We start from the raw sequence: 72,089 nt of genomic DNA, 5'->3' as shown, positions 1-72,089 counted from the left end.
CCTGCCACTTTTTTCCAAAGTACAAGATACGGACGTTGTTAAAGGAAGCACATAAATTCATAGCTTAGTTCACTTACTTGTAAAGAAATAAAACAAGTCCTACTCTTTAATGTGTTCTGCCATTTGGAAAGACACTGGTAGCCAGTATGTAGTAATCTGTTTTTTCTAGAAGGAAGATTCTACTTGGTCTCTTTTGGTACAGCTCTCAGTGGAAATAAACATTACGTCGACAAAATCAGTTATTTTTATCTTTGAATGATGTCTTGAAAAGGATGAGATGTTAAAGGTTTATCTCTTAGCTGAGAGAGGGAAAAAGTGAAAAAGAATGGGACCATTATTCCATAGTCAATCTGAGTCTATCTAACCCTCACCTTCCTTTTTGGGTTATGACTTTTTCAGTTCTACCACCAATAAATTTTAGGTTTATTGTGGTTACAGTTGCGACTTCAGACTTTTAATGGCTGGTTATCTCAGTCTCACAATCCATTCGATACAACCTAATCCATTAGTAGTTATTTTCCCACTTAGGACCACAGCCATTATTTCCCCTTTGGTACATGAACAGACATAAAAATAGACAGCAAAGAAAACTCAGGTGACAGACTCCACATTGTAAAGGTCATAGCCAGAATTCTTCTATGAAATAAAATCTAAGTTAATCATAACTGACAGTGCAATGCAATTTAAAAAAAAAAAAAAAGTTCAAATACAACAATGACACACTGGGAATAAAGAATAATAGTTCAGTGTTTCTCTCAGGAGAGAGAAATTAAATGCCCAGCTCTATGAGCAGCAGAGATGATGAAACTTGGTTTCCTGCAATTCTGGATCTCAAGACTGTTCTCTTCTCTAGACTCTCCGATGTCTAAGCAACATGACTCCCGCTTCTCCCCTGATAGGGAATGAACCTTCTGTCTCCTCTACCTGACCAACTATTTTCACAAAATTTTAGGGTTTGTTTGTTTGTATTTTTACCTTTCTGACAAGTTTGGATGAAATCAGCTCACATGACCAGAAGTTTGGGCCCAGTAGGGAAGGACTGTGGATAACTGAACAACAGACAGACAGACAGATGTTTTCATAAGTACCATTTGCTCAGGAGAAAAAAAAAAAAAAAAAACTAAAATAAAAACCTGGTTTTGAACCAAAAGTTGAACAGACCTGTCATTTGCAGGGTTAGATGGAGTGGAGCGGGGTGGGGAGGAGAAAAAGAGAGACAAACAACGAAGAGGGACTGCACATGAAATTATTAAGACGGGACATAGGTAGAGATCTGATAGAGACTAGATAAAGATATGGAAAAAAAGGAAATAAATTCTGAGATGACAAAGGCTGCAGTGAGAGAGGGCAACGAGGAAGGTGAGCTACCTGATGAGACCTGATGAGACCCTGTAAGGCTATCGTTGCCACAGCCTGCATCACCTCACCTTTCTTCTGATTTTACTTCAGTGCTATGAAGATGCTACAAATCTGTTGGCATCCAGGAAATGCAGCTCACAGATGTCACTATGAGGAACTCAAAGTAGGTAAGGAAATTGCCCAAGGAGAGAACTAAACTCAAAATCAAGGAGATTTGGGAGCAGATGGAGTGTTACTTATTTCTTCGTTTTTCCTGTTGTTCCTACCTGGATTCTTTCAAATCATGATGCTTTTGATTTGTCTGTGGGATGGGGAATTACTTACATGGCAGAGAAAGAGATGAGAAAGGGAAATCATCCACTTTCCTGAAAATTACAGAGCAAAAGTAGTGTGCCTGTGTGGGCAGAGAGCATGAGACATGCTCAGCTGCTGTGTCACTATATATCATGAGAGGATACTGAGAAGGGATGGCCAGAAAACAGTGAGGGAACCTCTTGCTCCACACCTGAGAGCTGGAAAGAAGGAAAAGCCCTACACCTAATGGAAAAGAAATACTGCCATGAGAAAAACAGTTCCTTGGAAATGACAGCAGGAGTCTGCTTTCTGACAGCCTGAAAGCAAAATTCTGCCATGTCCACTCCACCCCAGAAATGATCTGAATCACATTTGCTAAGAGCAAAGAAAGGAGTTGCAGGCACAATAAGTGCTGCTTATCCCAGAGCTCTCCTGTGACTCATCTGTTGGTACAAGTTTCATCTGCATGATTGTAGGAAAACTCCAGAAGCTCAATAAGGTGGGGGGGGAGGGCAGGGAAAGGCAACGACATTTGCCCTTTAAATAACACCTTATTCTTTGGGCTGTTCCATGTGAGACGGAGAGAGCTGTCTGCTTTCACTTATCAGTAAACTGAGTGAAGAAAGTAACATGTTTTATGAACATGCATTCATTTGGGGTAATCACCTTTCTATACAGGATATGTGTGTTTGAATGCTGCCACTGCTCACAGTGTGGGTAGAAGCATTGCCTCCCTGGGCTGTGGTGCTCCCAAATTTCTCTCTGGCTGCTGCACTGTGCTTACCCATCTTTGTTGCACTTGAATCAGAGCAAAAGGGAACATTGTGGAGGATTGGTAAGTGACTGACTCAAATCTAGCTTGTGTTAGTGTCCAACTGCTGGTCTGCATGAAATTAATTTATCTCCATAACATTTCATTATCTCTTTAATACTAAAACTCAATATCATCCAGCTGGGTGCTTGAATAACATGTAAATCAGAGTGCCATTCTAGTTGGAAATGGGCCATACTAGTTCCAATTTCTGTATCACACTAAGTTTTCAGCAGGTTGAATCTTGATGCACAAATCCAGACTGGCCTCATCGACACCTTGCAGCAGATGAGTAATTCTCTTCAGCAGTGAGTTGTGGTAAGCCACGTCCAAATGTAGGAGCCCTCTTTCCACTTGGACAGATATGTCGAATTCAGCCTTTCTTCCCATGGAGGGGGAATGTAAGAAAAGGCCCCCACTTTTGCTGTGATTATAAAAATGGTATCCATAAATCCTTCCTTAAGCAGTCTAAGCAGACATGGATGAAGTTATAAAAGGTTAGACATGTCCCCAAGCAGATCTCCTGGCTTTTCCCACAGAAAGGAATGAGAGCAGTACTCAATCTGTGTCCTCAACAACAGGTAATCACCTGCCTTGAACCGGACTCAGCAGAAGCTGCTGAGATACTTATCCTTGAGACTCTAATCTCTAACACTGTGCAGATGAGATCCTCTACTGTCTCACAGTGAAGACTAAATTGATTTAGACTCTGTATTTAAAATTAGATAAAACCACAAACTCTCTTTAAAAAAAGAGTAAACCATGTTGCACACATCTAACCAAAATTTACTACCTTGACCTCAAAGTCAAGGCTTTAATGGGGATTTAAAGATTGAACTAAATTAACTTTTCTTCTCAAGATACAATCCAGTAAGAACAGTGTCATTTGGTTCTGTGCAGCATATGTGTACTCTGAAAGGGATTTTTACAGAGCTGAGAAATCAGACTTAGCAACACAGTGTTTTGCCACTTGCAGTACTTCAAAAGCTTTGCCCTGGACCGAGGCTTGGTGAGCTGCTGCAGGACTTGCACCTCCTCAGCCCTCTGCTTGCCAGGACTGACAGCAGCAACCTCCTCAGGTCGCTCCCCCAGCTGCAGCCTGTCCCATGTAATCCTGAAGAACACGCCCAGGAAATGCTATTGCACAGCCATGTGTCATTTACACACAACAGCTCACTAGAAAACACAAAGCAACTTCTGGAAGAGGGAGCCTTTTTATGGTTGAATGCATGGCAAATCTCTCAAGCTGTAATTTCATCCTGCTACCAGTGCTGTGGGGCTCTGAACTTCATCAGAAGAGATGGCTATTAATGATTCAGCTATGGGAACTCCAACTGATTTGAAGGAGAAAATGCACCCTTTGAAAAAGATCTGATGGGAATATTCTCTTTCAAACCAGTCCTCGAGACCTGCTTCTGCTGTGACACTCATCAGCCAAATAACGATCCTTATGTGCTAGCAGTAGTCAGAGACAACCCACATTCCCTATTAAAGGTGTTTTCTAGTGAATCAAAAACACCATGCTGGGCCCTCAGATAATTTATATCATATTGTAGTATCATCCTCGCCTTCTTCCTTACTACCTCTTCCCTCTTCAAACTTATTTGTTATGTGTTTTTTACAAGACCCTGTCCTCCTTTGGCATTGGGGCGGCACAAGATGCTAGTCAGGCTGCACTAACCCTGCAACTGAAGTTCTGAACTGATATCTAAGCAGGTGCCTATGTATACATACTTATATGCATGTATAAATGCTCGCAGACAAGTGTGTGTATCTACCTGTATATATGCATATACACAGATCCACACATACATCCACACATACCTTCACCATTCTCAGAAAAATTACCTGGAGCTTCCTACAGCAGAGCCTCCAAACACAAAATAATTTACATTTTCTTTACATTTAGAAGTCTTTAAAATCAAAAGTAAACAAGCCAAAATTCTCTTAAGTAAATTTTTAGTATCTGATGGAAAGAGTATTTGTTTTTTAAGGGATATGAATTAGTTCCCTTAAATAAATGTAATTACATTACTTGAAAAATGAAATATACTTCACAGGATCAAATAAGGGATTACACCTGTCAGAACTCACTTTAAGGAAAATGTTCAAACACAAAACTTTTAATACTTTTTCCCTTGGAAGTTATACAAGATAAAACTAAGTGTGTCATCATTCTAAGTGAATTTTAAGAGTTACAGAATCACTGCTTTATTTACTGCCTCTACATACATTGCAGAATTGGTTACCATGTGAAAGATGTTTGCCAATAAAGTGGTACGTAAAGCATGACAAGCTAAGCTGAAAATGCTTTTAGGCTATTATTGCTAGGGACAGGGTTTGTTTATTGCTATAGATGACAACCAGCCCTCTTTGAAATCCCTTAGAGCTTTGCCACCATGACTTTATCCAGGCCACTGTGCAGACCACACAGACCAGGGTCTCAGTTCAATTACCTGGCTTGACTACTTCAGCTAGTTAACACCGATGCATGGAAAAATTAAATATAAGCAATAATGAAATATCAGCTTATCATCACATTTGGGAAAGAAGTCTTTCTGGTAAGTTCACATGAGCAGGTACGGATGGGTTCTGGCCCCAATTACAGGTGACCCCAGTAAAGTCACTGGTGTACCTGAGAGCAGCTTTACTGACCATGCAGCAAGCTCCCAGTTCACTCACAAGTGCAATATGCTGTTCCATAGGCTGCTTTGTACATAGAGCCTATTGCATTCAAGACTACAAACTTCGCCTTTTGGATGCCTACCTTCACATGCTTCTTGTGAAGTGACTCAGTGACTTTTCTCCAGTGCTGAGTAGCATCAGCTGAGTTTCATGCTTTGGCCATGAACAGAAAGGCCAGAGCAGCTTAAGACTTCAGGTGGCTGCTCACTTTGAACACAGTAGTGCTTTCCCTTCCCACCTGAAAGCTCTTTAAAGGTTTCACATCCAGCTGAATGCTATGTCAGCAGCAGATTATTTAATAAAAGCAGAAGAGCGGAGCTGAAAGGAGTATGGCCTAGGGGTTACAGCAGAGATTTAGAAAGTCTTTGCAACTACCCGTTCACAACTCCACACACATTAGAGCAGTCTTACTGTTCGCCACTTCCAAAGCCATCCTGGTACCCAGAGACTTTGCCCACCTATAGCACTTTCAGACACATACCAGCAACCATGAGGGAGGTAAAAACTGATGCAGTGGTTTGATACTGTATAGGTTTCCTCATGAAAGCTGAATTCCCTGAAGCCTGAAAAGAAAACCCACAAGTGAGTTTCATACTGTTCAGCCAGCATGAACCTGTCTCCAAATGAGACCTCTGTTCTGTGCTGCTCTTTTGATTCCCAGATAGCATTTCCCTTACCAGATAACAAGAAGCAATCTCAAAATTCACTGCAATCACAGTACATATGAGAGAATATCAAGGTCAGAGACAGCCAACTTGTAAAGCTGAGTTGTGCTAAACAGAATACTATAATATAATGTAGAATATTGTGGTAAAACCTTTGCTGTTGGAAAGCCTCCAGAAGTCTCACTATGTCTCAGAATTGACCTGAAGGTGGGGATTACTCATCACTTTCTGCAAGTCAGGTTAACAAATCAGGTGTACACAGTAAAATTGGTTTTTTATTAGAAGCCCTCAATTGTCACGTAGATTGAGCAGCTGCTCAGAGGACGGTAGTAGCTGCTGTGGCTGAGACATGGTCATTTTCAGCTCCCATTTCAAGCCATTTGTGGTATTCTGGAAAACAGTATCAACAGTATGTGGTAGAAATCATTGCAATATACTCAAAGATGAATAAAAACTGGAACAGCTGCATGAAGTTGACGATTTAAAATCTATAAAAGCAATAGAATTCAGGTGTTAGGGAGCTAAAATCTGGGGAGAAGCTTGCAAACACTGCATAGAGAAAGGTCTAAGTTCACCTGTTTCCATCTGCATTTATTCTAGTTGCCTACTTGCTTCTTGGACTACACAGTGTGTTCGTGGCCAAATCTCCTGGCTAAGCTATGGATTTTCTCTAAAGAGTGTCTCCTCTCCCTCACTAAAACCCGAGCTGGTACCTTGGACTTGCTGAGCCATAAGCCACTCAAACGCCCATTTCCATCTGTAGTGACACAGAAATTAGATGCTATTCAGCAAAGTACATACCACTGCTGCTGAACTGCACATCAACTCCAAATTTTCATGCATGTGCTAAATATTTTACATAATGGAAGAGTTCAAATGGTCTGTTACAATATAGTAGAAAAGCTCCTGACCAGAATTTAAATGAGTTTATTAAACCAGACTTGACATGTCTCTAGAACAACATAAGCCAACTTATATTCAAAAATATGTTCCCAAAAATCACTATGACCAACACAAATTACTTCAAAATTACTTTATCTGTGCACTTAGGTCATAAATTTATTCTAACTGAATTATGTCCCATTGAATATAGTGGCATAGACTCACCACCTTCATCATTTATTTGCTATCTCCTGAAGTTTGGGGTTTTCTTTTTTTTAATAATCTACAGAAAGGATCAGATATTAGCATCTTTGTGACTAGCAGGCTTTGCATATATCCTTATGCTCATAATTCAGCTTCAGCGTTGCTTATGTATTGCTTTTACTGTCACCACAAACCAAATAAACCATCTCTGTTCTAAGAACAAATTCACCCACGGGTGTGCCAGCTCCCACCTCTTTACACCATCGGAATGAGGGAGAACTATCTCTTGGTCACTCAAAAGGAAAACAAACATTTAGATGCCCGTGTATAATTAAATAAATAGATGCCACACTCTGCTGCAACCAAGTACATGGGAAAAGCAGCACAGTGCTCTGCAGACACACATGGGCATAGCGGTGGTGAATGGCAAGTCAGGGCTGGGCTCACCAAAGTCCCTTAATCTGAGGCAGGGATGAACCTGAAGTGTCCTGTGCAAGTCCCTGTAGCTCAACAGACACCACTCTGGTTATCCTTTGTGTAACTTATTTCACAAGGTATTTGTTTGAGGAAAAAAAAAATCTATCAACTTGCCAAAAGTGATAAAAGAAATTTAAAGGAAACTAACGTTTCCATGTGTCTGTCAGCTCTTGTAGCTTCCCTAAGAAAAAAAAAAAAAGTAATAAATGCCCAACGTTTGGTGCAATGCAGTGTAGTCCAAGGGCAAGAACTTTTGTTCTTCAGAATTATTTTTATAATGTCACCTCTGCCAGGAATGATTTAAGAGCTTCCAGATAAAGGACTGAATTTCATCACCAGAAGAGAGATCACCTCAAGTCTACCTTTAGCTTCTTGATGAATAAAACACCCTCCCCAGTCCTTTCCAGCATCTTACTGCTACATTCAGAAGTGAGACTTCAAAGGAAATTATTTGTGTCTCAGTCCAAAGGACATCTTAAAAAATTACAAGTAAACGCAAATGCATTGAGTAGAGATGAGTTTGCTGACTAAGCTTTAAACATGTTTAAAAGTTAAATTATCTTAAGCTAAGTGCACCTGATCTACCCCGCCAAACAGCTACTACTACTTCACATCACTGTGCCTGCTGCGAGAACAAATAGTACCTCACATTTTCAGAAAGGGGAGGCTGTCAAAGCACTTCAGATATCATGCAAGTAGGACTTCTCTCTCTGACTAAGTTATACTTCTTCTAATGCTAGATAGAGAAAAGTATCATTTAAAAATTTAAATAAAGACAATGCCAAAGAGATTTCAATACAAAACTTTCTCACTGGATAGGAGAGATTCCTGCTGAGTCTTGCCCACCAGGCACTTCCTTCTCCAGTGTCTATCACTTTTTCTTAGTAAGCTCAAAAAAATAGGCAAAGGAGAACTGGAGCAATTTACTCCTTCAGCCACCAGAAGCAGCTGCTAAATGAATATGTGAATGGAACCTTCCCCCATTGTAATCCTTCTGCACAGGTCCATCAAGGAAAAATGAATATTGCACACTCCCAGCCATGAGTCACCCAAAAAACCACTATGCCAGGTGGCTGGGGTCACTGAATTCCCTTGGAAAGGAGCAAGGATGAACCTGAAGTGTCCCACACAAATTGCTGGGTTCCATCAGGCACCACTCCAGATATTCATCATGTAGCTTATTTTGAATATTAAGATATTCTTTTCTGTTCCACCAGAATCTTTTCACTTGGAGATGCTGGATCTGGAAACATGTTTTGTACAAGTCTCCATAGTCATCCTACTTCCTGTACGGACAGTAGAGCAGCAGCGTTGTTGGGTTAAGCTCTGATAAGGAAGGCCTCAGCTCACATAGCACCTACTTTTCCTAACAGCTTATGTTAAAGAAAGAAGAACTCAGACTGGCACATAGTCAGGGAATACTGGTTAGAGAATTGGATAAATTGAGATTCGTCTTATAAGGGGACACTTACAAAATGAATTATTCACCTTCAAAAAAAGTAAAGGTGTCACATCCTGAGACAATGAGTGATCATGCTACAAATACTTCAGGGAGAAAACACAAGAGAATAACCTTCCAAGCTCACAGACAGTGTTGGCATATGAAGAAAATGGTTATTAAGAACTGAGGTTTCCAGCCATCTGGAGACTGAAGTTCTGGAACAGATTTCCAGGAAAAAAAAAAAAATACTAGGAACAAAACAAAAGCCTCCAATCAGTTTCCCAGGTAGGGTTGGATGTGTTTGCAGAAGCGGATTATTTGGCACAGTTTCTCACAAGGAAATCCACCTCAGTCCTACATCTGCTGTTCCAAAGCTAGGAATAACCTATAAACATTTCTAGGCAATCAGACTACCCAAAGGCTGTTCAAGCAAATTTTGGTCATGTCGGCTTCCTATGAGGTACAGTAAAGCTTTATATGCAAACAGTGCAACATACTTAGGAAAAATGTATCTGAAATATTTAAGCATGAGGAAGCAGACAAAATGAAAGCTTTAAATGTTCATTTAGGGAAAAGAGCTATCTGCAGTGCACAGCATATTGGAGGGCAAGAAATGCAATTAGTGCTTGCTGCCTTATTTCAGGAGGCCTTGATCATTTATTCTTAGCATGTAATTTACATATTAATATTGGAAATGGCATTTGTTTGTCCATAGCATTACCACTCTTTGATAAGCATGTGTCATTAATGCATATGAGTAAGGAGCTTCCACCTGTCTGCTAGGAAACACAGAGAGAAATTATTTACAAAGGAGTCATATTCAGTCTGTTTCATACCCTAATGAATCACCTGCCTCATTAGTGGACAGCTTTCCTTCTTCCACACCAAGCAGGCAGAAGAAGATCACAACAGCAGGGCTTGTACTGCTTACTGCATGCTGGGCAGAAACACAACAAAATTCTTTGCTATAGGTCAAAAATACAGGCATGTTGGAATTGTACCTATGTGACTCCTCAAGGCACCACCTTGTACATAAGCTACTTTAAAAGAATGGAAGTTAAAACAGAGCTTTTAAGAAAATCAAGGTTTGGGAGGCAAGAAGAAAGCCTGGGACAGCGGCAGAAGTAGAAGCACTGGTGAAGCCTGGAAGTAGGGCTGGCTGACAGCTCTGCAGAGCCACAACCTCCCACTGGCAGAAGATCTGTGTCGCGGCAGCCACCTGGGTCCTCTGGTACTGGCCAGCCTTTGGTCACTCAGTAAACAGTGAAGAACAGTTAGCATATAATCCACTGAATGTATATGAGCATAAATATTTTAAGACATTTTGGTCAGCCTAAAGGTTCATTTGTTCCCACACCCAGTCTCTGGCAGAGGCCATCAGCAGATGCTACTGCCCGGAAACACGGCACACAGCGAGTGCTGTTGACCACAGTGCATTTTCCCAGCAAGCAGGTGTTTGAGGTTGCTCTGTGCCAGAGTTTGTTCTTGGTGGCCATTCTTCTACAAATCCATCCAACTTGAGGAACGCATTTCTGCTTTTACATCTGACACATCACATGGCAATGAGTTCCTGAGCTGTATTATAGGCTGTGTGGAAAAGTACTTGCTCTTGCTTGTTTTAAGCCAGATGTCTAATAGCACCATTACATTGCCCATACTGCACAGCCCATGAGAGACAGGGACTGATCATCCCCAGCTGAACTACACCAAGTACATCTCAGTAGTCTCTTTCCAAAGCTAAAAGCCATAACTCATTTAATCTTTCCATATGCAGAAGGCATTTCAGGTTTCTGCTTAACCTTACTGACCTTCTCTGTATCTTTTCTAGCTCTACTATATCTATTTGTAATTAAGACATCAGAAATTAGCTCCATTTTCAGCACCTCATATATATTCCTTTCCTTATAACTTCTACAATTCCATTTGCCTTTCAATTCTCATCGAACACTGTAATGATTTTTTTCAGAAAATTATGTATAATAACTTCAAATTGTTACAGCTAATAGGAAAATTATTTTGTAGATATATTTAGGATTGTTTTCCTGAGGTGCATTACTTAAAGTATTTAGACTTCATCTGCCATTTCTATGTTACAGTCAATTAATATGAAGAAATGCTTCTGATGCTCCTTGTAGTTAGTCTGAGCTCGGGCTACTCTGAAATATTTTGCCTGATCAAGCAGTAGTTGTCACTGCATCACTCACCCCCTTTCTCAGATCATTTATGAATACACTATACAGCACAGAGTCTGGAACTTTGGATACTCCTTTCTATTGTGAAACGGAGATCATTTACTCCTACCCTATGGCTTCTTTCATTTAGCCAATTATTAATCTGTGACATCTTAATCTCATCAGAGCTTTTGGTAAAAAGCATTGTTGAAAGGGTTTTTTGACATTTGTTATTAACCGCATCACCCTTACATAGTCTTCAAAGAGCTAGAAGAGATTTCTGATTAATTACTTCAGTCTATGAAATCTGCTTTGACTCTTCTCCCTTACGTTGTGTCTCACCACTCTTTTCTGTCACTTGTTACAGCTTCTACTGATCTGTCCAATACAAAAGTCAGGGGTACTGGTCTGTGGTTCCTTGAATTCTCTCTGCTGTCCTTTGAGAAAAACTGGTGTTATATTTGTTGCCCCTTCCCAACCATCCATATGAAAGAAAAAAAAATAGAAAATAAACAAAATTAAAAAAAAAAAAATTAAACAATAGGCTGGAAGCTACAATGAATTGTTCAGCAAATTCAGCCCTGAGTTCAACAGGTACATACTGGGTTCCTGCTGCCTGACATAATCAGTCTGATCCCTCTCTTTCCTGCCTATTTCTGTGTCTCATGCTAAAATAGATTTTGATTTTTTTTAATAATTAATAGTGAAAACAGGGACCTTATTTACCCACATATGATCAGCTATACAGCCTCATGTTTTGTAGCATCCTATACCTAAGTGTAGGAAATACTCCATCCCAGAAATCTAACAACTCCAGCGATGAAAGGTATCAGCACAAAGAGGAAATCCAAGACAGTTAGCATTTTACTCTTCTGTAAATCAGTTGTTCCCCCCACTCTAAATAAAATGTACTTAAATTAGAAGACTAAACTATATTATTTAGGCACAGTCTTAAAAGCGGAAGGAAGATTTATGTTTCTGCTCCAGGTTTATCAAAGGTCTCTGAACACACAGCAAATGTTCAATGTCATATTTATATTGCCACATGCTGTGATTTTTCCTGCCTGAGAGACTCTAGGGAATACGCCCTCTGGTCATCTGCAGTTGTGGAAGTATTTAAGATGCCATTTTTACAGTGAACCAGTAGAAGGGAATGAAAGTGCTAAACCATCCTAAAACCACACAACATATCCTGGCTGAAAGTAACAGCCCCATTTCAGTGCTCACTCACAAAAAGACAACACTGCATTATCTCTCTTCAATGATACCTTTTCTTTCACCAAATACCAACAGTGAATATTGCTTTGATGGTGAAGGTGACAAATTATTCCTGTTCACAATTCAGCATCACCAAATATTTGTCAGCAGCATTTGCTTCTCACTACTTTTAAGTAAATATTTTCCAGCTGTGTTACGTCTAGACCTACTACCTCTAATGGCAATCTTATCCAAGCTTTTTAAAAAATATGACAGTTAGCTTTTCAGACATACTTACGAGTATCTAATGAGAAACTTCTGGTTCTAATCAGGCCTACATTGATTTATATATATATATATATTATTGTGTAATACAAAGCATTTTGAATTGGGGTCCCCCTTAAGAAGTCTATGTGGGGTTCTATTGGTTCTGAGCTGCCTGGCTGCTCTCCCCTGCCTCAGGGACACAATCACCAACCTGCTTAACCACCTGGGCCACCAGCCAGGTACCAACCACTCAAAACTCCTGTCCTGCTCATGTCTTGCCCTGCACATACCCAAGTATCTGACAATAGCGGGGGGGGGGGGGCTGGAAGCATGTGTAGACACGCACATATATATATACATACATATGTATCACTCTTACAGCCCAACAAGTAATATAGTGCTTCCAGGCTTGGGCTGAGCTGGAGCCCTGAAGATTTTCTCAATTATTACAGAGAAAAGCTATCTTGAAAGCAAGCACAGTCTGGTCACCACTAATAACTAGTGCGTGCCTGTATGCTTCTCAGGGAGCTCACAGGAAAAACACAAAACAGCAGCACAACACCAGTGTGAATGTCAGCAAGTTTATACAAAAAGAGTACACGCACTTGGCATCACAGGGACACAGGTTCAAGCGCTCACTTCACCTGATGTGGGTCAGAGACTTGCCATAGGCTGCATGCATACTGAGAGGGTACCTCTGCTACCCAGCTGTTGGTGCTTGGGAAGGGGAATCTCATTTTCTTTATGAAGAACACTGGCATAACTGCATGACTGAGATATACCTCCAAGAGAAAGGCCAAAGATGGGGAGGAGATCTCATCCCTCAGCAGTATAGACAGACAATGACTGAGCTGGCAAAGTTTTGAGAGGCCACAGAGCTACCACATCGACCAGCACCAGGGAAGCAGCAGTACTGAGATGTCACACCTAAGTAAATGCGCCTGCAGATACAAATACCTTTTTGTGACTTACCTAAAAGCTCCTAGCTGCCAAAATCTATATTCCTTTCTCACAGCTAACCTCAGTGGAACTACTTACACAATCAAAGACTAATTGCATGAGAAGGGTTCACTTGATGAGGTTCTTAGACTTGCATGTTTCTGCTCAAGTCATCAACTGATGTAAATTAGCACAGCTTCAAAGAAATTAGTTAAGTGATGCTGAAGGTCTGGCTCCTACTATTTGTGTGTTTTTGAGGGAAGGTGATAGAGACAAAGAGACTTTTGTATGAGAAAACTGCATCTCTACTAACATATTAGGATTCTTGTCAGAAGACTAATAGGTAAAGTAGTCTGGTAAGGTATAATTTGTTTGGATTTTCATTAAGTTCTTTTTAAGGCTATTAAGGAAACTAATTAGTTGTGGGTTAAATGTCAAACACCTATCCTGGGATTTGAAAGCGATTAAAGATACAAAGGTAGAGAATTTAGGCATGCAAATGATGAGAATTTAAAAGCAGCTGTAGAGGGCCAGTATTATTTAGTATATTTAAGTTATTAGTAAACAATTAAGAAATTATTTGCTAGGAATCTATTTGGATGACACAAAAATGTTGAGGTGCATCAAGTCTGAAGGAGGTTTGAGGAATTAACAAGGATGTAAGTACATAATCAGACAATTATCATTTCTAAGACAAAGGGACACTGGAACATCCTGCTTTTCCTAAGAGTGAGCACTGTCACCAGCAGTCCTGTTCTTAATATACCTGAAAAGCAGCTTGAGCTATATAAAATGAGCCTCATCTGAAAAACAGAAGCCCACTTCCTTCCACAGAAAACCTCGGTTTTTGCAGTCATTGCTAAAGCACAAGTCAACACTGGAACACCCCTCATATGAAGAAAGGCTGAGATAGTTGGGGTTGTTCAGCCTGGAGAAGAGAAGGCTGCAGGGAGACCTTATTGTGGCCTTTCAGTACTTAAAGGGAGTTTATAAGAAAGCTTGGAGAGGGACTTTTTGCCAGGGCCTGTAGTGACAGGACAAGGGGTAATGGTCTTAAACTGAAAACTGGTAGATTTAGATTGGATATAGGGAAGAAATTTGTTATGATGAGGGTGGTGGAACAGATTGCCCAGAGAAGTTGTGGATGCCTCATCCCTGGAAGTATTTAAGGTCAGATTGGATTGGGCTTTGAGCAACCTGATCTACTGAAAGGTGTCCCTGTTTATGGCAGGAGCATTGGAATAGATGATATTTAAGGTCCCTTCCAACCCAGATTGTTCTGTGATGCTACAAACACTGTCATCGTGGTTTATTTTTTAATACACAACTGCTACCCAGGTATTTATTCTGACAGTTTATGCCTCTGCAGCAGTACCCTGCCACCAAGCAGCAAAGGAACAAGTTCTTGGGGAGTCATCTGAGCTGTGGAATCAGGAATGGTTCCAGTGACACACTGATTGCAGTGTATGGTGATGCCTCCTCACTAGCTGACTTCCACACAGGGGAAACCGAGGTGCATGGGTCAGAAGGATGTCACGGTACCCTCTAGCCAGGTCCTCAGATTGAAGGTACGGTAGGCCCAAAAGCTCATCCCAAAAGTAACAGTCTAAGAGGCAGCAGTGGACATCTAATGGATAAGCAATTGTGGAAAAAGATACAGAACTTAAGTTATATGTGAATTATAAGTATGAAACCTCAAATTTCTCCTTTATTTATAATTGTGCTGTAGGTATGGATCAGGCTGTGCCTACATGCCCACCAGTCATCCCCAGCAGTATGCATTTAGTCATTAGCTCCCTGAGTGCTCCATGAACTCCCCAGCCCACCATCCACATAGATGAGATACTGAACTCGCTTTAGACAAGCGACCGACTTGAAACTGCGTGACTGACTGGCACTCCAGCACCCTTACAGCTAAGTGTTCAAGAGCCCTCCATCTGGGGCTTTTGGACACTTCCAGGAGCAGAACCACAAGTTCCGAGCAGCTCCTGCTCTGCCTAGTCCAATTTGTGTACTTGAAAGTGTTGTTTCATCTCTTGGACGGGGTGACCCCGCAACTACTAGGCAGTTCCTGCTGCAAAGTGGATCACACTGTCCACATGGTAAGTAATTAATAAAAACTGCTCCTGTAGATGCAGAAATGGTCACATAGGACAGTCTCTTGTACATTGTTAATAGTGATGGATCACGAATGTGCTCAACTGGTCATGTAGGACCATGGGCCAGCTGGGTTAGAACAACTGAGCAGAACTGCAGTCCAGCTGAAGGCACTGCTGCAAAGACTCGTGCAATGGAGACTCCTGTCACCACTGGGCAGCAACCAACTCCTGTTGCAGGGAGAACATTCTCCATGACAGCATTACCCTAATGCAGGATTCCAATAAACTAGGGATTTTTTTAACAAACTCTGTTTGAGTGTCTGTGCAACACAACAATACTGCTTGTCACGATGACTCCCATCCTGCAGCTATTTATACACCAAATATAACCTTGCTGATTAATTCAGAGGTTACAACTCAACCAAACGGATTTGCCACTGAAAGTCTCAGCTTACTACATTTATGCTAGGACACATTGTAACAGTATTTTTAACTCCTCTCATTTTGCTTTGTCTTTTCCCTTCTTCCAGAAACTGGCATCGCCCTCTCTTACAACAGATAGAATTCTCCGGAAAAAGTTGGTTTAGTTTAGCTCCAAAAATACAAATATAATCAAACTGACTGTCACATCCCAAATACATCATTAGAGTTAATGCAAGCCCACCACCAGGACAGCCACAACACTTATCTCAAACTATCAAGTCTTGCCAGTGTCATCCAGCAAAGGACTCTCAGCATTGCTGCCAAGCTTTACATGTGGCTTGATCTAGAAAAGAGAAGCAACGCTTTAAGGCAAGTGTTTGTTTCAAATCAGCCCTTGTGTAGGAGCTGACAGAAAGGGAAATAGGTCACAGCACACGACTGCACTGAAGAAAGAATGTCTCTTCTTGCACCCTTCTCAGCATGCAAGGACACCTGAGTCTGTCCTCCCTTCCTTCCTCTACTTCCCCATGCTACAAAATCTACATGGACTGGACCACAACCACTGTGCATCTGTTAAGAGAAACTCTTTGCAGCTGCAAGTGTTGATCTGGGAGAAGCAGCTGAGTGTAGAGGCAAACAATAGTTCTTTCAGCAATTTCTCACATCACTATTTCACACTTCTACAGGCAGAGCAGTTTCAGAAGATGAATGAGTCTTGCATACCAGCACTTATACATAAAGCTTTGTTCCCCACTGACCTCAGGCCTTGTATATCTGCAGGAGACATATGGTATATAATAAGAGCGGTGCTGAGGGAAGTTCAGTTCAGCCAGTCACAGCTTACACACAGGTAAATGCATTTTATTAACTGTAAGCTTTTATTTTCTCTCAGGGGTTCACAGGAGCCTCGTACGACTTTTTCTAAGGAGAAAACAAAACTGAATGATCTTTCAAGAAAAGAACCCCATAACACTCATAGTTAATTAAACTCTATAATATGCAGACCGCAGGCCTGAAAGCCAATTTAAAATCTTCAACCTAAGATCAAAAACTACTACAAAAGGATATAAGTATTTTTAAACAGGAAAGTTCTCTTCAGGAGTCAAACTACTTCACAAGTTGACAACTTTCTGTGCTCATACCCAGTAGCTTCCCTTTGAAGCAACTTTTCACATTGAGATCTGATGGAATCACTCAACATTACAAAACAGGAAAGCACTATTAATTATCCTTATTACTTTCAGGGTTACAAAAATACAGTCACAGATAAAGATCTGAAGATGTATGCAGCCTAAAAAAATGGCAAGTCCCTGCCTTACAGAGATTATACCTGATATATAGGAGAGCAAGTGGACAAAAATACACAGGGAAGCAATGCAATAAGGAAGAAAAAAATCCATTAATTAACATCCTGTTTCACAGGGTCATACATGAAGAAATAGCAGGTCAACCAAGTATTTGTGCAGGGGCATTTGAAATAGGATGTGTGCACTGTCAGAACCTACCAAATGCAGCCTCATCATCTGAAAACAGCATGAGACAGAGAGGAAGCAAAATTCCAAACTTAATCCATGTTGTCTATGAAACAAAAAGCAGCCGTAAGTAGATCAGTCAGATAACTGAACCATATGAGTATAAGCACACAGTCAGACACTGAGAGATATCAGCAGAAGAAATTTCTTGGCATTAGTTAACACTATTATGATACTGCATGCAGTAGGTGTACTAAATTATCTAAACTTAAAATTACAAACACATAGCAAACCTAAAGCTCAAGTTCTCCTTAAAATCAGACAAGAAGTGGTGTTGAGACTTTTCATTAGGCTGCTACACAGAAGTGAAATTCATACAAAATTTATAACATATCCATATATCCATTTCTCTTGCATGTTTGTACTCACTGAAGAGCTCTGTGTGAATGATAGAGCTTCCCAAACACATAGGAGTTTTGCAGCTAACTCAGAAAAACACATTTCTAAGTTTGTACAGAATGTGTGGTGAAATCATGGTGTTACTCTGGAGCAAAACATGCACTTGCAGTTGCTCATGATATCTATCATTTTATACCACTAAGCCCTGGCCTCTGGATAAGTCAAAGGCATGAAGTCATCAAGAGACCCATAGCAGCTACTTAAACATCAAATAAGAAAATGTTCATACACATCAGTTAAAAATATAAAAGTGTAAAGGAAGAGTTGCTTTTTCTGACAGATGAAAAAAAATTGAAAACAATCGTTATGAACTTCACTTTTGTCCCCAGCACCTCTTCCTTTAGTTCATCATTAGATTTTTTTTAAGGGTGAAGATACTTTAGAAAAATGAAGTGATCTGTGGCTATTTCCGTGACTCCTGTGGTGGCTGCAACATAGGGGATTAGCTGCCCAGACTTGACATCAGAAATATGGGTTCTGCAAAAGAGAGCATACCTTTATTCAGGTCTAACAGCATGATGGATTTGCTGCTTGGAAGAAAGGATTTGTTCAGTGACACTGTTGCAGTTGGATTATGTGACACCACATGGTATCAGGGATAAACAGAAATCAAAGACAGGATCGTGAATGGAAGAACAGTGAAACTAAAAGCTTCAGCAGAGACACTCTGAAAAAGGATATGGAAGAGACCTAAACAGCATGTATCTCCAAGAAACACGTGCCAGAAAAATGGAAGGATTGTCAAAGGAGAGGTTTAATTCTGACAGTCTCTAGCTGTGAAATAGCGGATGTGTTTCACAAGTTTTCATTTAATTTGAGCAGATGAAACTACAGTGTGAAAGAACTCTGTCTTCCCCACAAAAGTGACACTTCTAGCTGGCTGGCCCCAGGTTGGACACCCCAGGGGTGGGCAAGCAGTTTTGCTCATTCCCGCACCTCCTGTCCTACAGAAATATCTAAATGACTAAGTTGTTCCCATTCAATTTTAGGCAGCTTTTAAAAGAGATGTAAATGGTGCCTCTTCCTTCTCTTCCCTCTCACGTGTGTCTAGAGCATCTCTGCCTTGTTGGGACACTCACCTGGGTGGTTGGAGGTGCTTTGAATCATTTCATGTGGAGAAGGATATGGAACTGCATCCCATCTGGAATACTCGATCCACTCAGAATTACATAATAAAGATTATATGCAAAGAAGGCACTATTATTTTCTCTGTTTATGTCCTATAGGAAATTACTGCTGTTCCACTTTTGAAGAAAATTTCTGGGGCAAACAAGTTATCCCAGCCTGTCCAGAGGGAAGTACCTACGTGGAGACATAGGTCAGGTGACTGAATCCAGGCAAGACAAAGATGTAAGATGGAAGCTTATTCCCAGTTGTTCCTCACAGTGATTTGCGGCAACATTCCTCTCTGAGCACTGACCATGAATCCCTTCCAAGGCATTTACCCCTTGGGGGGCAGAGGACGGGCGCTGTAAGCTCTACTGGTATGCACTCTTGTATGGCAGTAGGAACCTTAATGCCAGACTACACAGAAAAACACTCAGTTCTCCAGCACCCAAATCTGTCGGTGGACTTAGGCTCATGTCACTGTGTTGTGTCTCCTGGAGGACCCCTCAGGTTGGCATTGACACAGCGTGCACAGAGCATACAGATACCTACATTACTGCTGCTGGTGCCACATGTGGATTAAAAGGTTTTCTGTCACCACTGAGGCCAGGCAGTTTAACGTTCTTTGTGAAAACTGTGTTTTCTTTCTTTTAGGATACTCACATTAAATGCTCCCTGATTTGCATAAAACTAAACTACACTGTGCAGTAATTTTTGCTTTGTTTTCTTACATATTATTTCTATTGTTGGCATAGTCTTTTGAGTCTGTCATCTATGCCTTGAGCATTAAAGAACTCACTGGGATGCCACTTATCTTAATCTTTTTTTGACATTTTTCATACACGAGGTTCCCTGCATAGTGACAGGTTCAGTATTGTTAAAAAACAGCAGGAGAAAAACCCAATTAAACTTGCAGTTTTCCAAGAAGCAAGGCATATATGCAATATGCCTGCCAGATGACTTGCTCTGTCCTTGCCTATACAGGACATATCTACAAGAAGATTTTCCCCTGTGGGTACTGCACATCCTGTTTCCTAAAATTCTGCTACCTTTCTGCAGAACAGAAATATAAAGAAGACATGGCTTTCTTCACCTCAAATACCTATACTGAATTTATACGAATGGCTAACATTTCAGAAGACTCTCCAGATCTCTGAAAGCCACCTGCACTTTCAGTTGCAGCTTCCTTGTACACACAAAAAGAGTTACTGTTCTTTGGGTAATTTTGGTGTGTAACTCCTCCATACATAAGTAATCATTTGCTTTTCAGACATGCACAATTACAAGAGGAGGACTGGACAGACATTTATGTTCACAGAACTGGACTCCTCCTTTGAGATCCCATCTGCGCTTCGAAATTAATCAGGCTAAGGAACTCCCAGTGCGATTCACAGTGAACCCAAACTCTGATTTATAGCAGGCCTAGACTGTAATTTGTCTCCTGTCACTTCAGCTGTCCACAGCTCAACACCTAGAGTAAGCAAGTCTTCTCCATTCCCTCTGTACTCAAAGGAGTATTTTTTTATATAGGTATCTTTCCACTTAGTGATTCATAAGCATCTCCTGTTGCAGGAGAGGCTGAGTCATTTGCTGGATGTCTCTGTGTCCACTGATTAAGAGCCTAGATCACTTTCTTAGACTAAAGAGGTAACTTCAAAGCAATTAATGTTAGGAGAGATGGATCACCCTCAATTAAATCATTGTTTTTATGTCAGGAATGACACTATGACATAAATCCTCAGGAACTTGGGTAAAGTAACACTCCTCTCAGAGTCAAGAGTCCAAGAGTCCTAGCTGTTAGTCTCTACTCCAAAACTATTTATGCACATATAACTAGAAATCAACTTATAAAATGCATGAATACTGATAGGCATGACACCTGTATCCCAAACTGCCGCTCTTGCCACTACCCAACAGTGTCAGGTCCTTTTTTCCCTACATCCCTCCCTGGAAGCTTCCACTACTGGCTACCCAGTGGTCCAGCTGCAATGGCATAACTGCAGACACCATTTGTTAGAGTGGTTACTGGCCCAGAAGAAAGGCACTTTCCATTTGCCCGGCTGACAGCTGAATTATTACAAAAAGGAAAAGCATTTCTATCACTCCTCAATAAGAACATTAGTTTCCTATCCAAAGGCTAATCACTTGAGTCCATGAAATGGTTTTAGGATGCAAATCCCACTCCCACCTAAGCATGAAGAGGATGGGGAGGCTGTGAGACAACTCTGTTTTCACAGGCTGTTTCAATGTATCCTCATGGGCTGTCTACTGCTAACACCAATCCTAGATGCCTAAGGGCCCCTATTAAATTCAGAATGAAATTAAGTATCTAACATGATCTTACAAATTATGTTTCCAGAACAGGTGCTTAACATTGGGTCCAGTGTGAAACATGGTATTTGGGTGCCTGACCCATTCCTAAACTGCTGAATACATTTCCCCAGGAGTCTGGGGACACCTTGTGCAGAGATCACAGGTAGGTGCCAATGATCCTTTTTACAGACAGCAAGTGCAAAGTCCATGAGAGAGCCCATAGCAACCATATTTTCACTGGATCAAATTTGGTAGTTAGAACATTTTTTTAGATGCATTATCATGTAGGCTCCCTACTGATACTCAGATTTTTAAATAAGAATTTAAATAAGAATTTACTTTATCCATGATAAAGAAAAAGCATAAGCATAAGCATGATAAAGAAAAAGCATAAGCAACCAAATTGAGATGGATTTGCTTACTGCCCTAAAATAGGCTCATATCATTTAAGTGAATTTCTTTGCTTTTTAAGTTAGCATCACTATTTAGGAAAGGTATTCAGAGGGTTTGTTGGCTGGAGGTCTATTGGCAGAGGGAAAATAATTTTGATCACTCATCCAGACAGCCTACAGACCTGCAAAACAGTGGTAATAAAACCTCCCAACAACCAGGTGTTAGTTCATTGCAGCACAATCTAAAGGAGACTAGGGCTGGAAGACATTAAGGTATAAAATAACGTTTAACATGGGTAATGCTTTTGAGGATCCTGCTGCACCAGACACCAGGTTTTCCTCCATCCTGTCTGGTGGGTATATCTACAGCACAATTCAGCACAGTGGTACCCAAATTATGAACCTAGCCTGTTTGCTGGAAACAGCAAGATCATATTATCATAGCCTAGATATTCTGCTCCCAGCAAGAACGGCTCCAACATTGTCCCAGCCTTCCTGCTCAGGAAACTGCAACCCCTCACCCCGGCTATCTGGCACAACACCACTTTGCGCCCTGTGGATGGACCTGAAGTGTTATGGGAAGTACAGACAGTCATAAAGGAAGGGGGAACGATACCGTGCCAAAAAAACCTGTCAGCCCACCACAAACTCTCTTACCCAACAGCAGAGAACAAGAGGTCCTGGAAAAGCTGTATGCACAGGGGAAATCTTCCTGGAAGTGTCTCCTGGATGGACAAGGGCAGAACCAGTCAGGATCGCTTGCTGTAAATGACACAGTCAAGTTCTCCTCACTTGAACTGTCTCTTGCTCCTGGAAACTTGATATCACTTTTATTAACCTAGGACACAGTTTAAGACTGATCAATAAAATAGACCAAATACATAAATCTTTATTCAAACATCTGAATTTGACAATCTACAAATGAATAGCATAAAGTAGCTGAAATCGGGCACCTACGTTGACATCTAGAAATCCCCACAGGGCAGCATTCCTCAGCCTACAGCCTATAAATGTAAAAAATACATCACGAAAGAAAAGGGGACAGTTTTCATATTATGCATTCAAAAGATGAGAATTGCATTTCAAAGGTCTGAATGTGCTCCTAGCACAAGGGAACACAGCTCCTTTCACCTTCAAAAAGTGAAGCATTCATTTATGCTGAAACCTTTCATCTGTGAAACCACTGCTGGAGTTACATAAAGCATTTGACTAAGGACACAAAAGCACACGAACCCCTGTTCAATATCTGGGTGACTACGCTTGCTCATGCAAATTGTATCCAGCAAACTCATTCCCAGATTTTGAAAAACATCAAGAAAAATGGTGTGTTTGGGGAGAGTTTATAACTTTAATATTCAGATAGTTTGGGGTGGTTTTTTTTTCGCAACTTTACTCCCAGTTACTAAACCCTGTGAACCAGGGTTGTTTGTACCAGCCTGAGATCCAAAACTGAGCCCACAGAGCCAGTCCCACATCCACCACACCTGCAGAAAACTAATGGTTCAACATAACAGAGGGCCTGAAATTCTGAATAGATCAAAATTATATATATTATCTTTTTTTACTTATATATTCACATTTAATGATTTGGTTGATCTACTGAGACTAATGAACAGCACACTTTATTCAACATGTTCGCTGAGTTACCGGAGTTTACAATACAATCTGGGATCGGTCCTGCTTTATGTATTCACATTACTAACAAACTATTCAAGCGTATTTTCCTTTGTGCAGGGGATATGTGCCAGGTCTATGTTCAAATCACATGTTTGTATCTGTGGTCCAAATCCATGAAGGCACAGACACAAAGACGAGCAACCACAGTTGTTCTCCTGCAAACTCTTTAAATTCTTTCATTGGGTACAACATGAACTACAAGCTGTAACTGTACCGAAGGTCAAGTGTGTCAAATGAACCCAGGCATTCATATAAAAGCATTTCTAGCTTCCTATTTAAACCTAAGGAAGAAAACATGTGTGTAATTTTCAGAGTTAAATTTCTGAAATACGTTCTTCTTTCATCTGTATTTCTCAGTCTCAGAAACTGCAGAGATTACGGGGAACAGGCTGCTCACTGAGTAGAATCATTAGCACGTTCTCAAGCACTTGCCTCAAAACCATCTTAAAAAAAGAAGGGAGAACATTATTTCTTCTTGAAAATACATGAAACAGGATTTTCATTTTTTTCTGGCATTCTTGCTTCTGGCTGATTCACTGCTGTACACAGATATGTTTATAAGCAACTGAGAACAATGTGAAGTTTATTCAGAACTGAGTTATTAGTTCAGCTAATCCTAAAGCTTTGGAGGAATTAGTACAGGGATTCAGAAAGGATAATGAAAGACTGTTTTAATAAGTACCAATAAAAATATTTCTGAAGACCAGAAATGTAGGCATTTTCTTAAGACAACAAAACTGATAAGGAAAAATTTACTTTCATAGATTTTAACAGTAAAACAATCCTACATCACTTAAAATTCTGGTTAACCTAACACAGAATTGCACTGAAAGAAATTACTTATATTTATGTTTATATTTTAGTAATAAGCATTTTAATTAGTTAATAATATTTTAAAGTATTTTACAATACACTGGGTTTTCACATTTTGCTGACAACTCATATTGAATTCCGTAAGAACCATGTCTGTACAATCATACCAAATGGCTTACTGTATTTTTTTAAATACCCATAAATATAGAATCAATCATTAAACATGTAATTAAAATAAAGTAATAATTCTATTTATCACAGAGCTGACCTTTCCTTAATAGATAGTATAGGTAGGATTCAACTCCACTTGCTACAACAGAAGTGACTTCAATTTACAAATCTGATTCTTGAGAAGAATCCAGCTCCATATATATTTACACGACTATCAAACTCAACCTACATTATGTCCCACCATAATGTCCACAGTATTCCATAAGCAGACCTATTTTATTTGCAGTTTTTTCTCCTCTTTTCTTGTCTCGCTGTAACAAAATACTTTGTTCCCAGTTTAAAAAAAAAAAAAAGTCTGTACCTTCTGTACCTCAAGTGATGATCATTTCCAAAAGAGATCATGTGTGTCTTATCAGAGGTGTCTCCATTTGGACTACTAATTTCTTGAGAATTTTTGTTTGCAGTGAACCAAAATGTAGCACTTGAATGATGAGATATGGTCCACTAAAAAGAATAGTCATTCTAATCAAATAACATTATTTCAAAACTGAGTACAAATCCATAAATTAATTCAACATCCAAGTCTAAACTTTCCAAAGTATCTATTAACTACATTAGTAGCCAAAATATGCTTTCAAATTAAATTTAGAAGTTTAAATGTCATTGATTATCAATGAGATTGAGAGTCTAGTAGCAAGATTTTGGTCCTTAAAAATTCAGTGTTATGGAAAACACCAGTACATAAACACACACATTTTTAAAAGCCAAATACCTTTAAGAATACAGCTACTGGTAAAACAATTTCCTCTGAAAATGTGAGAAAAATGAACCCAAACCAACTCAGTAACTAAGGTGCCTGAACAAATTAGGTGCCAGTTTTTCTTCTTCATGGCAGGAAACAGAAGGTACCTTTTGCTTTGAAGTACTTTCCTTCTGCATAAAAGACACAACTATACCCTATAATAATATGAGGAAATCAACAAAATTATGTCTGAATATTGCTGTATCACAATATTGTTGAATATTTTTCTGAAAAAAATGTTGGGCCAGGTTTCTAAAGATATGCACTAAATCCAAATCAGCTTTGTCAGCCTTTAACTTCAACAAGAATGTGTTACACCTTCTTTAATCCAGTCTTGAGAGCAGCAGCTGGGATGTAGGAAAATCATATTTGAATTCATGCTAACTTATTGTTAGAAAGGGTGGAAGGAATAACAGAAGATATTTAGAACTACCCAGGAAGAAAACAGAAGTGCAGTTGAACTTTGAGCTATATTCTCACTGCATATAATTTAAGCTATTTATTCAACCGGAATCGAATCAGAAAAGCCTGTTTTTTTCAGAGAAAGGAAAATTTATTCAGGTAAAATTATTAGGTATCTGTTTCCTAGCTTAGATTTTCTAGAAGAGAGTACAGCGCAGACCTACCAGAGTATCAGAAGGGTGTCTTTTCAAGCCAGCAGACCTATCTGCAATATTGTCTTATCAGCTAGGAGGAGGAAAGAGGATAGAGCAAGAGAGAGCCGTAGCAACAGCTACAGGTTCCCTTGACAGGGAGTTTCTAACTTTATTATTTAAAAGTCAGCTGCCCAAATGTCAGCTAGTCCCCCGGGGTCCTTCATAGTTGAAAGAGAGAAGAGGCACCTCCCAAAGGCAATTTGCCTCATCCTAAAGAATATATCTAAGTCAGGTTCAATGATTCACTATCTGGTTTCTTTCTTATCCTATGGCTATGAAGGGAATGTGACAAGTAACTTTTAGATGCCTGAGTTTCATAAAATGAATCCTGCCCTAAATGTAATTTTTCACTCCACTCTGAAACTTCACAATGGGATTTTCTTCACCATTGTGGTCATTGGGTCTTGGTTCCCTTTCTTGCCATGGCTGCCAAGCTCCATGATGCCTGACCTGACCTCACTCATTGACCTGAACCAAACCCACGGGAAGATCCTCTTTGCTGTGAGTGATCTTTGGATCAGACCTTAAGGGAAATGCAGTACAAAGGCAAAAGTACCCGTCAAGATTATTACAGAACAGCAAGTCAGTTTGCTGCAGTCTCTGCAGGAAAAGTTCCCCCTTCAATCTTTAAGACAGGGCGAATGTATTGATTAGCCCACTTCAGTCCAGAAAGTAAGCAGCTTTTTGACCTCATACCTTGTGCTGTCATACATAACTTGATAAACTGCATCAAATTTGCTGCATATGGTTGTCATTCACTTCTGGCCAACAGAAAGGCGAATGAGAAGTGCAAGATTTCTCAGACACCTGCATTGAAAGAGCCTTTCTGCAACAGTTTGAGGAAAAATGGACCTTCAGCCTGAATTCTAGAATTCCCTCTATTCTGCAACTAATCAGAATTTTATTAGATTTGGGCAATACATAAAAGTTGTTTAAATGTGTCCATGCTTGTTATTGAGGCAAAATCACATTATTAGCTAAATAATATTTTTTTCCTCTCCTGACAAGAGGATCAGTTAAGCATATGAACAGTCAACTATTTCTAGTATCATACAGCAACACCATAAGAAAGTAATTATAGAAGGAGTGGTACTCAGTGACAATGTAAGAAAATTTTCTCAAATTTTCCATCATATGATAAATGGCAAAGACTTCCTACTGAAAAGGCTGTGTATCAAAATAGCTTGTGCCATTCAGAATTTTGGGGAAGAGGAGCCAGAAGATAAAACAATCTGGAAAATGTATTATCACTAAGCAGAAGCTGTCAGTCATGGTACTTCACTGAATATTACAAAAATGCCAAAAAATTGGATCCTGACTTGAGAACATCCATTATCTCTGTGTGTATGAGAAAATCAAAGCTGCTATACACATAATTTACTGATTTCTCGCTGGAAGGCAGTTTTTATCAGAACAGGAATCTGAAATATGGAAACTTTTTTGTAAGTTATAGTCACCCGAAGTGAAAGGGTAAACAATAAAATCCTCAACAACTACAGGAGCCTACCTGAGTACATCCAACCCTGTACATTCAAAAGGCTGAGAATAGGAATAAAAAGCATCATTGCACTTGAAGTGCAAAAAACTTGCCACATAAAAAACAATAATTTTGTGTAGAAAACCCATCCACAGTTTAAAATAATTTCTAGGCACTCGAAGGATAAACAATTCACACTTTTAGTTCAGCATATGCTCCTATCCATCTATGTATATGAACCTATATAAGTTCAACAGACCAAGGTGAACTTAATTAAATCAAACTTTTATGTTCTTTACATAATTGAATCAAAACCCAAGGATCTTTATCACTTCCTCATCAGGATTAACAGGATACAGCCACAGTAAAATATACCATTATTGTAATTTCATTATCACGCATTGCCATGCCTTTACTATTATAATGTAAAATACCACAAATATTCAAATCTATCAGTTCAGTGTAGAATTTAACATCAAATAAAAATATTAGCAAAAGGAACAGAAAGCAGTAAGTTACTTCTAAAGCTATTCTATCTTTTCGATAAATGCGGAGTAAATGGATGATTTAAATGTCAAATTGGATTCCATTTTTTCTACTAGTACACTCATAATGAACATTTCACTCTTAAACCTAGTCAAATAACTGTGAAGTACTTCTTATGGTGTATTTATTACTTTTTCTCTTCTACATGTATATGTGTAACTGTTATACTACTCAGTTGCATTTTTAATATGAAGGCTAATTATGTTAGCACAATATCGTGTCACTCTGTGCCATGTAGTTTTAAAAGTCTTGTGCAGCTTTTGTTAATAAATTCCAACTAGTTTATATCCTTTAAAGTAGATACTGTCATCCCAGGACAGTTCATCTACCTTAAATACCTGTCTCCAACAATGTTGCATAGCAACTGTTTAGACAAAAGACAAAAATACAGGGCATGAATAAAGTGATTTCTCCACACTACACCTCACAAGCAACCAGCAGAGTTCTTGCAACTTCTTCTGCAGCCGGTCACATCCAGACCCTGTCCTCCATTAATTTAGGAGCTATTAACCCACTTATTGATCCATTTATCCTAGTGTAAATGTAGATAACAGGTGTGATGGATTCCATATCTTTCGTTCAACATTTGCTGCTTAATTCACGGTAATACAGCATACCTCTAGAGAATGACTGTGTCAGGTGAACTTCTTTGGAGAGGGAGACTTCTCCAGCACTGGTATGCCACTGAGGGAGAGGAGGCTGCAGGGTGGAAGAACGTGAAAGAAGAAAGAACAAGGAAGAAATGAGAAAGGAGGAAGGATGAGGAGGAGACAAGACCAAGAAGAAACAAAAACAAGAGAATGAATGTTCAGGAAGGGAAGCCTACAGCACAGCAGAAAGACTCAGGGCATGATGTAGCTTGAAAAACTCCCCAGTGGAGCGGAGGCTGGCTCAGCCAGCCCTCAAAGGTTACAGGATGACCAGAAAGTCTGTAGAGTGGGCTACAACCGCTATGCCTCTGAGTTGACTGAAACTACACTTGGAAGCCAGGACCTGCCTTCAATGTTGCATTGAGCAAGGGAAGATTTTTCTTAAGATATTTTTTCTACTCTATTTCACCAAGTCACTTAATTTTCCTATTAAAAAAAATAATCTATTAATTTACTTTTATTCTCAATAAAATGTCTTTTTTACTTTACAGGCTTTGTGGCCTTCAGGGAAGCTCACTATATAGAAAAATCCATCCCAGTGCTCTGGCTAGTTTCAGTAAAATCGTAGAGTCCAACACAGACAATATTTATTACTTCATTTCTAAGCACCTAGGAGCTGAAGACCTCCTTTTCATCAGTAAAATGAGAGTGTAATCCATGCTTTCACCTTGTCTGTCGATTGCTGCTAGTCTTCCCTCAGGACACTGAGATGACACTACAGCCATACGCATGATTGGCATTACTGATATAGAGCCCACAAACGCTGCACGACAGTCTACAATGCAGAGAAGCTGTCTATGCCACATGTGGTCAAATACGGTACTGAAAATACATACAATAAAATGTCCACTTGAACTTCCCAGAAACGTCCTGATTAAAAACAAAATGCTGAAGTAATACCAAATGACTTTTAATTTTTATTTCCTGAAATGTTAAAATCTTGATTGGAACGAACCAGTTACATAGGAACTACAGCAAAACAAGATCTTATACTTCAAACATGAAAATATTCATATCTGATTGTAATCCATTTCCCCGCTCATGGAACAAGGCCTTTGGGGAGGCATCATTTTTTTAAATGCCAATTTTGTGTTTTGACCTCTAGCTTAGATATCAGATAAAAATCACACATAACCATGAAGTCTCTAGCAATTCCATTAATGCAGATGCTGAAAAGAATCATTTTGTTGAGTGAAAGTCATCATGAACTTACGCAAACATAAGAATGTGGTCCACATTTACCTCTCCCTACTGAAACAGAGCTTAGGCAATGCACTGCAAGTCACTTTAGAAAATGCTTATGGCTCATTGTTGCTTTATGTGAATTTTACTTTGTTTGATCACATAAAGAGCTTTTTGGTAAGTGATATGTGCATTTATAAGGCACTTTCAGATCTAAGGATGAAAAGCACTAGCTAAAAATGTTTATCATCATTCCTACTGCAAAGGATTCAGAAAACATGAATCTTTTTGCTTGAGAGGAACATAAAGTATACACCAGGGCTACAGAACATGTCTTTAAATACTAACATAGAGTCATTACTGAAAATTTCAAAACAAATCTAATTAAATCATTGATACTGAGAAATTGCACACCTGTATTTTGCAAGTAACCCATACAGTTTCTTATTTAGTCATGCTTAAGCTGGAGATATCAGACTAGAATCAGTTTCCAGAAAGCATAACATCATAGCATCATAGAACCATAGAATGGCTTGGGTTGGAAAGCACCTCTAAATTTACCTAGTTCCAACCTCCCTGCCATGGGCAGGGACATCTTCTGCTAGACCAGATTGTTCAAAGCCCCATCCAACCTGGCCTTGAGTGTTTCCAGGGATGGGGCATCTGTAGCTTCTCTGGTCAACCTGTTCCAGTACCTCACTGCCCCTATAAATCAGAATTTTTTTCCTAATATCTGATCTAAATCTACCCTCTTTCAGCTAAAAAAGATTTTTCTCCAGCTACTTTTTAGGTAATTATCACAAATAGTAATTATATTCACATTCAAAACTTATCCCTCTGGCCAAGAAAAGACAGTCTTGTGTCTCCAGGTCATAACCCTGGACTGAAAGGTTGCGAGCAGAACCTACACTGCCACTAGAGCACCAAACAAAACTTCTCCCAGGGCTCACCAGTTCTACCCTGCTTGGGCCAAGCACGGCCCCTGGGCTTTCTTTAGATCTGCCAACACAGGTCTAGGCCTTGTCTCCACACTGCAGTTTATCAGTGGGTGATCTTAAAGTCTCTTGTTCATGTTGCTTATGCTCCACTAGGAAAGCTGTAAAGCTGCGAGTACAATACTGAAGTGGTTATTTTGACCAACTTTGTTCCTAGCAGCACATGATGCCACATTTAATACAACTCTAAATTTGGAGTCATTTTCATACCGCATGGATAAAATGGTATGAGCAGTGAATTTCAAGTGCTTTCCCACAGATGGCAATGTGGTGCAAAATGCTGTTCTATTTTCCCACACTCACATAAGAAATGTCAAGTAAACTGGAGATTTTCCTCTGCAGAAAAGAAAAATGCAAAAAGTTAGAAACAAATGCCTTCATGGAGCTCAGAAGCACCCATTTTGTCACTTGTTATACAACCATGTTTATTGCAAGACAGTGGGGTTGATTCACTGGAATGTGTTGCTCCAAACCACTATATTTTGCAATCTCTTACTGCCATCTTATGCCATTTTTTGTCACTGCACAACCCATGCCATACTAAAAATTGTCAAAGAAATGCTTTCTCACATGTAGCATTTCCTTTCATAAGTATATGTCATCCTATCAGCTCATTATCATCTGGCATTCATTTCTGCACCCCCAATTCCACAAGAAAAAATTGAACACTTAATTCTCTTTGAAGTTGATGAGAACTGAGAACCCCCAGCACCTTTGATAATGATGTTAGAAAGGCTAATAATAAGCTCTCCTCTACAAAACTATTTCTTCAGTTGCTCACTGCTTTTCAAATGTGCAGCTTGATTCTCATTTGCACTGACTGACTCCACATTTCCCATTCCAGTACCGTGCAGGGACTACAAAGCAAATAAAGATAGGCCTGTAGTCTTCCTTCTGCAAAAAAGATGCATATAAACAATGAAAACGGATTCACAGTATACATTATTCATGCAAAAATAATTTGCAAATGTCACAGCATTAAATGATAGAACACCAAAATGGTGAGACACAAGAAAAAATAGTGGTCTATAATAAGTTTTACATTTAAAACGGTGTATTTCTCTCAAAAACTACACTAAATGACATTTTGGACTTCTGTGGATATCATCCTTCTCTAATTCCATTACAAACTTCCAGTTCATAGTAAAGGAATGATGCTGGGCACCTTACCAGCAAAGCATGAAAATTCAACTTGAAGAGTTCAGGTGGGTTTTCCCCTTTTCTGGTCCCATCAACTCTAATAAATTTTCCACCAGCCAAGATATTTCCCCAGCACTATCTGTTAAAACCACTCCATTTAGTTCTGCTCTAGACAGTGATAATTACGGTTTAGTAAAGAAAGTATCTTGTGGCTGATATACTAGAGCAAACAGGTCCATTTCTCTCCCATTCCCTTCTCCCACTCAGTTGTGGTTTTGTTCTTCTTATTGTCACACTGATGAAAACTAAAACAGAGCTCAGCTTCTCAGTATGGCCAACGTAAACAAACCTTTCAATTCACAGCATTTCTGCAATCTCATTTTATGCCACATAAACTAAATTTTTGTAACATGCATTGACTTAAACCATTCCCAGCTATTATAATCCCAAAGCACAAAGTTGCAAGGCAAATAACATTTGTATTGATTTTTCGATATGTGCTACCCTAACTCCTTTTAAACACACTTCAGTGATCACTCCTAATGACAATGCAATCAAATGAAGGTTGCAAAGTATTTCATTGTTTGGCCTTCCTTGATGCTGGAGCAATTGCTCTATCTCGCTTAATAATACATTCACAGGAGAATCAACTAATGCAGTACGACCCTACCATCTAAAATCTAAATTATCTGTGCTCAGTTTCCTGAGAGACTAGTATTAACCAAAAAAAGGACAAATTGATGTGGTGGTCTTGACTCTTACACATAATTTAGCCCCTGTCACAACTCTCTGCTCAGTGGCACACTCCAGTGTGGGGAAATCTAAACAGTTAGAAGCCATCACTTTCTGTTAACTTGCAAGGAGAAAGAGTGCAGAATCTAACCTTGAAAATTCCCAAAACATGCCAGATTGGTATAAACAGAACCATATGGTTGCTCTTGCAATTATCCATTTTCCTTAATATTTGTGTAACTCCCTGTGGTCTGTATTTTTAAACATAAGAGACCTAATTCACCATTTCAGGTACAAAACAGGCCCGTTACGGTATAAAAGGGATATTAGAGGTATATTCAAGGTCATTAAAAATATTGGCTCTTTTTTTCCAAATCTAAACCTAGTTAGTTAATGATCTTATTACTACAAAAAGAGGAAGTTTAAATATAAAGTGGTGTGGATTAAGAAGGCCAACCTACTTCTTACTGATAACTCCGGTCTTCTGAAAACTGCAGGAAAGTACAGTCAGCAGATAGGAAGTTCAGCTAAAATTAAAATAGAAAAAAACACTCAATTTTTTTAAACACAATATAATACCATGGAGTCATAGAACAGTTTGGGTTGGAAGGGAACAAGGGACCTTTATATCTCATCTAGTGCAACCCCCCTGCCATGAGCAGGGACGTCTTCAACTAGATCAGGTTGCTCAGAGCCCCATCCAGCCTGGCCTTGAATGTCTCCAGCAATTGGGCTTCTACCACCTCTCTGGGCAACCTGGGCCAGTGTTTTACCACCTTCATTGTAAAAAAATGTCTTCCTTATATCTAGTCTAAATCTCTTTTAGTTTAAAACCATTGTCCCTTGTCCTATCACTACAGGCCCTGCATAAAAGTCTGTCTCCATCTTTCTTATAGGCCCCCTTTAAGTACTGACAGGCTGCAATAAGATGCCCCTAGAGCCTTCTCTTTCCAGGCTGAACAACCCCAGCTCTCTCAGCCTGATATGATATATATGATATATATTTATGTGCTGAGGGGAAAAAGCTTATTCAGAGGGGAATTCAATTTCAAGTTAGGTCCACAGACATTATAACAGAGACCTACGATAAAATAACTTGCTAGCTTAACTTCAATAGTAAGCAAATACATACTTTAAACCAAAGATTACGCACTTGTAAAGCTGACAGGTGCGTGTAAAGTGCCTATGGAATTTTAGGTTAAAAAAAAGTTTCATAGTACAGAGAAAAATAAAGGAGTCTATTGCACTTTTAAAAATACAATTTATTGTTTGGAAAAAAAAAAGTCTTTTTCTATGTATTTTGCAAGGCTTTTGAACTGATCCTGATGATTTCTTATTTTATGTAACTGTTTAAAACTGTTAGTCCCTCAGTGTAAATAATTACAACATCAGTCTGCTCCACTTCACGGCTACTTCACAACTGCTTAAAAGTTTATTTATTAATCAGTTGCCTCTACTTCTGAATTAATTTTGCACTTCATAGCAATATTGCAACTCTCCAGATTTATAGTCCAAGCACACTCATGAAAATTCTTTTGAGATATACAGCTTTCAGATAATAAATCTCTCTGTCTTGGTAGAACTATTGCCCTGATACTGTCTGCTTTGACAGCTCTTTTTCTGTCATCCCTTTTTCTGGCATTTGCTATGCATTGTCCTACTGTCGCTGCATGTCTTACCTGTTCCATTTCTCTCTCTGGTGCTTAGACATTTTTTATTAGGGAGCCTTCAGAGCTCTTCAAAAGCATTTTTATAGGCAATTTTTCCTGTGAACATTTTCTCACTGATCTTTAAACTGTGATTTGGTTTTTCTGCTGCTGTATCCCTTATACTTCCACTAACCCCATTGCTGTTGCAATTGCAATTAGGCTATCTTAAAACCATCTATCTCAGACATTCCTGCAAAATTATTGAGATATCATTTGTTTAAATCTCTAGGTGACCTACTTCATGTGTTTAGTTACTCATTCCCAAGTCACATTACACTACTACTTCTATTTCAAACCCTAGAAAAATCTCCACTAACCAAAAATAAGAAACATAGCTCCCAACTTTTCCACCGATTGGTAGTTGCATGGTTTGAGGACCAGCCAGCTGTCTGCTCTGCACTCAGGAACGTGAAGATGCCTTAGACACCCTCTGACAACAGGAACATCGCCTCTTCACTTGGGTCGTGTAGGGTGGTAATTGGGGCAGGTGTTTGGGACCCTTGCAGAGAGCTTACAGGTTTGGGGAGAAGGCACAGGCTCCTAACTTCCACTTGTGTTTAGAAAGAACACTGAACTGTTTTTTCTGCCAGAGAAACTGCCTCTAACAACACATACAGAAAACATTTTAAAATATTAATATCAGGCAGAGAACATCAGTATTATCACTCTACATTGTTTCACTCCAAACCTCACCGCTGGATATAGTCTGAGCACTATTCTAAGCCTTTAATATTAAGCTTAACTTTTCAAAGGGACCAGGGTTAGGGTTTCTAAGGAAACCTTTTCTAAGGAAGGACATGAAGAAGAGAGTGTGGTAACACAGTAAACCTAGTCCTACAAAGAATTCCAGGAATGTGGGGAAAATCTGTAAAAGGTAGTGAAAAATGTGAAAAACACATCAGCTGGATCAAGCAGCATGAGCGGGGAAAAGGAGGGAAGCAAAATTCACACAATATAGCCAAAATTCGGGGTCTTTAAAGGCAAGAATTTGAATTTTAATCAAGGAAAATTGGAGGGGGGAAAAATGAAAGTTTGCCATAAATAAATACATTCATTTATGTTGCCTTTTCCAGTTAATTCTTAGGTATTAAAAAATGGCTCAGAAGTTAGGAAGACATTTCTAACTCTGTTTCACTTACCCTTTTTTGGTTGTCACTATTTGCTTCTTTCTGATTTTTATTTCCCTGAGTCTGAGTCTCCCACCTCTGCTTCCTCTTCTCATCCAAATTCTTACATGTCGTATTTTGGCTAATTTCTAAATTGCCCTCCCATAGCTATCTTATATCTTTCATTTACAGCACCTACAGCTTAATCTTTTAACACGTGTATATTTAAAACAAGTATCTCTTATAAGCTTTAACATGTACCTTTATGGCTATTTAGTATATTCATCATTTCAAATCAATAGACATCATTGTCAATAACCTCAGTCGTTAAGAAGATCCATAATAAAACCAATGTTACACCTTGCTGCAAATATCAAAAAGATGTGATGCCATGTAATGAAAAAAAAAAAAAAGGTCCAAAAACGGGCCTAGTTTTAAAGTGATCCATTTTTTACATTTTCCTCCACCACCAATGGTGTAATAACAAGATCTCATTTGAATTGACTTGGGAGCCTGGGAATGAAAAGTTGAGGAGAGAAAATCTTCAGTCTGTGCATAGTCAAACTATGGATTTCCTTGATGCAGGAGATTCAAATTATAGTGTCAATCCTAAAATGACTGGCTGGGTAACTTTATGAAAGCTAACATGTGTTGCATTGCATACCCACTTAATTTTATGCTTCAAGACATTAAACTGTATCATGCCCTGCTGAAAAAGAAGCTGATTTTCGTTCATGTCATGGTGCTGTTACACTGGGATAGGCTCATTAGAGTTAAATAAACAACATGTAAAGGAATGAGTATTTTTTAATAATTAAAGAAAAATTTTCTAATTCAAGCTTAGATAGACATTTTTAAAGTATTGATTTTTAAAAGCCATCTATTTTTTATAGTGTTATTCCAATCACATCAACAGAAATGCAAGCAAGCAGACAAATTCCAGAAATAGGACACACAAAAGCTGCCCTGAGGAAAAAACAGCCCTGGGCCCACACACTTAATAGTTTAAGTCTTACTGACAGATCAGATCATATCCATAAGCAAAGAACAGGGTTTAAGAAATAAGCCCCAGAAAGAAATCCACTTGGAATAAAAACTCCTTTCCTTTGTGTTTTGAAGCTGGGACAAAGGTCTCTGCAATCCACTGTGAAAGAGAGGAATCAAAGAGATGGTGCATGGGGAACCTTGTTTGAAATTAAGGAACTGTGCTTGTGGAAAGAGGGAGGTTACGGTTTCTTAAAGCAGTGTTTCTTGGTTGTTGCTGACTATAATTGCTGTTTTAGTGCATTCCTTGAATCTCCGGCCAAAAGTAAACAAGAGATAGTGAGGACAGCTACGGCACGGCCAAGTGAGGAAAATCTCTAATAGCAGTGGGCAGTCTAGAATCTGCCAATGACTGCTTGGAAAAGGATAGACTTGTTAACTTCTAGCCCCTTCTAATCTGCATTTTCTGTTAATCTGGGTGGCATATAATTTCATGGGGTTTTCAGCAATAAGAATAATTAATAAATACTTAACCGATACAGTCTTCTAGAAGTTTGGTCAGCACACTTCTAAACTTCTGAAAGCTGTATGGCTTCTTAAGGAGGCCAGGAGATGGGGATTTCTTTTGGCCTTAAAATCCAGCATTCTGTAATGCTCCCCAATTGTATGGTTGCCTCCACAAAGCTCCTTTAAAGTGTTTCTGTGGAACTTCTAATTGCTGTAACTGTCAGGGTCCTGGTGGTCAAATTACAGAGTTATATTACCTTGCCAAAAAGGAGTATTTGTGGGCAGTTAAGATGTTAGCAGTGCTTATATATGAGAAGTATTATGCGTGTTCATTCACAGTTATTGTGAACTTCTAAGAAAATATAAAATTATATACTGGAGAAAATATAAATTATTTCCTTCATAACTCACAAAAGCTCAGATGGCATTTTAAATAACAACAAACTGAGACTTAAAATTATTAAGTGTGTATCTTTTAATTAAGTGTTGCTTATAGTATCTTAAATTGCATTTTAATTATCATATCCTGCAGGATTACTATCTTTAAGTTATTAATTTATTTATAATTTATTTTTAAAATATTCCTTCTTTTGACACATACATTTTTGGAAAATATGTATTGCTTACAGAGAATAACTCCAGGTCATCTCCTCACAAATGCAACACCTAAGAGCACTTCAAAGGGTCATTTAGCCTTTCTATAATGTTCATACCCTTGAACAGCGACTGTGACTTTTTTCACTTTTAGGTGCTGCTGAGCACAGAACACAAGACATTCCAGTGACATCTACCAGAGACCAGATTTAAATCCTACTTCTACTAGCCTTGATCTAGCTTACTCTGACAGCATTATTAATATCAGTATGTCCCACGATCATAGAATCATAGAATCATTTCAGTTGGAAGAGACCCTCAGGATCTTCAAGTCCAACCATAACCTAACCTAACTCTGGCACTAAACTATGTCCCTAAGAACCTAATCTACACACCTTTTAAACACCTCCAGGGATGGTGACTCCACCACTTCCCTGGACAGCCTGTTCCAATGCCTGACAACCCTTCCTGTGAAGAAATTTTTCCCAATATCCCATCTGATCCTCCCCTGGTGCAACTTGAGGCCATTTCCTCTTGTCCTATCACTTGCTACTTGGGAGAAGAGACCAACACTCTCCATGCTACAACTTCCTTTCAGGTAGTTGTAGACAGCAATAAGGTCTCCCCTCAGCCTCCTTTTCTCCAGGCTAAACAGCCCCAGTTCCCTCTGCTGCTCCTCATCAGACTTGTGCTCCAGGCCTCTCACCAGCTTCATCGCCTCCTCTGCGCTCTCTCTAGTATTTCAATGTCCTTCTTATGAAAAGGGGCCCAACACTGAACACAGTATTTAGGGATTCTTTCAATAATGATGTTACAATGTGGTTTCTTGTACTGTGGGTTTTCAACCAGTAGACTAATCTACCAGCTTACTTCATCAACAGCTAGCTACAGTCAGAGGATAGAGAACAATTTCACTGCTCACATCACATGCTAAAGTTGACTCAGAAAACCAGAGTAAAGAAACTTCCACTTTTATTAACAGGGCCAACCTAAAACTAGAAGTCAGATCACCTCTGAGCCCAGCCTGAGTCAGTGGTTTTGCATGGGGTTACCTCTAAAATCACTTTATCTTGTCAACTCACTATTTAGGAGGAAGCCTGCAAGAAAAAGATATGAGGGATGTCTTTTCTGAATCTGCGAGACACTAAGCTGTTTAAAGGAAGGTAAAAGCATGATGAACTCATTCTTACTTTCCAGCAATACTGCCACTTCCCATAATTGGGCTGCAAATCCTTTTCACCGGAGTTTGTCTTCCAGCAAGCAACATTCAGAGCAGAGACTCACTGACCAACATCCTGAGCTACCGAAATTGTTAAGAGCCCTGGGAAATTCTGTAGACAAGATCAGAGTGAGAAGACTGGAGGCATTTCTCTTTCTCTTTTTTCAAAGTGAAAACCTTTGTTTTGCTTTAAAATTCTCACCAGCCTCACCTCCTTTGAGCCCTGGTATGTTCCCCACAAGCCTCAGCAAGTCTATCAGTTATTTGCATTAGTCCATGGAGGGGGAAAAAGCCTCCTGAGGACACATATTTCCTTAAAACTGGAGATTCCATGGCAATCATTGAAGTTCTACATTGGCTTCAGCTTATCCAGTAAATTTTGATCTTGGAAATAAAACACCAACAGGGGCAGGGCTACTAACTTTGTTCTCTCTTTCTTACATTCATGTTTCTTCTTAAAAGATAAAAAATGCTCAGGTAAACATTTGGGACTCTTTGGTGATCATTACCAAGTTAAGAATTCAGTAAATTAGAATTCTTACAAATTTTTAATTTTGAAGAATTTGCTATTTTCCCAAGTCTAACCTTCCCAATTTTGAGTCTCATGTGCTTTTGAAAAGGTAACTAATCTGGCTCACAGTGACTGTTTATTTGCCCTACAGAGTGATTGTCAACGCCATGTAAGAAGTGGGCGACCAACCAACTCTGCATAAAAACATGGTAAGGAATAACTAAGTAAAACATAGATATGACAAAGGGCCTCTGTTCCTTAAATGTTTTACAATATCACATGACAGAAAGACATCAGTCAACATTGCTACTGCAAATTGTCCTGTCACCAAAAAAGAGCATTTGGCAACAGCTTCACCAGAGATTTCCTTGTCACACACATTCCAAACCTGAAAACTCGTAGCTCACTAAATAAACCCAGCTCCATTGCTAAACATCACATGTAGCACTTCACTGCTACCATACAGAAATAGATCCAAACATCAAACCATCTGTTTTTTAAGGAAAAAACAAATCCCACACACCATTTAGCACCTTCTCCATCTCTTCAGTCTGTAGTTGTGTTCAATATTTTAATTCAACTATAAGGCAGCAGAATAATATTCGCAATTAAGTTAGCTTTTTCAACTCTGCAACAGTTTAATCCATCATTTTCAAAAATGCTTCCTACCCAAGCTATAAGTCAGAAAAAACTTGTTATGCATAGATTTGGCTTTATATTCAAATTCTGAGTCACAGCCTTTCAATATACTTAAACCGGAGCTTTGGAAACTACCCTTAAAAAGTGTAAAGATGTGGCTACAGTTCTTAAATTATCCTTACTGTATGATGTTTTTATAGTGCATGCTAACTACTCAATAACACTTGACCTTGTTTCACAGAAAGTGATTTTCCATAGATTAATATGTATCTAAGGTGATTTTATAACTGACCTTGGAAAAGGTCTTCTAGGATTCAACCAATTAAGCTCTAAAATTACGACATCTTTTTGTAATATTTCTACAAGACACACTATGTTCCCAGAAAGTTAAAGATCATACAGCATAGAATTATGAAGTGCATAACACATATGAGATTTCATTGCATATCTGCATATAAGTGTACAACTACTCTAAGAGATTTTGTCTGATACAGGTGGTCTTTCATAAAAATGCAAATCACTTCTAATAAAGAGTTAAGTCAGAATAGTCTTGAACACACAAACAAACCTGGAGAGTACACAATTTGGCTTTGTTATATTATCCAACACTTATTTAAAAGCTTTCTAAATGATTCCCTGATAAGCAGCATTCAATACCTAGAGTGTGCCCATTGATACTGTTACATATTTAAGTAAATCCTCTGCTAATATCTTGCCTAAAAAAAGACTACTGCAGACTACTTTCAAAAGTATTTTAACTCCCTGTTTAATGAAATAATTTATTTCTGAGGAATATGCATTTATAATTCCACCTGTACTCATTTTTATTTTGTATTTTATTTCTTACAGTCTGCAGTGCCCAGAATTTACTCATGTAAGCCCTTGAATTGATTTATGCTAAGCAGCTAGGCATCAATATTTCTGGATTCTGTTCCAAGCTGCTTCTTTGTCTTGTCATATAACTTGGATCAAAGTTGGTTAGACTCAAAATTTTAGGTGTCTCTACTTTTGGTTATTCATGCTGAGAAGCATGGAGCGTCATCTCCAAAAGTAATGAATATCTAACAAACAGCTTCAGTCCATTTCATTGGAAGCTTTAAGTGTGGAGCAAATCTGGAAAGAAAAACAGATTGAAAGGCAGAAGACTCAAAAAGTCATGAGGAATGAAAAAGTCATTGGCACCTCTTAAGGCAGATAGGATATTAATTATGAGAAAGTTAGTTTGTACAGAATCTCTCTAATGAGTTGACACAAAGCACACAGAGTACCAAGCAGATTAAGGGGAAAAAGACAAGGTTTCAATTCCCGTAATATTTCTCTCTCCTGCCGCCTCCAAGGAATCTGCCTCTGATTTGTAAAATCAGGTCTTGATGTATTTACATGTCATGTTTTCATCTAGAAAGAAACTACAGCAATATTTATGTGTCTCAGCTCACACAGACTTCCCAGCATTTGCAAGGTGAATTCCAAAAGTTGCAAGACCTTGTACAAACATACAGTATCATCAGCTTCCACCAGATGTGCCAGATTCCAAATTTCAGGTAATCAGAACACATTGTACTGCAAATGTGAACAGGAACAACATATCCAGTGTTCTCCCCAAAAATCCTCATACAAATAAGACCAGATCACAGAGTTAGTCACTGAGCTAGTCATAGTCACTCAAACAGGCTGGAGAAGTGGGCTGAGAGACATCTCATGAAGTTCAGCAATGGGCAACACCAAATCCTGTATCTGAGGAGGAACAACTCCATGCACCAGTACACAGCAGGGAATGGCTGGCTGGCAAGAAGAAAAGGACTTGGGGGTGTTGGTGAACAACAAGCAAACCATGCACCAATAGCATCCCGGGCTGCATTGGGAGAAGCATTGCCAGCTGGTCGAGAGAGGTGACCCTTCTCCTTTGCTCAGTACCTGGTTTGCTCAGTGCAGGAGAGATGTGGACAAACTGAAAAGAGTCCAACAAAGACCACAAAGAAGATGAAGGGAAAGGAGCATCTCTCCTACAAGGAACAGCTGGAAGAGCTGGGACTGGGAAAGGCTCAGGGTGGTCTCATCAATGTATATAAATGCCTGATGGGAGGAAGACAAGGGAGCCAGGGTCTTCTCAGTGGTGCCCAGTGACACAACAGGATGCAACAGACGCAGATTGAAACACGTGAAACTGTATGTGAACATAACCACTTTCTTTTTACTGTGGGTGTGGTCACACAGTGGTGTGGGTTGCCCAGAGAGGTTCTAGAGCCTCCATACTTTGAAATATTCAGAAACAAACGGACATGGTCCTGGGCAACCCACTCTGGCTGATCCTGTTTGCTCGGGGGGCTGGACCCCCTCTCAAGAGGCCTCCTCCCACCTCAAGCATCCTGTGATTCTCTGAGAAGCCAAACTGCACCACTCTGCCTTTCCTACGGAGAGGTCAGCACTAGCAGGACTTGCCCAGCAGACATCAGCAAAGCCAACGTGTGAGCTGCAAGACTCCTCCACAGAGAACCAGGAGCATTGACACTACAGGGGCTTTTAGTCACCCCTGCCTAGGCCCTGCCACCAGCACAGGATGTGCTGTGGCACAACAAAACCCAGCCTGCCCTTCACAGACAGGGACTCTAGCCCTTTCTCCAACGCCCCTCCTCACACTCTCTCAGGTTGCTACATATCTCAGTATGCTGGAAAAATACTGTAATAGGTCAAAAATAGCATAGAGGGAACAGGTTTTCCTCAGAGGGTGCGCACCCTCATCTCATCTCCCCTGCTGTGGCAAGCCTTCCCGCCGCCTGCAGCCCAGCCGCCTTCCGCAACGGCCCGAGGCGCTGCCTCGGTAACTGTCATGGCGGACTCCCCTTGTGGGACCGAGGAACTTCCGCCTCGGTACCTGTCACAGCGGAAAAGCCCCTGCGTCTCCCGTCGTCGTGACGGCTGCGCCACAACCTGGCGAGGGCGACAGGGAGCGGAAGGAGTGGTGTCACGTGGGCGCCTCCCAGGGTGCAGCGGGCGCTGGCGTTGGTTGCCATGGTGCTGTGAGGCGCCCCCCCCCGCCGCCATGGCGCTGTCCGTGCCGCCCCCCGCCCGCGTCTTCGCCGAGCTTACTCCGGCCCGGGCCCTGACCCCGGCCCCAGTCCCGGCAGGGCGCGGTGGTCCCCCAGGGCCGCCCCGGCGGGAGGTGCATGTAAGCGGCAGCGCGGAGCTGAGCGCCAGCCCGGACCGGGCGCGGGTGTCGCTACGACTGAGCAGCCGGAAGGACGCGGCCGGGGCGGCGCGGAGCAGCGTGGCCCGACGGCTGGAGTACATCGCCCAGAGCGCCCGCCAGCGCGGTGTCCCGGTGAGAGCCGTCATCCGGCCTCCGCCTCCTGCAGCGCCGGGGCGGAACGCGGGTTCCTCGGCGGCGCTGGGCTCCCAGGGGCCCCTCAGCCGCGGGGTCCAACCGGCACCTCCCGGGGCCTCCCCGACCCCGCTCGGCAGCCGGCGCGGTACACCGCCTTCCAGCCGGCGGCGAGAGTAGCGGCGGCTGCACTGGGACAGCCCCCAAGGGCAAGGCGCCCACTGGGGGCCCCGGCCCAGCCGGCTGGCAGCGGAGCGGGAGCGGCGTCTGCAACTTTTGGGGAAGGCACCGGCCGCTGGGGCGCCGCTGTGAAAGCCTGTGTGTCTTTGGGAGGTGCAGCTTTGCCAGCCGCAGCAGAGAAGGTGTAATGTCGCTGCTCGGGCTCTCCACCAGGTCACTTGTTTTGTATGTGGAAACCATCCTCTTTCGACTGTTGCATCTGTTCGTGTAATGCAGCAGACTCGTGTGCGTGCAGACGAAACTGATAAAGGGGGACACATCAATGTAACGTAACCTATTCATGTGTGCAGGTGTCAGTATAACTATGTGATTGCCATAGCTTAGCGACAAACACTTACAGAGCTTTTTCCTTTATTTTTCTTGTTCCAATTAAGTAAGGAGGTCTGAGAAAACGTCAGATGTGATCCAGATAGCTGAAGTGACAGAAGCCCCTTGTAGTCTCAGAAGGTTCCTTTACCTGAATAAGTATTCTGGCCTCAGCAAGTCATTTTATGACAAGAAATGCATAGTCTTGCTTTTAAAGCTTTGTCTGTACTGTAAATGCTCCGTATGGGTGATATTTGTCCTTGACAATGGTGGTGCTGATGTTTTTGGATTTTATAAAACAGTTTTGGACAGTGTTCCACACCTAGGACTCTTAAAAACTGAACAAAGCCAATCTTTGATGGAATAAGTGGTTGCTTTTGAAAGCTGCTTACTATTGAAGTTCCCCAGGAAATTTGTGTCTTTTTTAGCATATTCACAAATGAGCTGGGGAAAAGAGAAATGACAGAGTTTGCTATCAACACCAGATTATTCAATGTAGAATTTAAAAAGAAATAATTGCAGCTTTTCATGATGTTGCATGATGTTACAATAGAATTCGGTATTTGTAAATGCAAATTCAGAGAGTAAGTTACTTGGCCTAAATAGTGATGTGCTTACAGTGGAACGGTGTGCTCACATCTCCAATGCTGGAGCTTTTTTCCGCCAAGAAAATAAGATGTACTGTTTTCTTTTAAAACTCGGTGATGCTGTCTCTAGTAGCTTAAATAAAGCATTTGTTCAGGAATAAAGGCAGCAATAAGAAAAGACCCCATAACCCTGATTTAGGAAAAGCTTGTATTGCAGCCATGGGACTAGATGGTAAGGAGTCATGGAGGCTGCCATGCGCTAGATCCATGATCCTGCTCCCGGTGTTTTTCCCAAACGCATGGTTGGGTGTGTGTCTGTCATGGGGAGCACAACTCCATTGCCAGCAGAATAACTTGTTCAGTCAGAAACAGTGCATTTTTGTGTGGGCTTACAGGCTGAATGCTTTCAGTTTCTATTAATTGAGTTAACAGGAGTTTAAAGTCTGGTGGATTTCAGGAGGAAAGGGAGAAGACAAAGCAACTCGTGGTGCGTTCATTTTTATTAGTAGAGAAAACTATAAGCTTTGTATTCACCACTGTGGTGGGCTATCAGATCATGGGATATTTTCTTCTTGGCTGCAAATAAATAGCTCTTTGTAGTGTGGATAGATTAGAAAAGAGAGTTGCACGTATTTACCCTACAGTGAATCCGAATAACTGACTTCCAGTTTTGACATGAGCCTGAGTGAATCAGGGTAACACAGAGCACTCACACATGGAGGATGGCACACAAAAAAGGAGTAGGCACGATGTTAAGTAAGTGAGCGTGCTTTAGAGGGACTGTGTGCACTGCTGCAGGCTAGAAAAAAAAAATGCAAAATGAAGTATTACGGACAAACAAATTCTTATATTTGGGTATATGCAGTCAGATTCAGAAATGTAATGGGAGCAACTGAGCACTGGTGGAGAGTGGACCATTTTTACGTGAGAGCATTCAGTGTCTTATTATAATCATTTCACAGTAATCGTTTGCTGTTTCAGAGATGCCATGTGCTGGGAAAGGGAAATGTTAGCTCTTTCTGCTTACTTGAGGGACTGTAAAATGCTACTTAGCTTGTGGGCTTCTCAGTGTTAGCAACGTGTTAGCTCTAGGGAACTCTGAGAAAAACAACATGAAGTTTGTTGGTTTGGTTTGTGTTTTTTTTCAGAGCAGTTCCCCAAGGTATAATTTTTAGTACTTTGTTCCATCCAATTTTAAATCACTCCTCTGCTGGAGCTTTTATTTGCCTTGTAGCTTTTCTACTAACAACTCTCACTGCTGGCAATTTGTTCTTAACTGCATTTGCTAACATCACTTGTAGCTACTATCATTCATAATCTCCATATGGTTCTAGTTGTTGCAAGCTTATCTAGGGCCTCCTTATAAATCAGCTGGCTATTCCATGTATTTATTTTTAATTAATCCATAGAACAATTTCCTTAACCCTTGTTGCTGCTGCGGTAGGAAGTGTGTGAGATCAGAAGTGCATAACCTTTGCAGCAGCAGGAGCTTGCATTAGCAGCTTGTCAGGATGCCTGGGGGCAGCACCTAATTTCCATATATATTTACACAGGATTTTGATCAGAAATAGATGTACATAGTAGCATTTATTTATAGAGAGCTGTAAGTATATGCAGCACTTCAGAGCACAGAATCTGCTTTGAAGGCTGCAGGGAAAGTAAAATCAGTTGGGAAACCAATCTCTCTTATTCAGCCCAGCTGCTCAGAAGTAATTTTTTTTTCTCCTTCTGCGGAAGCAAACTGATTTTGTATTTACCACTGTCGAGGGTTAAGATTGCGGGGTGACAATCAAACCCTGGCAGATGTATTGTTAACCTCCTCTCCCCCCAACTTCCCCCTTTTGCCCCTCCCTCTCGCCCCTTCCCACTCAGGACAGGCGATCGGGAGGGAAAGAAGGACAGAGAGAAGAGAGTTGGAAAAGTTAAAGATGTTTTACTAATGCTACTAATAAGAATAGAGAAAATAATACAAAATATACAAAACCAATCTTGTAAGTCTCAGCAACTGCAGAGCCAGCACCCAAAGTCCTGGATTAGGCTCTGTAGCCAACCGGAGCTGGATTCAGTCTCTCACTAGGCCTCAGTTCGCAGGGACGACCAGCAAGGTCCTCTCCTAATGTCAGCCATGAGGAAAACAAGGGGCGAGATCCTCGTGATCTCCCACTTTTATATGAAGTATTCACGTGAATGGAATGTTATACACCGTTGGTCAGTCTCTCGGTCACCAGTTTCTCGTTGCCCCTCTCGCGAGATGTCCATCCGTGCTTATCAATAAGTTTGCATTCCATTGCTGGGTTTAACCAAAACATGTGTCGGGTTCTCCAGGAAAATGCAGCTAATATGAAGGCTTTAGCTGACAGGCAAAAATTCACTAAAAGAGAAACTTGTTTTTTAACAAAACCAGGACAACCACCTATGATTTATTTGGGTAGTGGTGTAGAGATGACACTTGTTTTCTTTAACCACTCTCTCTAACCATTGGCATTGGCCATCTTGTTTAAAAATAACAGTGATATTTTTATTGTACCAGTCTGAGTGTTATTTAACAAAACAAACAACCCAGCTCACAAACTATATCCAGTGGACTCTGACTTAAGAGTTTGTTTGTACTGGGATATGTCCTTGGCTATATGTCCAATACTCTCCATATTTTCAATCTGTTATTTAGGAGTCACTGTTATGGATACACATCCTTCCAGTCGGGGGGGGGGGGGGGGGGGGTAAAAAAGAATAAAACTACAAAAAAACCACCAACAACTTAGAAGTTTTGCTCAGTCAGGTATAAAATCTTCTAATTTCTTTATATCCTTGAATAAGAAATGTAGAAACCTTCATAAGGCATCACCTTTTTTAGACTTTTAGAATACTGCATATTTTAAGAAGTATCTCCAAAGTATCCAAGTATCCTTACATTTGCTGAGTACAAGTCTGATTTTTACCTTTCTTAAAGTAACTGTTACATATACTTCTGTTATTTTTTGAATGGATATAAAACAGCAGAAACTTCTTCACTGCAGATGTTTAGGTGGTTGTTCTGTCCATCTAGTGCCAAACAGAACAGACAGAGTGAGGGGACAAGAGGCTGGAGCACAGGTAGCCGATGCCCAGCTGGGGTACGCACTGACTGTAGGTGCTTATTGTCCTTAACTCTCCAGGGACACTAGGGCGATCGGACTACTAGGAGATATGCTTAGGTGGAAGAAGCTAACTTTTGATTGTTTAAATATTTTTCATAATGTAAAGTTATATTAGATATACCAGTGCAAATGTACAAGTAAATTTTAAAAGACATTTCCAGGTGCCTCCAGATTTTTTTATTTATAAGTACACATACCAGTGTAGCTTACCACAGTGGTGCATTAGCATACATTTCCAAACTATAAACATTTTCCCATACTAATACTGGTCTTGTGTTTCATAAAACGGTCTCACGGGTTTGTTAAAGCAGTAACCAGGAGCAGAACATGTAACTTGGCGGCAGGTAGGCTTTTCTCCTACTGTATTGTTATATAGCTGTCTCCTTGGAGTGTGCTTTTGCTGATCATCTCTTTAGTTTTTTCCCTGTTCTCTTCTGGGAAAAGGAGCAGTCATTCCTATAGACAGTGACAGTGTCATGAGGGTGGTCCTGTGAAGAAGAAATTGTTCAGAAGTAGCCGATAGGTAGGAGGAAGAGCTGTGTAGATTTTTCTTTTTTTCCTGTTGAAAGGAAAGAAAATATAAGGAAAAGAACAATTCTAGACCTGCTGTTGTAAGCTCAATGGGATATTGACTGTCTTTCATTTTTCTGTTTACAGCACCTGCAACAGTGATGGTTTATGTCACTGCTGGCTCAAAAAATGGGCTATATAGGCAGAATGCAAGTGCAATTATGTTAAGAATTGTTCAATAGTTTCTGGGGTAATTGAGTTATCACATAACAATTATATTAATTTGATTTTTCTTCTGTGGTTCTTGGTCCACAGATTTAGAAAATGGAGAAAGTTATTCTTGAAGTCCACAATACCTGACACATCACAGTTGTAGCTCTCCCTAAGTCACAGTGAAAACGCTTTTTCCTGTGGATATTGCAATCAAATGGATAGTTCCTCAGCCAAAATATGAACAGAAGACATAAGCAGCAGGAAAAAGGCCTTTTGCTTTTTGATGTAGTCCAGGTCCTGATTCCAATTTAAATTCTATCATCACCTACCTGTCTTTTCCATATCTTTGTCCAAACACACCCTCAAACAGGAACAACATATCTAACAGAAGATGTATCACAGGAGGCCACCTCGATATAACTTGAGCAATTATTTTCCATCCATTTATCTTCAATAACACATACAGCTACTGTTAAATCTAGTGGGATAAAAATAAGCTGTGAGGGAAATTTTATAATAGATGGCACAAAATTATCTTCCACGGCAATTGCACTGATCTTGCAATAGTGCCTGGAGCCACAGGATGGCACTGTCCTTAAATACACAGGAACCTTGCAGAGGGCAAAACCAAATTAGAAGACTTTAATCGGTTCAGCAGGAAATAGAACTTTTTTTTAAAAAGGCTTAAGGAGCAGGACCAAGGAGAAAACAACTGCACTTTTTCTGTGTTTACCCTGAAGTTTTATATAGCTATTTCTGTAAAGCATGAGTTGTAGAAGAAAGTTTTTCTTTGTGGTTATTTCTACAGGATATGTACATGTTCTAGAAAAAAAATCTTTCTTGTCAGTTGTAATTGGATTCCATCATAGATAGTAACATTTGCTCAGTTTTGTAAATTAAATGAGTTGTTGGTGCTGGACTGATGTGAGCACTCTTTATCAAACCAGAGCCAGCGACAGTGCCAAAGTGCCTCAAACCTGTGGCTGCAAAAGGGCAAATATGTGTTTTAGGGACTAACTAGTCCTGGTCCTTGCCCTTACTAGAAGAGATTATGCAAAATAGGACCATTGTGCTTTTCAATGAGCACTGCAAATCAATCATAACATTGAAATTTCAGAATTTGTTTATTGGAGGCTGCTGTGCAATGGTAATTATAGATCTTATTTTCTTTATGATATTTTCAAAGGAAAATGCTTCTCATTATTAATATCATTTATATAAACTTACGCATGTATACTGCTTGACAAACTTGAAGAATTTAACCTCCGTAGGAAATATTCTGACACAAAGCATGTTTTGATATGTGTCAACACTGAAAGCAAATATTATTTTGTTATGCAAGTAAATTTAATAAGTAAAACTTTTTCAGTAATTGGAAGGCTTAGTATCTGCCTTGTTATGGTTTCTGGGTATTAACTGCAAAGTTGTATATACAATTAAATTGTAAACAGTGCTTTTTGTTGTGTTGTAGTAATTTTACAATAAATTGTTCATCCAAAGTATTCACTTATGAGGGAAGTGGGTGAAAGAAAAGTGATTGATAGACCACTAGCAAGCTGATCAAATATGCAGATGTAAGTGGAGTTATTTTGTATCTTAGTTAGATCAGTATCTTATTTACAAGTTTTACAGGATTTGTTAGTGCTCAGCGCAGCCATTATGTTGAATAATATAGCTGCTGTTAATGCACAAGTGTCAATGGTGGCATTAGCCTCTTTTAAGGGTTATGATTCTGCCAGCATAAGATTCTGCTCAGTCATTGTTCAGATCACCTTGCTACAAGCTGCTACTGTTAAAATATCTTAAAATAAGGGCCTGAAAAGCACTTTTCACATACTAACTTTCTGAAAAATATTAAAGCTTCCAGTTTTTGAACTAGGTGAATTTACAGTTACACACTGATACACACGGCTTCTAGCTAGCAGTCACTTTTAAGATGTAATTGTTCTCTTCAAGTGAATAGCAGCAAAATTACATTGTAGAGCTACTGTATAATTTACCTTAATGTCAAGAAGTCTTTAACATCCAGCTAGTTTTTAATGCAAGAGATTTGCATGGAAAATTCCAAATTTCTGTTGCTAAGTCATAAGTAATAAGCCAAACAGTTCAACTTTTACAGGACACAATGTATATACATTTCCAACGGATGCTTAATTTCTGTCTTTTAAGATTATATTCTTGTACTTTGTTTTAGGAAGAAAATATGACTGTAACAGAGGATTTTAGTAGAGTAGAAAATACTTACCAAATGGAAGCAGAGGTACGTATTCAACCTAACCAAAAATAATAATTAACAAAAAAGAATATGAAATTTAGCGAAGACCAATGACAATTTGCAGACTGTCTTTCCCCTTCCTGAGGAGCAGATGTTCTGTACAGTAACGGCAGCATTGTCTAAATAAACTATTGCAAGACTGCAGTTTAAAGCAGAGTTCAGTTGGAGTCTTCTGTTGTGTGCAGGACTTGTTTTCTGTAATATAGAAATAATAGTTTTCTTCCCAGATGACTGTGTGCTTTTTAAATATTATACAGTGCTACAGAAGGGAATACTTGGTTCTGAGGCTCGAAGGTTGTCACTCCATGGCAGTGTCAGCAACCCCCTGATTCTGCACTCTCCTTCACCCCCAGCCCTTCCTGCCCTCTGCTTCTCGCAAGGAGATGTACTTGGGTGATAGGTCAGCTCAGAAAGCTGCTGCAGATAATAGCTTTTACTTTTTTCAGATTAGCTTTTATTTTTTTCCATTATTTTAGCTCCCTGAACTGAAGGCAATGCAAGGCAGAGGACAAGAGTGGATGGGGGACAACAGTGGTGTAGCAGCCCTAATCTAGATCTGCTTAAGCCACAGTTGAACAGCACCTGGACTTTTGTTTATTCTGCACGACTTTGCCATCAGCTTGCTGCAAGTAAAGCAAAACTAATTGTTTCCTAGATAATTGACTTGGAACTCTGTAGGTAAAACGTGCTGTGTGAAAGCTAAATATCATGGGAATAATCCCGTTTAGTTCAGAAGCAGCTCAAGGGAGTGTATTTTCGTATGTCCATGCCACAGTAAGAAATAAATGCTGTGCTGCAAACATTCACTGAGGGAAATTGTGTTTTCAGTCAATGGGTCTTTTTAGAGCATCAAACTTTGATCACTACCCAGCGAATTTACAGATTCTTGTTAAGTAAACCTGGAAGCCTGTAATGAAATGATAGCTGTTTTATAGAGCTGTTGTTTACAACCCTCTAAAACAGAGTTCAGTCTCTTTAGTTTGCTTGTTTGCTTTAAGGCATATTCTCATCTAAATTACAGCAATAAATACAGAAATAATAGAGAATTTGGAAAACAAAATTTGGATTTTAAAATGAGTCCTTAGATACTTAAATGGTGTGCATTAGTGTCATGTTCTGAATTACTTCAGCTTCACAAAGTAGACACCAACTATCATGGGTGCTTAAATCACCATGTTTTTAGATAAGCTATACTTAAAAATTAATAAAACTATATTGAATTATTATTTAGGCTACAGACAAGCTTAAGCTTACAAATTCAGTCTTAAGTGGTAACCTAACCAGCCATCTCCTTTCTGCTATTAATTTTTACACAGCAAAGATTGTATGTGGAAAGCAAATTACATGGATTTAGTGTTCATTTGTAGACAGCTTGGACCAGCTGTAATTGCTGTTCAGAAGTTGTATGGCTGCCTAAGACCTGAGTGTTAGCATTTGAAAAATCCAGCCATAGTACTGCTGTTTTGGCTGCCTTGTACGCTTAAGTAGCAGTATGGTAGGGTTTTTAGAAGATTGAAGAAATTCCCAGACAAATAGCTATTTTAAAGTATAATTAAGCTTTCAAGATATGCTTTCAGCTGTAAGGAGATAAATTTGAATTCATGCTATAACAAAGGAAAATATGCGGAAGAATGAAATTGCGTAAGTCACAAAGCTCTACAATATCTTAATCACAATAGTTCATTTATTGCATGGCGATCTCATGGGATGAAGATTATGTCGGCTTTGTGCATTTCTTAATATACTTGCCTCCTTACAAACCATAACTTCTTGTCCTTTACAGCCTTACCCAAACCTTGGGATGTCCATAATGGTTTTGCATACCCTCTTATTACTTTTTCACCCTTTTAAAACTTAATCATAATTTTACTGAAGAAAAAAAAAAAGCACTGCTTTGCATTTTAATAATAGAATCTTAGAATGGTTTGGGTTGACAGGGATCTTTAAAGAACATCCAGTCCAACCCCCATGCTCAGGTATCCTCTGCAAACATAAGTGGAATTTATTTAATCTAGCTCTAAATGAAGACTGTGATTTTTAGGGGGAAAACACCAACAAAATGCGCAGCTGTTGCTCAGTTACTTTCTGCCTGTGAGGGTACCTGACTGTGTGTTTATTTTTTAACAATAATCTTCCTGCATGCCCAGGACTGCCCCAACCTGAGCAGCTTAAGACCCACAGTTCTTCTATTTGATCATTCTTTTGTTTCATCTCCTTGAGGGAACTAATCTTGTAAACACTGATAGCAATCTGGAAAAGATTATGACAGTCCTCAGAGTGAGACTTTCAACTTCCCACAAAATACAACTACGACAGTTTTCTGGCAAAACAGCACAAGATGATGGATGTACGCTTTTTGTATATGGCAAGAACTCCCACAGAAGAAAGAAATTTAGGTTTAGTCTCATATTCAGACTTTTTTCAAATTGGTATTGCACCTTCCAGAAAGTGAGCCAGCCCCTGAGTTACAGATGAAGGGCATGCAGCTGAGATGAAAATGCAAAACTGGTGCAGTTCTGCACAACAGGAGTGACCTTTTGTCCATGTAGAAGATGGAATTGCCCTGCTGCTCCATCTTGGTCAGTTTTTAAGGCCCTAAGCCCAGCTTTGGCTCACTTGTGTGAAAAGCTACAGAGCCAGTGCAAGGATTCAAGCCAGGATGAGGTACATGTACTGCACTGAGAGGCTACCAAGGTTAACAGGTCGTGTGCATTAATTACTTTGTGATAGTTGTCAATATCAATTTTTTACCTTACCCTGTATTAAATAGCCCACTCCTCTCTCACTGAGAAATTCACCACCTTTGAATTATCTCATTTTCCCTGAGGTAAAGCTGTGGTATGCAAACAAGAAGTTGCTGCAGTGCAGCTGCTGTGCCATAGCTTGGATTTCTGTACTATATACTTTCCCTGGGATAGATTGCTGCATGGACTGCACCAGTCACAGGGGTGACTGGATGTCACAGGGGTTGGCAGTGGAATTTTCTTTACCACAGTGTTTTTCTCCCCCTCCTGTTGAAGCTGTATCACTGTGCAAAGGGAAAGGGTCAGGGATCAGAGAGAAGGTGAGCCTGACTTGGTGGTGAGAGCACTGTACTGGGAAGTGAAGATGAGGGTTTAGCACTTCTAAAAAAGTGTTTGGGACCCAGGATTTCTGATTCCTGAATGCTGTAGTAGCTCAGCATCATTTCACTCCTGGCATCTGTGTTCTGGCACTTCCCCATGTGGAAGGCTCTGGATCCAGGGCTGATGGTGATGTCTGCTTTCTAGCACTTGGTAAAGCAGCTGAATTCCTGATGCAACAATATTTAATGCTTCTTATTGTCAAAGCCACACGCAGCTAGATATTTAAATTGTTTTTAATCCAAATCTGATGTGCACAGTTCTCTGTAGACACTGGAGTCTGTTCAACCGACACAGGGTTTTGAGCCTACTGCAAGCTAGACTGTGCTAGGCCTAGTTTAATCTCACAGTTCAGGATTCTTCAACCTAATTCTTGGAATTAAAATGTAATTTTCCTTCCTGCACAACATTTCCCACATCATTTTGCTTGGGCTTCTGCATAATTAACATCTAGTGATCTAAAAAGGGAAGAATTGGGATGCATCGTCATGTGTTCCACAGAGCACATTCATTCTTCAAATTGTCTGCATACCAAGAATGCTGCACTTCCTCGCGAAAGAATATTTCTTAATCCTCAGTTTTAAACCATTTTATGAACTTCTCTCTGTTGCAAACCTAATGGTAGTCTCTGGGGCAGTATTAAAATGTTCCAAGTAAAAAAATGTTGGAGTTACATACAGGACAAGTACATTTAGTTAGTTTGTACATATCTGGCTTTATACTGATTTAAATACAAGTGTTGAATCTTAGCAGAAAAATGACAAAAAAATTATTTGTATGATGTCTGTGTTCACTCCCAGGTCTGTATTATATTCAGTGATTTTGGAAAAATGCAGAATGTTTGCAATCTACTCATTGAAAAGCTAGGAACCTCTGTTACCATCAGTCCACCTCATTTCTACCATACACCAGAAGCTGTAGACACCCTTCGGTAAGTTCTCTCTCACACCACAAATTTTACAGCCTCAGATAACAGTTAATATGAATACATAATTTATACTGTTTGCAATGGGAGCAAATAGTTTCCTTCATACCTATTAAAATTTATGTTCAGATGTTTCAGTATTTGTTTTTAAATATGACTTATAAATTAGTACTCTTCAGCCTAGAGGATACAGCTTGTTCTTTCTACAGTGTCTCTGTGCAGAATGTAATAAAAAAATATTTTCCAACTGATTTCCATTGGAAGTATAATCTGTTGTGAATATTAGGTCAACAGAATTTGACTTTGGTTACATCAGCACGTAGATTTAATTTGTATTTATTCATGAAGGTGCAAGTGTGTTACCAGATGTTGATAATTCTAAGCAACTTTGCCAATTCCCATTACTCTTAGCTGCTGACGTGATCTGAAAAGAACCACGTACGGTGCTTGTTCAGCATTAAAATATGCTACTTTGAAGCTCATGGTCTTGATATTTTTGGCATTAACTATTCAAAGTCCTGTTTCTCCCACTGACATTGGGGGGGCAGAGAGAAGTTTATTCTTGGTTGGTGTTTTCCCTCTTTTAAATAAAATAATTACGCTTGGTCCAAGAAGTAAAATCAACTAGCTGCTGGTAATGGTTCTGGAGATGTCAGAAGTGTATCTCAAAGGTATCTACCAGGCAGGAGCTTGGACATCAGGCTAGTGAGGTTAAACAGGTTCTAGTGCGCCTTACAGCTGGGCCACCCAAGTGCCTGTGGCAAGGCTTGAACTCTTGCTCTGCACCACACACCATGGATGTCTGCAGTGTTAAAAGGCTTGATGGTAGTAAGATGCTGACATTTCCTCCACACACTCCCTCCTCAAAACTTCTAAATAATCACCCAGAACCCAGAGGAAGGTGATGTGCATTACATCTGTGTAGTTACAAAAGCTGAGGCATTAAAAATATGCTTGGCAGGAATGCTTGTACAGCAGTTGGCCCTGCTTGTTATTGTGCTGGTTTTTCTACCTCTCAGCCGTCAAGTATGTGTTGCTGCTGTTGGAAACACGCAGAGGAAAGCTCAAGAAGTCTGTCGACTGTTTGGCCAGTCATTGGGAAAACCTTTATTAATAAGAGAAGAAGAAACAAAAGAATGGGGAGGCCACATCGACAGTCATCTGTCAAACTTCCCAGATTCACTGACTCCGCAGCAAAGAATCCAGAATGCTACTGCTTATGCTTCTTGTAGAGTGTTTGCTGTGTTTGAGATAAAAGGAAAAGAAAACAGAAGAAACAAGCTTCTCTAGAAAATCTCTAAATCCTACACATTTTCTTAATAAAATTTTTACACTTTCTTAATTTTTTTGTTATTGTATTTTACTTAATTCTTATGGTAGAAAGTAGAGTTAAGAGAGGACATTAAGAATGCAGGTTGTGCATTGAGCCAGCATAGACGGTTTCTTAACATCTGTTCAGGTGCAAAAATGTAGATTAACTTTTTCTTTGCTTGTATCATTTGAAAGAAGCACAGTGCACGCTTTTGTAAAGAGCGTAGTCAAAATATTGCAAGATTGACTTACTACAGCTGCCCCCAGAAATATTTCAGTTCCTGTTGGCCTTTATTTAGCTCTACCTCTTAAAATTTAAGGTTATGATTAATTCTGAAAGTATAGTTCTTAACTGTTCAGTTTCCTCCTCTGCCCCCCGTAAAATGGCAAGATATTTGATGTGCAAAATGTTTGGTACTCCCAGCCGAAGCTTGGCTATATTTAAACCTTTTATCCCAAATTTGGAAGAAAATTAATACCTCTCACAAGTCACAGTAAACTGAACATGCAGTGTGTTTGTTTGCTGCTGAAGAAATTAATTGTTCAACAGAAAACATGCTTAGGAATGTTTTATTTTGGCATAGGAAACAATATACATGAGATTTACCCTGTTTTATAAGTTTAAAAAGGAAACGTTATCTGGATGTGTGTTACATATACAAACACTTAAGTACTTCAGTCATGAGGATAGATTTTTTTCAACCATGGCTGCATGATGTATTTTGATCCATCATATCCACTGAAATAGGCTTTCATATCAGGGTGATGTACCTAAGAAAATAATATTTTGAGTTGATTAAGCAACAGAATTAACAATAAATACAATCTGATACTTAAAAGAACCATTAAAGTTACTACAGTTAGTTAACTACTTCTAGTGGGATTTTCAATGTACCTTGACCTCATTTATGTTGTCAGAACAGTGGCTTCCTCAAACTGTCCAAGTTCTCTACAAGTGTTGAACACATTTCATGAGATATTATTATGTGCTAGATCTACACCAACATTGATGTTTTAAACTCAGCACTGTTCCTTATTGAAGTAGTTGCCACACATCTCTAGCTGGTAATTTGTTATTTATTTCAGCTGGATCAGTTTTCTAATCCAATTAGGCAGCAGGAACAGTAAAGCAGCAGCTGGGGAGACAGTGAACACACACCAAGGAGAAGGCCTTAGGTACCACAGTGTCCAACTTGAAGATGCAAGATCCCTGCAGGGCAATTCAAGTTACATACCTTGTCATGATGCAGAAAGCCTACAGTGAGTGAGTTAGAACAGTCAACTGGGAAAGAGTTAGGACAAGTCTAAGCATTTTCTCATCAGTCTCAACTCTTCAGGAATTTATGCTGCCTATTAGGCTGTTGGAAATGCTGAGTGAGGGCAAACCACAGACCTTCTTTTGAACTTGAGGTACAGGCATCACTCACCATTTGTAGTTACTGTCAGCTAGACAACTTTCAAATATCTGATTTTGTGAGCTTATTACCATCAGTTCCCCTAATAATCTGTGGGGAGAATCAGCCTATCATAGAGGTGAATAAAGCGATCTGGTATCTTCTAGACCAGTTTACACAAGGCAGATATTTAAAATGATGTATCTGTTTCTCCCCATGGACTATAAAGGTAACTGAAGGTAGCCAGCTGACTGACATAATACAGGTACATTTTTTAGACACATAAGTTAGAGTGACCAGAACCTAGTTTTAAGTACTTAGGACACTTATCTGGGATAGCATAGCTCCTGCTCCTGCGTTCAGGTATGTTAGCTCATTTTATATTACGATCAGTGGCTAAAACAAAACAGGAGCTAAGGCTTCTACCAAAGAGAAGAGGTAATGGTGTCATACTGTTCAGTCCCATGGATTGAGGGAGGTCCTTTACGTGTGGTGGCACAGTTTCAAGAGAGACCATGGAGAGTCCTTAGGCCAGCCTAACTTACACAATTCCTTTGGGGTTTCTTCTGAAAGGCAAAAGATGCCAGTTTGAATCTCCTCTGTTTGACTAATCCAAGCATCTCCTGTTAGATGAATCATTCTGCTACTTGCTGTTACTTTAAATACAGGTATTGCCACTATCCACAATTTGAAAGAAGGCGCCCACAATAGCACTGGATCCCTTGCAAAAAGACATTTTTATGTGTGCCTGAAGGCTGCTTTCTGGATCAGAGCCCCTGACAAGTTTAAGAATCAGGTGCATCTTGCATAAACTAGAAATCAAAAGTTACCAAACTGTGATACACAAAACAGATTTTTTGGCTCCCAGAGAGTTTTACAGTTAAGAAGGGAGACATTATTCAGTCTGGGCAGCAGCTGAGCAGGAGCTGTTTGAAATGCAGATTTTACAGAGTGGAATTGAGAAACCAATATACTTTGCCAAATCCAGCAGAACAAGATTAAATGTCTCTTCCAACTTTGATAGGTCAGTGAAATCCTAAAACAAAAGTCCATGTCTGCAACAGCCTGTACATAACACAAGTTGCTAAAACACTTAGAGAACTAGGCAGGTGGATGCTTGGAAGCTGGCAGTACATGGGTCATTTATCATCTTCCAAAAACATACTTGAAAGTACAGCAGTAATTTATCTGCTTTCTCTATTAGTTTTCACTAACTTTGCAAAAATATATGTTCTCTATTAAGCCAAAGGTCACCAAACAAACAAGTTGCAACTGAATAAAAGATAAATACTACCTCTAATCCCATAATAATGGTTATCTCTTCCTCAGGAATATAAGCTGTAGATTTGCCAAATCCATTTGCTTTGTTAATTAGAATTCGATAGTGAGGAGTATCTTTTAGATCCTGTAAAAATAGAAGGAAAATAAATAGCTTCAAGGGGAGATGACGACCGAAGATTACATTATAATCAGTTAACTCTCACTAGGCTTACAGAACCTAAACCTACTCAATATATGCATACAGCAAGTTCATTTTTATGATCTTACCTATGTCAGTTTGGAAAATTAAATATAAAGCCATCAGAACTGTAATATGTGAAGTTCTTGGCATATCTGAAACACTTTTTAAGTCAAAATTTGAATTAACCTTTTATCCCATAGATCTTGCAAGAAACTTGACTTAGAATATCCCTGCTTTGTTTATAGGTTCCGTAACAATTTGTTAGTCAGCCTTCTTCCTTCAGAAGCAGCAACAGAGAACAGCAGAGAGAAAGAAACAAATTCAGAACATAATATCAATCATCTCTGACAATCCCAGTCCTGATCCTGGACAGAGCTAAGGCAACTTCTATGTATATATAAAAGTCTTCCAGCCAAGAAAGAGAAAGTGTGGCTTACTATTATTTTTACAGTGCCTATGAAAACAAATCACAGGCTAGGGTCCCACCATGCTTACTACTATCCATGAACATTCCTGCCCAAGGTAACCCACAGTCTAAACACAAAAATGTGATGGATGAATACAGACAGATAACTGGAGGTTATGAAGCAGTTAGTATCGATCAGCGTGACAGGCAGTGGCCTCTGCTCAACAATGTGGTAAAGAACTGCAAGTCAGAGAAAGGCAAAGCAAAGTCAGGCTGAAAGCCTGGCTCGTGTTCCAACAAGGACCAAGCTTAGCAGTTGCCTCGTAAAGGTCAGAAGGCATTTTGCATAGCTGGTGCATGTAACGTGAAAAGGGGAAGGCAAGTTAAAAAAACCCCAAAGCCACACACTTAAACCACTTATCACTGCTGAAGTTAATAACATAAAGATGAACACAAGGTCACTGGGAGAACAGAACAACATAAGGTACATAAAAAGAATCAGAACGCCTGATGGGAAATTCATGAGTGTTCAGTTGGTGACAACAATAGTGAGAGGAGAAAATGAGAGAAGAGAAGAAAAGAAAGCAAGGATGCAGGTGTTCTAGAAGTAAAAGATGAGTGGCAGGTGGATAAAATTACAGCGGGGAAGGAACAAAACACACAAAACAGGACTGAATGTCTGCTCCCAGCTGAACATGAATTCTCTGCTACAGGCAGAGTTTCTAATTTTTCTCATTTTCAGTTGACTGAATGATTAGTGCCTTCCTGCCACTGAAGCAGCAGGTCAGCAGTCACCCCACAGCATGTGCAGCACTGCATTACCAGCCCAGCACTGTCAATGAAGATTTAGCATCTGATTCTCAAATACAACAAGGACTTAGGCTAAAGAATTTCAAAAGCTTGAAGAACTCTCAACAAAAATACGCTGCTAAATAGATTTACATTCCAAGTATCCAGATCCCCAAAAACATTGCTTTCTAACTGAAATTGATTAAACACAAAGGATTACTTGCATTTCTTAGGTGCAATGAAGATGTTACTAACTATACCTACACTGGATGTTCAGATGTAAGATTTAACAGCCTGTCAACTTCAGTAATACACCAAGAGAAATCCATTCAAACATTATAGGTTGACGCTGCTACTTTAAGTACAACACTGTGTATTGAAAGTGAGTGATTTTAATTTGAGATGTGTCCAGTACAACCCTGACCAGCGAAGCTTAATGCATCAGTGGTGCAAAAGCAAAGCTCTACTGGGACAATAGTGCAGACGAAATAGAGGTATCGCTCAGCTGCACAGGTGCTATGGGACTATGAATATTTTCCATTAGGTCAGCAGGAAGTCTGTAAGAGTGTTTCTGAAGTTTTTTTTTAGCCTGAGTCATTCTGTGTATGTATTAATAGAGTTTAATATATTCAAACCTGTTTCACTGGAGGATAGTTGTGTTGTAGCCATTCTTCTGGAGCTTTAGCTTTTACATCCCATCCAACAATGACTCCTGAGTAGCCAAATCTTTTGTGAACAATTACCTGTCCCACACTGAACTGAATATATTCAGGCTTTGGACTGTGAACATGAGTTGATTCTAGTTTAACAAAGAAAGAGACTTAGCAAGGATAAGTGTTTGATCAAGTATATTAAACATTTAAACAGACATTCTCCTGACTTCCACCAAAAGTGACAGATTAACAGGCAAAGTAAACAAGGGCACAGGTACTTTGATCCCTATTCTCCACTCCATGCCCCCCAAATTTTTACTATGATATTTGACAAAGCAACATCCACCAAGGAATGTATTTTTTCTGTTTGTATGCCTTTGATATTACATAGGGGTCTTAACAAAAGTTTGGAAAGGATAAACACATGTATGTGTTGACAATTACTTAAGCCTTACAAAGAATATTTTACAGTGCTCAACTGATTTTGCCATTAGTTTTTTTCCAGTTTAGGTCACAGAACTCTTCAATTCAGTCTGACTCTGTGGAATTTCTTTCCAGGAGCAGACTGATCAACTGCTTCTTTTTCCTTTTATGAAGCCGATCTGAATCAGTTCATCTCAATCAAGTGAAAGCTATACCACTGCTTCTTACATCAATACAAAACCGGCACACTCATATCTATTCAATGAAATAGATACATACATATATATACCAATATATCATATTGTACTGTTACACAACACAGGGTGAAAAGATCTTGGATTTTAGATTTCTGCTTTGCTTACTGAACATTATCAATAATGTTCAGAGAGGCAAAGCAAGTACAGAAATCCCCATAGAAGATCTTAGAGAAGACAATATCACCAAAACAATCCAAAAGGATTACAAAGATTCCAATACCTGCAAAATAAGAATGGGTTTCTGCTTCATCGTCACCCATTTTAGTTTTCTTTTCTCCATGGTACCAATTCCTAAAATGTAAAATGAATAATCCAACATTCAAACAACTTCTTTCGAAACTGAGTTTTGGCATAGTCATCCTTCTGATTGTTACTATCTTAAGCATTTGTCTGAATAGAGATATACTGCAAAGCCTTTGATACAGAGTTCCTCACGATTTGAAGCCCAAATTGAATGAGAATTTTACATTAAAACTGCTTTTAAGGAATACACAAGATAAAGGAATTTGTTCCAACAGGAGAAAAGAATACGAATCTAATTCATTTGGATATGTAACTCCACAGGTGCATTGTAATTTTTATATCAGAGGAAACCCATTTATTTTCTATAGGTGAGCAAATATTATTCTGAACTCATACAGAGTGATTCTTCAGTATCTTTTGTGAATTCTGTTGTGAATTCTTTTAAGATTGGTTAACATCGGTATGGACAAGGTGTCTGGCAATGAGTCCCAGCTTAAGGGTACAGTAAATGTAACTTCTCCTTCTGCACTAGGCTGAATTTAATGTGAATTTAAAGGGGGGGAGGTTAAGGGGGGGACATCTTAAAAAGGGGAAATGGTTTTCATTGCCATTGTGAAAAAGACAAAGCATACCAAAACAATGACAAATTCAATACGTAGGGGGGAGCTTTCAAATATTCCTTCTGCTGGAGTAGGCTGTGAACAAATGTATTTGGGGTAACATTCACCATCCATACCAGTCAGCAACCTGTTAGTGCCAAAGAACTACAGGTTGTCCTAGCCTCCTTCCTCTTTTATGGTGTTCACCACCTTCCTTCTTTCAGTCTTACACCCTTCACCCTGCCTGGAAGTAAGTAAGCGCAGGTTCCACAACTGTGCTAACAATACTGTTTTTATAAACTCTTGGTTTAGCTCAAATCTGTAAGAAAATTTAAGACTGACAAATACCTTTTAACAGGAACAGGAATGGGCAAATATCCTAATTTGTCAGACTGCACTATAGAAAACAGCAGCTCATATAGTAGGTTTGGAAGGTCTTAAATGTCAACATGTTTTTAGGATAACCAGTTCTTTATAATATAAGATACTCAGAAGACACGAGCAGTTCCAAAGGATCATTTGGTCTTTGAAGGCTTTATCTTTAGATACGTCTGGAGCTTTCCACAAAGCTGCAAAGCAATTGATGGTGAACTTAAGAAAAGCACAATTTCTGTTTCCATCCATATACCATTCCCCCAGGCTTTTGTGGGGGCAAAACTAAGTCTGAATCTTCTACAGTTCAGAGAACTTGACATCCTTGATTACTGTTCATGGATCAGTAATAAAGGATCTTTGAAGGTCCAGACAAGGTAAAATCTTTGGATTATTTCTACTGTGCAATAATTAAATCTCACAAACAAGCCTTTTAACCTCCCCAAACATGTGCAAGCAACAGTCTTCTTAAATTAAAATGGCATATATGTAAATGGATATAATCTGACTTTTTGTAGAACAGTTCACTGCCACATGTCCAATAATCAAGTTTTCCCTTCTTTCTAAACCCACAGATTTCCCATCTGCACTTTCTAATTCAATTTCAAATTTTTTTGAACTACCATATGCAGCATAAGTTGTCCATCCCATGTTGTAGAATCTGATCCTACAATCATGTAGCTGCTTACAATCATTAATATTGTTAGTCCTCTGACTTCATGACCACATAAATTTAAAGTAGAGGATAACATGGATAGAATTACTGCCATAATTTTTTACTCAGTTTTACATGGAGTTCAGATTGCATGTTTGTGTAGACTATAGGTAAAAGGTTTTCCTAAAACTGGTAGGAAGTCCCAAATCAGTGTCAACAAGAAAATAAGAGACATCTCCCCTTTGTTATTTATTTCACCCCTACAACATAACTTGCTGCTAAGAAAAGGCCACATCTGAAATGTATTCTTACATGTAGACAGTATGTAACATCCTACCTTGTCTTTGACAGCCACAGTTTTAAACGATCTGTCCACGCATCCAGACTCAAGTGAGATTTTGTAAAGCTGCTCCAAGAGGCAATTATCCTATAGTAGTAAAAATAATCATCACGTCATTTTAGAAGCCTTCTATACTATTTGTATATATTTTTGTTTAATATGTAAACTTTGCTTCTGTAGCAAATAGGAAAAAAAGTCAGTCACTGGGAACAGTTTCTCCTCAAAATTAATATCTAGCCTGCAAATTAATCTAGGTTCAATTTACCAGTAAACCCTATGTAAATTTTGGAAAATGCCATTTTTCATGACAAGGTTACTTGCTTTCTGTACTCAGACCACAGGAATTGCTAAATTGCATCAGATTCTGCAGTTTCAGCTTGAGAATAGTAAGCATGAGACATTTCAAAAATGGGGCACATAATCTGTTAAAAAATAGCTTATGTGTTTTTGCATAAATCTAAAGGGCTAGTAGTTGACTCATGCCATGAAATCTGAAAATTATTTAAATCTGGGTCTTTATGCACAAAGCTAAATTTAGTGGTTTGTTTTTGTTTTTTTTTTTCATCAGGCCAATGTATTGCTCTCATTATTTACTATATTTGAGTTCTACAGATGAACCACACAACCAATGCACTACACAGGCTGCACTGTTAAAAACAAGTCATATAAGTCTCTCTTTACATTGTTCACCTTCAATATACCAACATTTGCCAGTGACTAATGCTATCAGATATTGGACCTGATAAACTATTCTCCGCTTTACATTTGGAGATAGATGCATGCGATGTTGTCAATACATAGCTTCTTAGTTCATATATTAACACAAAATGGCACTACTTAACTCTATCATTATGCACGCCTGACGTAATTTACTATGCATTAATTTTTGTTGGTTAAGACTCTGTACTGAATCATACTACGCAAGAAAATCTGTTTTAACAGTAAGTGTCAAAAGGTCGTGGAAAGTTAGAAATAGTCTTACTAATCAAACACTTAATTTCCCACTTTTTAAAGGCACATAACCCATAGTAACATATATTGTAACGCCCGAAAGCAGAATGAGATTAAGGCGTAGTTGTGTACTCACACAGATTATACACAGATTTTTTATGTGAAGGAAACAGGTTGTTATTCACATTTTGAAGGACATCTTTAAACAACTAAATATACTCATATTAAGCCACAAAAATGTCTGAGGTATGATTTGAATGTTGTTTTCATGTAGTGTGTTCCACCCGCACTCCAACTTTCCAGGACAAAGTGTCACTGGGGATGAGAAAGAGAGCTCTTTTATAAATAAATACAGTAGGGAAGGCGAGACTTACAACCTTTCTGTTATTTGGATGCGTTGAGCGGAGTCTGCCCCGTACCACTGGGATATGAAATATTGTGCAGGAAGCGCAGACAGGAGCACGCAGATCTGCAGAGCTGCAGCTGCATTGATGTGAGGCATTCCAGCAGGAGGTTTCTCCAAAGATACTTCCCTGATCTCTACTCTGAAAAGAGGAAGGAAGAAAATAAAAAAAGAAACAAAAAATGTAGCAGTCAGCTCTGCTAGCTGTGTAGTACTTAAAAGTTTCCTTCGGATTGTTTTGCTGGTTCACAAGGTAACATACAATCTGTACACACACATTTCAGTTACATCCAGAGCACATCTAAATTAGGTCAAGCTGAATTAAATTGGAGGCTACTGTCCTGGTTTTGCTAAAAAATATTATAAAAAATAATAGAAAACTAAAGTAGACTGCTTCACAAGACAAAGAAAATTAAAATCTAGTTAAGAGTTATACAGACATCTCTACCATCTGGAAATACATAAATAAATAAATAGAGGAACCGGGAAGTTGCACGGTTGTCCAACTTGCAATAAAAGGTTGTTCTCCATGAGCAAAATTCATTGCACTGCTTTATCACCTAATTAAGTGTATTAAATGTCTGACACATCAGATTAATGGCCTCAAGAAAAAAATCTATTTAGATGCAAGTATTGCGCATTTGACAGAACTGAGGGATTTTCCTTTCAGATCACTGGCATGCATAGTATCATACCAAGATGATAACGTGTGCTACAGTCTCATCACTAGACTAGACGTCTCCATTCATTACACAGGCACCTGCCACAGCTTACCAATACCTTACAAGATTCCCGGCTCTTCAAATTAAGATACCTTCAGATGAGGAGGACATTTACTCTCTTTTTAAATCAGTGAGGATTTTTCAAATCAGAACTAGAATGGGCTGAAATCTGAGCTTTTTATCTTTTACACAAGCGTTCTCAGAGTGCACAGGTTCACTACAACCTCCAAAGAGTCACCTCCATCCACTCTCCATTCTGTCTCTTTAGCCTCCAGTAGTGGCTTGTCACAGCCACTACTCTCTAGCAGAGTGCTCAGCTGGCGAGCACAGCAAATTATTTCAGTCGTATCTGAATTGCTTCTAGTTCCTGCTCTCTAATTTCTGACATTTACACAGTAATTTGGGTTAGTGTAATACATCCAGTACACATGTACAGGGGAAGTTAGATTTATGAAAACTGCCTAGCAAAGGTAGTCGAGATCACAAAATAATGCTGAAGGAGGTCCAAAGAATATTGTAAGACCCATGAAAACGTGTGTGTGTGATAAACAATTACCAGAAATGTCATTCTTCACTTCTACATTACACAGAATCACAGAATATTAGGGATTGGAAGGGACCTCTTAAGATCATCTAGTCCAATCCCCCTGCCAGAGCAGGAACACCTAGATGAGGTTACACAGGAAGGTGTCCAGGTGGGTTTTGAATGTCTCCAGAGAGGGAGACTCCACAAGCCCCCTGGGCAGCCTGTTCCAGTGTTCTGTTACCCTCACTGTGACGAAGTTTCTTCTCATATTTAAGTGGAACCTTCTGTGTTCCAGTTTGTAGCCATTGCCCTTTGTCCTACCATTGGTTGTCACCAGGAAGAGCCTGGATCCATCCTCCTGACACTCGCCCTTTATGTATTTCTAAACATATTCATGTTTAGAGGTCATCCCTCAGTCTCCTCCAAACTAAAGAGACCCAGCTCCCTCAGCCTTTCCTCATAAGGGAGATGCTCCACTCGCTTGATCATCTTTGTTGCCCTGCGCTGGACTCTCTCCAGCAGTTCCCTGTGCTTCTTGAACTGAGGGGCCCAGAACTGGACACAATACATTACCTGATGTAGAGCCAACAGCAGAGTAAAAAAATCTCCTAATTTCAGATATTATCAGTAGTTGTACACCTAAATTTCTTCCTTACTTACGTACATCTTGAGGCGAGAGGAAGAGTCACGTAATGAGTTCAAAAGTGCCACCTGCACAGGCTGGGCTGGAGAGCCGGACAGGCCCTGGCAGCGCTCACACCACACAGCTCCTGCCGCTGCGGGTCCTCCTCCTGCTTCTAAAAGCAGCTTTTTGAGCAGCTGGATCCACCAGAGGGAACGGAGAGATGGCCTGGGCCAAAGCTGGAACCCCACAGAATCACAATACTCTTGCGTGGGTTCTGAAGCACCTGGCTGGAGACCCGTGGGATGGAGCTGTGCCCGCAGCCCCGCGCTCGGACTGGCCGCAGCCCCTGTGCCGGTAGTTCTGCCCCAGTCCCGGGGCTCAGCGGTACGAAGCCAACAAGCGGGCAGGTGAGGCGGCGAGGCGCGCTCTGAGGGACAAGCCCCGCAGCCCTCGCCCCAGCGGCTGCGGGGAGCCGGGGTCGGCAGGTGTCGGCGCCACCCCGCAACCCTCCCTCCCCTCCCGGGCCACCCCCGGCGCAGGCACCCCCTTACCCGGTCGCGCTCTTCGGATCTCCGGGCGGCAGCAGGTGCCGGGCCCGCCCCGCCGCGGCCGCCCAGGGGCTGAGCTCCCAGGTTGGGGCGGCGCGGGGCGGGGCGCGGCGCGAGCTGCCGGCGGCGCGTGGCGGCAGGTAGCGCTGTGAGGGCGGGCGGACATCTTGTGAGGCCTGAAGTGAACCCGGAGCGGTGAACTCTCTGCCCGACGCCCGAGTGAAGGCTCCGGGGAAACCTTATAGCAGCCTTCCAGTACAAGGGCATGCGGTAAGGGTGGGTGTCACGAGGAGGGAGCCAGGCTCTTCTTGGTGACAACCAAAGACGGGTAATGGGGTCAAACTGGAACACAGAAGGTTCCACTTAAATATGAGAAAAAACTTCTTCACAGTGAGGGTAACAGAGCACTGGAACAGGCTGCCCAGGGGGCTTGTGGAGTCTCCTTTTTTGGAGACGTTCAAAACCCACCTGGACACCTTCCTGTGTAACCTCATCTGGGTGTTCCTGCTCTGGCAGGGGGATTGGACTAGATGATCTTTCAAAGTCCCTTCCAACCCCTAGCATTCTGTGATAATAAGAGAAGGGGTAACAGCTTTAAACTGAAAAGAAGCTATATAAGGAAGAAATTCTTTGCCATTAGAGTGATGAGACACTGGAACAGGTTGCTCAGAGAAGTTGTGGGTGCCCCATCCCTGGCAGTGTTCAGGGCCAGGCTGGTTGGGGCTTTGAGTAACCTGGCTGGGTGGAAGGTGTCCCTGTCCATGGGCTTTAAGGTCCCTTCCAACCCAAACCATTCTGTGATTGTCCCGGACTGGCAGTCATCTTCCTCTTGCAGGGAAGGGTTCTCAGAGTGGATCAGATCAGGGTTTTCCCATTCTCAGAATGCAACAAAACAAAGACCCGAGGGTTTTCGCTATCACCCTGTCTGTGAAGAACTTTAATGTTCTGTGCAGCTGAATTTCACACAAGTTTAACCAGATATATTTGCATACGACAGCACATACTAGCACCAGACATTTTGTAGTAACTTAAATGGACTCTGCTCTACCCCCCAAAATGGAGAAACACACAACACACACCCCCTGCAAGGAGAGGAAGGCATCAGTGGTCAGAGCTGCTTCCGGCATGAGCAGACTTGAACTGAGCCCTCATTCTTTAACAGAACACCACAAAGGCAGGGCTGAAAAGTCCCTAAAAGTGAGGGCAGCTCCAGTGTCAGGAGCACAAGAAACAATTATAAAAATGATTGTGCCTCATCGCCACCTACTGACATTTAGGCTCCTAGCGTCCCGGACTTGGATAGGACCAGCTGCAACACCACTGTACTATGACCTCTTTAGGGAAGTAAAACTCCTTAAAGGACTTTAATTCCTAAAGATTTTGATTTATTAGAATACTAGAAGGAAAAAAACAAATAAAAAACACAAAAATTTTCCTGAGGTGTAAAGGGAACCTCACACCAAATGCTCAGAAAGCAGATTTTTTTTTTTTAATGTTTCAAACATCTGGGGGGCGAATTATACATGTCAAGAGCTACCATCCATTTGGGGTGCTCCGAGTTGGGCGAAGATCCCAAGTTTAGGGAACTATTTCTTAGAGAATTACATAAACCCTCTTGCATACATAAAACCTCAGGGTTTCCACCATTCTTTTTCTCCATGCAGAAGCAAGAATTTCCAGATGTACAAAAGAACCCAATTTCTCTTACTTGATAAGAAAGGCGTATTTTTCACAGAACTGTGAAACAACTGCAATTACCAACTACAGAAAACTAAGAAAACTCTTATTTTCTGTAAAAATTCAAAACAGCCTCTTCTGTGAAGACAGGGTTCTCCATAAGCCTGGTAGAATCAAGTCAAACAGACAGAAAGTGAAATTCTCAACAGGTCCGTGAAAGCTGGATAAAAGAACTGCTGCTCAGTGAACTGCCTTTCTGCCATGAGGCTTCCCTGACAATAACCACCTCCTCAGGCAGAGAGAGGAGGCTTAACAGGGAACCAAGGGCACCAAGACAAGTGCAAAAATAATGTCCAAAGCTCACAATAAGTTTTATAAGAATATAAGTTTTGTAAAGTCTAGGCACACTGCTACACAGACTTGAAGCATTTTCTTGAAACATTTCCAAAGCCAGGAAAAATTACAACTTGATAAATTAGAAGGTAAGAAAAAAACCCTTCCCATAAGACAATTTCAGATGATCTACCTTTCTTAAGACAAAGCTTATATAAATTTTCTAATAATTTTCCTAAATAATTTAAACTCTCATTTCCTTTATAACTTTATCAGTTGTTTTAGAACCTCAAACCTTTTGCAACCATCACATAGAATAAAGCTTTGAGTGCTAGATTTTTAATCCTTCACAATGTACTTGTGCATTCAGATTAACTGATGTCACGGAAGGACAGCAGTAGCGCAGAGTGCACACACACCCAGCTCTTCATGTTGAGATTCTTGTTAGGCAAAAATTTGCATTCTATTGAAAGATGCTGGCATGGTCACTAACTAAAGAGTTCCCCTGTTTAAAGTTATTTTGTTCTGTAAATGTCCTTACGATAATATCTTGGTGAATGGGAAGCTTTTAACAGCTGTATTCCCTTTTTTAGAAGTTCGTGGCAGCTTGCCCCACCCTGCTTCATAATAAAGCAAATTCCAGTTTTAAATTAGGGTGCTGAAACATGGGGAAAAAAACCCACTAAATTTCTCCACTGTAGGACACAAATCAAGTAATTCTTTCTAATTTCTACTGGTTTAGTCATATTCCAAACTAGCTTTACATATTAAGAGACAGTCTTTCTTATTTTGAATATCCTTGTTCAAAGTCAAATTCAGAAACCTGAAATGAAGCACAGATTAACAGATAAGGCTGGCTGACCCTTGAATACTAACTAATATGTAGCTTGAACTCAGTATATTCAGGAATATGCCTCTGCAGAAATTTGATGCTGAATGAATTGATTACCTGCCTCTGCTCGTTTCCCCTCATTTTTTTTCTTCCTCTCCACCGATGTGCCAAACAAAGCAATATGAGAGGCAGATAGGACCAATTTTAGGTAAAACATCCCTACTTCTGAGAAAAAGAAGCATGAAGGAAACTTGTATGACTGTTTTTGGATTAGAAACTGCTTTCCTTAATTCACTACCCTGTCCTCCCTTCAGCATGCACACAGATTTCAAAGTACAAGAGAGGATTCATTAATCCTCACTACACTCCTGTAGAAGAGTCAATTAAGCCTCTTGTGAAGTTACCTAACACAAGATTTCTCAGAGCTAGAAAAACCTGATATTTTGGGCTTTGCGTTTCATGTCCACATGACTAAAACACACAAAAATTACATTTTGCATGCTAACATTGTGTACAGTAACTCAATCATATGCTATTTGAATTCCAGTCACCTACTAGGTTGATTGCTGGTTTTAGTTCTCTGGCACTTACCTTACTTTCACATGTGCTTCAAATTAGAAACACTGATTAGTTTTTAAAGCCATTACACTTTGCCCATTTGTCTTTGGGAAAAATGAGGGAAACACTCTTCTGTGAAGCTCATATTAATTGCTAGAGCAGGAAAGAACACAGGTTTTGGTTCAAGAACTTTTCACTTTGAAAACAAAATGGTCAGCTTCAATGATCATACATAATTTCCTTCATTTAATAAGCATTATGATCTAACAGGCATAACTGGTATTAACAAGACAATGAACCATTAGTAGTGGTGCAGTCAGCATTGAGCTGTCACATACCAACATTTCACAGCATCTGTTAATCCTAAGTAAACTCTTGATTCCTACTCAAAGTAAAATAACCACCATAGGTTTCAAAAGGACACCAGTCACACAAGTGAAGAGAGAACTGGGATATGATTGTATTTTAAGGATTCTGTACAGAACTACACAGAAAAAGACCTTTTAGAAAGAAAGACTATAGACTTTATAAAATCTCCTTTAGAAGAAACAAACTAAAAAAAAAAACAAACCACACAGAACTGTGTAAGACTGCTCACAGTAGCAGAACTAAAACCCTAGACCTGGGGTGGCTTGTTTTTGGAAGAGCACACTACTATTATTACAACACTGTTGTACTGAAGATGCACATACCATAAAACTCCCACCTTAATACTTACCAGAAACATGGAAGCGTGCTGTATTTTCAGTATCCTAAAATTATTTCTCTCCAAGCAGAACATGCCAATTACTAAAACCCACACAGATACTTCAGACAACAGAGGCTTTTCCTCATATGCTGCAACAAGTGTTGCTTTTGTCACAGACTCCACGGTGGACATGTCTGGAAAGCTACAGAGAACTTGGTTTGATCTGCTGCAGCCATTCCCCATGGCTCAGCAGGAGACATAGCTGAGAGGTGAGTCACTTCTTCCTCAGGATTTCAGGTAAGGTACTTAAGGATGAGAAGATCATCTGATAAAAGTAGTAACAGGTGAAATTAAACAGAATCCGCATGGTGCAGTATTTGAAATACCAAACATTTCTTTTGTCTTACATATTTGGAGCAGAAACATGTAGATTTAAACAAACCAACCCTGCAGCACCAGGAAACAAAATACATCCCATATTGACTTTCCTGTGCATCACCTGTCTAGGGCAACTAGAGCTGAGGCCAGTACCCTGCATGCAGGGAGAAGAGGGACTTCTCTCTGCTTGGTTGATTTAAGCTTCTTCTGGAGTTGCTGGGAAACACAGATTTCCAGAGAGATCGGATGTAGCTCTGGTACAAACAGCTGTCACCTGAGCAGAGATGACTCCTTGGAGGATGAAGGATACCCTGCTGCGCGTGCAAAAGTGAGATAAGGGGACTGGTAACACGGCATCTTCAGTGCCAGAAGCTACTGCTTTTATGTTGCCTCCAGAACTATAGTTTTTAGTGAAAAATCCTACAAAACAGCAAATTTTGATCTCTATCAGAGTGTGCTTTGGCTGTCATTTTGTCTGCTCCCACATAAGACACTATACCATACGCTGCTATACCATATTCCACAAAGAATCAAAACAAGCTG

At 39.9% G+C, this 72,089-nt stretch overlaps 2 protein-coding genes across 2 annotated transcripts; one reads left to right on the top strand and one right to left on the bottom strand.

Annotated features, from left to right (window-relative positions):
• The first annotated feature begins 42,752 nt into the window (after positions 1-42,752).
• Positions 42,753-55,743, top strand: IRAK1BP1 (interleukin 1 receptor associated kinase 1 binding protein 1). Its single transcript, XM_065834980.2, has 4 exons — positions 42,753-43,086; positions 50,274-50,339; positions 54,277-54,407; positions 55,421-55,743. Exons 1-4 carry the CDS (start codon positions 42,808-42,810, stop codon positions 55,689-55,691), a joined length of 747 nt encoding a protein of 248 aa, XP_065691052.1. The 5' UTR covers positions 42,753-42,807; the 3' UTR covers positions 55,692-55,743.
• Positions 55,744-56,264: 521 nt separating this feature from the next.
• Positions 56,265-71,360, bottom strand: LOC136099631 (uncharacterized). Its single transcript, XM_071807283.1, has 9 exons — positions 71,199-71,360; positions 67,268-67,422; positions 66,572-67,048; positions 64,631-64,801; positions 63,303-63,392; positions 61,317-61,387; positions 60,399-60,562; positions 58,401-58,511; positions 56,265-56,483 (listed from the first exon to the last, which is right to left on the bottom strand). Exons 1-9 carry the CDS (start codon positions 71,358-71,360, stop codon positions 56,388-56,390), a joined length of 1,497 nt encoding a protein of 498 aa, XP_071663384.1. The 3' UTR covers positions 56,265-56,387.
• Positions 71,361-72,089: the final 729 nt, after the last annotated feature.

This window comes from Patagioenas fasciata, chromosome 3 (assembly GCF_037038585.1).
Source record: "Patagioenas fasciata isolate bPatFas1 chromosome 3, bPatFas1.hap1, whole genome shotgun sequence".
Classification (NCBI taxonomy): Eukaryota; Metazoa; Chordata; class Aves; order Columbiformes; family Columbidae; genus Patagioenas; species Patagioenas fasciata.
Note: the sequence above shows the minus strand (reverse complement) of the source record. Positions and strands in the feature narration are given on the sequence as shown.

Coding starts and splice junctions, on each gene's coding strand:
- IRAK1BP1 (XM_065834980.2), top strand. CDS start 42,808: ATGGCGCTGTCCGTGCCGCCCCCCGCCCGCGTCTTCGCCGAGCTTACT. Junction 43,087..50,273: donor CCCGCCAGCGCGGTGTCCCG/GTGAGAGCCGTC, acceptor ACTTTGTTTTAG/GAAGAAAATATGACTGTAAC. Junction 54,408..55,420: donor GAAGCTGTAGACACCCTTCG/GTAAGTTCTCTC, acceptor TCTACCTCTCAG/CCGTCAAGTATGTGTTGCTG.
- LOC136099631 (XM_071807283.1), bottom strand. CDS start 71,360: ATGTCCACCGTGGAGTCTGTGACAAAAGCAACACTTGTTGCAGCATAT. Junction 67,423..71,198: donor AGCACGCTTCCATGTTTCTG/GTAAGTATTAAG, acceptor TCTGTGTTCCAG/TTTGACCCCATTACCCGTCT. Junction 64,802..66,571: donor TCTTCCTCTCGCCTCAAGAT/GTACGTAAGTAA, acceptor TCCTCTTTTCAG/AGTAGAGATCAGGGAAGTAT.